This window comes from Trichosurus vulpecula, chromosome 5 (genome assembly GCF_011100635.1).
Source record: "Trichosurus vulpecula isolate mTriVul1 chromosome 5, mTriVul1.pri, whole genome shotgun sequence".
Taxonomy (NCBI): Eukaryota; Metazoa; Chordata; class Mammalia; order Diprotodontia; family Phalangeridae; genus Trichosurus; species Trichosurus vulpecula.
This window is the reverse complement of record NC_050577.1, coordinates 207160467-207232555: the sequence shown is the minus strand read 5'-3', so window position 1 is coordinate 207232555 and position 72089 is coordinate 207160467. Positions and strand designations below refer to the sequence as shown.

The 72089-nt window shown below is 38.8% G+C and overlaps 1 protein-coding gene across 1 annotated transcript; it reads left to right on the top strand.

Moving 5' to 3' along the window:
• The first annotated feature begins 33724 nt into the window (after nt 1–33724).
• On the top strand, nt 33725–67647 carry LOC118851176 (prostaglandin-E(2) 9-reductase-like). Its single transcript, XM_036760695.1, has 9 exons — nt 33725–33847; nt 40673–40840; nt 42923–43039; nt 49910–49987; nt 50437–50559; nt 51230–51339; nt 53732–53897; nt 59645–59727; nt 67605–67647. The coding sequence occupies exons 1-9, from the start codon at nt 33761–33763 to the stop codon at nt 67645–67647; spliced, it is 975 nt and encodes a 324-aa protein (XP_036616590.1). The 5' UTR covers nt 33725–33760.
• Nucleotides 67648–72089: the final 4442 nt, after the last annotated feature.

The window sequence follows — 72089 nt, the reverse complement described above, 5'->3', positions numbered from 1 at the left end:
TGAGTGTGTATGTTATTCCCTCCACAAGTCAAATATGATGAGAGCACGATTCACTCATTCCCCCTCAATTGCCGCTTTTCCCTTCCAAAAGAACTGCTTTTTCTTGCCACTTTTATGTGAGGTAATCTACCCCATTCTATCTCTCCCTTTCTCCCACTCTCCATATATTCCTCCCTCACCCCCTAATTTTATAATTTTTTTTAGATATCATCACTTCATATTCAACTTACCCTGTGCCCTCTGTCTATATATATGTGTGTGTGTGTGTGTGTGTATATTCCCTGCAACTACCCTAATACTGAGAAATGTCTCATGAATTACAAACATCATCTTTCCATGTAGGAATGTAAACAAAACAGTTCAACGTTAGCAAGTTTCTTATGATTTCTCTTTCTTGTTTACCTTTTCATGCGTCTCTTGATTCTTGTATTTGAAAGTCAAATTCTATTCAGTTTTGGTCTTTTCATTGAGAAAGCTTGAAAGTCCTCTATTTTATTGAAAATCCATATTTTGCCTTGGAGCATGATACTCAGTTTTGCTGCATAGGTGATTCTTAGTTTTAATCCTAGCTGCTTTGACCTCCAGAGTATCATTTTCCAAACCATTCGATCCCTTAATGTAGAAGCTGCTAGATCTTGTATTATCCTGACTATGTTTCCACAATACTCAAATTGTTTCTTTCTGGCTGCTTGCAGTATTTTCTCCTTGACTTGGAAACTGTGGAATTTGGCAACAATATTCCTTGGAGTTTTCTTTCTTGGATCTTCTTCAGGAGGCAATCAGTGGATTCTTTCAATTTCTATTTTACCCTCTGGCACTAGAATATCAGGGCAGTTCTCCTTGATAATTTCTTGAAAGATGATGTCTAGAAGATGGCGGCTGAAAAGCAGGGACTAGCGAGAGCTCCCTGCCAGGTCCCACCAAAAGAGAATAAAAAATGGCTCTGGAAAAATTCTAGAACTGCAGAACCCACAAAATAGCAGAGGAAAGCAGGGATATAGCCCAGAACAGCCTGGATGGTCACTGGATGAGGCCTATTGCAGATGGAGCAGAGGGGAGTGGAGCTCAGTGTGGGCGGCAGCAGGACCAACCAGACCGGCAGCAGGCTGGAACAGGCCCTAGCACCCAGAATCAGTGAGCTGTGGCAGTTACTAAACTTCTTAACCCACAACCACCAAAGACAACAGAGAAGGTTAGTGGGAAAAGCTGTGGGGGACAGAGTTCACGGGGGGGGGGAGGGGGGGATGGGGAGGGATACAGAGTTCCTGGTTGGGCAACTGCCCCAGGGGCAACGGGGGAGGCGCAGCTACAGAAATACAGCTGCAGTTACTTCTGGCCCCGGGCCCATGTGGTGGGAGGAATTAAGTGGCGGATCAGAGCAGGAGTGCAGAGCCTGCTTAAGATTTGCGTCAGGTGCCGGTTGGTAGTTCTTGAGGAAGGAGGAGTGCTGCTGTGGCAGAGCTGGCTGTATAGAAGTAGCTCTGAAATTAACAGCACATCCCCTCAAGCTTGGAACAAAGTACTCTTTGCTCTACAAGCACTCATACCCCGACAAAAAACTAAAGGGTCAAGTAAGTTGGCTGGGAACATGGCCAGGCAGCAAAACACACTCAGATTCAGTCTCAGACTTTGGAATCTTTCCTTGGTGACAAAGAAGACCAAAACATACAGCCTAAAGAAGTCAACAAAGTCAAAGAGCCTACAACAAAAGCCTCCAAGAAAAACATGTACTGGTCTCCGGCCATGGAAGAGCTCAAAAAGGATTTGGAAAAGCAAGTTAGAGAAGTAGAGGAAAAATTGGGAAGAGAAATGAGAAGGATGAGAGAAAACCATGAAAAACAAGTCAATGACTTGCTAAAGGAGACCCAAAAAAATACTGAAAAAAATAATGAAGAAAACAACACTTTAAAAAATAGACTAATTCAAATGACAAAAGAGTTCCAAAAAGCCAATGAGGAGAAGAGTGCCTTGAAAGGCAGAATTAACCAAATGGAAAAGGAGGTCCAAAAGACCACTGAAGAAAATGCTGCCTTAAAAATGAGATTGGAACAAGCGGAAGGTAGTGACTTTATGAGAAATGAAGATAGTATAAAACAGAACCAAAGGAATGAAAAAATGGAAGACAATGTGAAATATGTCATTGGAAAAAACATTGACCTAGAAAACAGATCCAGGAGAGATAATTTAAAAATAATTGGAATGCCTGAAAGCCAGGATAAAAAAAGAACCTAGATATCATCTTTCAAGAAATTATCAAGGAGAACTGCCCTAATATTCTAGAGCCAGAGGGTAAAATAGAAATTGAAAGAATCGACCGATCGCCTCCTCAAATAGATCCCAAAAAGAAAACTCCTAGGAACATTGTCGCCAAATTCCAGAGCTCCCAGGTCAAGGAGAAAATACTGCAAGCAGCCAGAAAGAAACAATTTGAATATTGTGGAAAAATAATCAGGATAACACAGGATCAGGCAACTTCCACATTAAGGGGCTGAAGGGCTTGGAATACAATATTCTGGAGGTCAATGGAGCTAGGATTAAAACAAAGAATCACCTACCCAGCAAAACTGAGTATCATGCTCCAAGGCAAAATATGGATTTTCAATAAAATAGAGGACTTTCAAGCTTTCTCAGTGAAAAGAGCAGAGCTGAATAGAAAATTTGACTTTCAAACACAAGAATCAAGAGAAGCATGAAAAGGTAAACAAGAAAAAAGAAATCGCAAGGGACTTACTAAAGTTGAACTGTTTTGTTTACATTCCTACATGGAAAGATGATCTGTATGATTCATGAGACCTCAATATCATGGTAGCTGAAAGGAATATGCATATATATATATATATGTGTGTGTGTGTGTGTGTGTGTGTGTGTGTGTGTGTGTGTATACATATATATACATATGTGTGTCTATGTTTGTATATATGTAGGTGGGTGTATATATATATATATATATATGTGTGTGTGTATGTATATATATATATATATATATATATATATATATATATATATATATATATATATATATACACACAGACCCACACACAGAGGGCACAGGGTGAGTTGAATATGAAGGGATATCTAAAAAAATAAAATCTAGTTAAGGGATAAGAGAGGAATATATTGAGAGAGGGAGAAAGGGAGAGATAGAACGGGGTAAATTATCTCGCATAAAAGTGGCAAGAAAAAGCAGTTCTCTAGGAAGGGAAGAGGGGGCAGGTGAGGAGGAATGAGTAAATCTTGCTTTCATCGGATTTGACCTGAGGAGGGAATACCATGCATACTCAATTAGGTATCTTACTCCACAGGAAAGCAGGACGAAGAAGATAAAAAAGGGGGGACCATAGATGGGGGGAGGAGGTAATCAAAAACAAACACTTTCGAAAAGGGACAGGGTCAAGGGGGAAGATTCAATAAAGGGGGATAGGTTAGGAAGGAGCAAAACATAGTTAATCTTTCACAACATGAGTGTAGTGGAAGGGTTTTACATAATGATATGCATGTGGCCTATGTTGAATTGCTTGCCTTCTCAGGGAGGGTGGGCGGGGAGGGAAGAGTGGAGAGTATTTGGAACTCAAAGTTTTAAAAACAGGCATTCAAAAACAACAACAAAGAAAAAAGCTTTTTTGCATGCAACTGGGAAATAAGATACACAGGATATGGGGCATAGAAATTTATCTTGCCCTACAAGAGAAGAAGGGAAAGGGGGATGAGAGTGGATTGGGGTGACCGAAGGGAGGGCTGACTGGGGAATGGTGCAACCAGAATATACACCACCTTGGAGTGGGCAGGAGGGTAGAAATGGGGAGAAAATTTGTAATTCACACTCTTGTGAAAATCAATGCTGAAAACCAAATGTATTAAATAAATTAAATAAAAAAAAGAAAGGTGATGTCTAGTTTCTTTTTTTGATCATGACTTTCAGGTAGTCCGATAATTTTTAAATTATCTCTCCGGGATCTATTCTCCAGGTCAGCGGTTTTTCCAATGAGATAGTTCCCATTGTCTTCCATTTTTTCATTTCTTTGTTTCTGTTTTATAATATCTTGATTTCTCATAAAGTCACTAACTTCCACTTGGTCCAATCTAATTTTTAAGGTTGTATTTTCTTAAGTGGTCTTTTGGTCCTCCTTTTCCATTTAACTAATTCTGCCTTTCAAGGCATTCTTCTCCTCATTGGCTTTTTGGAGCTCTTTTGACATTTGGGTTAGTTCATTTTTAAGCTGTTATTTTCTTTAGTATTTTTGGGGTCTCGTTTAGCAAGTTGTTGACTTGTTTTTCATGGTTTTCTGGTATCACTCTCGTTTCTCTTCCCAGCTTTTCTTCTCCTTCTCTTTCTTGCTTTCCCAAATCCTTTTTGAGCTCTTCAATGGCCTGAGACCAATTCTTATTTTCCTTGGCGGCTTTTGATGTAGGCTCTTTGACTTTGTTGACTTCTTCTGCCTATATGTTTTCATCTTCTTTGTCAGTAAAAAAAACTTCTAAAGTCTGAGTCTGAGTCTGAGACCATTTTTGCTGCCTGTTCATGTTCCCAGCCAACTACTTGACCCTTGAGCTTTTTGTAAGGGTATGACTGCTTGTAGACTAGAGACTATTTTGTCCCAAGCTTTAGAGTCCAAGTGTTGGTTTTTTCAGAGCTGCTGTTTTCAGAGCTACTTCTACTCCACTATCACCCCAGGCTCTGTCACAGCAGGGCTCCTCCTCCCCCAAAAACTGCCAACCAGGACCGCAATCCAGATCCAAGTAGGGCACAGCAAGAGAAACTGCCTCTGTTCCCAAAATGCACTCCTTGCACTCCTACTCTGATCCACTGCTAGATTCCTCCCACAGTGTAAGCCAGGCACTCATGAAGCAGCTGAAGCTGGAGCTCTGGAAGCAGCCTCAGGAGCTTCCTGCTGGCTGCCACCACCACCACTGCACCACCTCTGCCACCACCAGGGATGGGGCCAGACTGCTCTAAACTCAATCCTGCATTTTCCCACTAACCTGATCTTTGGCGTTTGTGGGTTGAGAAGTTTGGTAACTGCCACAGCTCAATGATTCATGGTCCTAAGGCCTGTTCCGGCCAGCTGACTCCAGGTCTGGTCTGTCCTGGCAGGAGGCCCATGCTGGGCTCCCAGCACTGTGTGATAGACCCTTCCTAGCGACCATCCAGGCTCTCCTGGGCTGGTGACTTGTTTCCCTCTGGCATTCAGTGAATTTCTCAGCTCTGGAATTTGTTCAGATCCATTTTTTACAGGTGTTTGGAGGGATTTGGGGGAAACCTTAAGCAAGTCCCTGCTTTCCAGCTGCTATCTTGGTCCTGCCTTTGCTATGATACAATTTAAAAAAAATTCTTTATCGTTGCAAATAACAAAATTAGAGAAACTGTTATATAATTTGGTGGGAAAACCCAAAGCACTTATCTTGTGTGTTTGACAAAGTTTCTGAAACTGTGTTTGTAAATCTAGAGATACCTGGAAAATGCATTTGATGTAACTCTGTTTGCTGTACAACTAATATGTACAAAAGAGGTAAACTGCATGAAAAGTATGAGTTCTGTAAGGATGTAATAAGTCAGCACTGGAGCTCACTGCACAGGAAGTGACATGATCAAATCCACTCTTTAGAAAAATGATGTTGGTAGCAAGTGGAACATGACTTGGAAGGGAAAGAGAATTGAAGCAGGCAGACTCATTAGAAGGTAATTGCAGTAGTCCAGGGTGGAGGTGATGATAGCCTGAACTAAGGATGCAGTTGTATGACTGAAAGTAAGGGGATATATATTTGTTGTTGACTGAAGTCCTTTTAGTCATGTGTGATGCTTCATGACCCCGGTTTGGGAGTTTTTTGGCAGAGATACTGAAGTGGTTTGCATTTCTTTCTCCAACTCATTTTGTAGATGAGGAACTGAGGCAAACAGGGTTAAGTGATTTGCCCAGGGTCGCACAGTTTGTAATTGTCTGAGGATGGATTACAACTCAGGAATATGAATCTTCCTGGTACTAGTCCCAGTGCTTTATCCATTGAGCCATTTAGCTGCCATAGGGGACATACCTATATAAGAAATATTTTGAAGTAGAAACAACAAGATTTGGCAAGAGATTGGAAATGTGTCATGAAAGATGAGTCAATGTGGAGTCAAGGATGCCATTGAAGATGAGAGCTAGAGGGACTGGGAGGATGGTGGTGTCCTTGACATTAATGGGAAAGTTCGGGAGGGAAGAGTGCTTCTGAGAAATGATAATAAGACATTAATAATTTTCAGTCTTCTCTCCATTTTCTCATATATGACAATTAAGCTGTACTCCTCAACATGTCATTTCATCATTCCAGGCATGGGGAATAGTCCATATGAAAAGTCATATAGATAGGAGAAAGAATACCTTCCATAGGGAACAGCACTAAATAGTAAGATACAAGAAGGGGGAGCAATCTGTAATGTCCATGAAATTGGGCTGGGGCCAGATTGTGGAGGGCCTTAAACGCCACTGAGCACTTTGTATTTTATCCTAGAGGCATTTGAAAACTTAAATTTGACAACTCTGTGGAAGATGGATTGGAAAGAGAATAGACGTGATACAAGGAAATCAGTTAGGAGAGCAACGAAATAGTCCAGGCAAGAGCTGTGTTAAGGACACAAGCAAAGGTAGTAATTATGTTCCCGAAGATAAGGAGACTGACAGTGGAGACATAGTGGAAGTGGAGTTGAAAAGATTGGCAACTGATTGGATATGAGTTGTGAGGGACAGTGAAGAGGCAGATGACTCTGATACAGTTATTTGGACAATGTGTGACTCTTGGGAAACTGCGTATGAACTCACAAAGCAAACCTTCTAGATCAGTTTACTGGTTGCTTTTCTTAAGTTTAAAGAAAAGTAATATGGCACTGTGATAATTATTCCACTTTAAGGAATTGTGATATCGAATGTGTCCACCAGGTGGCAGCCCACTCAAGCCACAGATCAGGTAGTTGAGTAGTTGCAAATCTCTGCCGACCAGGTTCTCAAATTCAAGTGGGAGATGGTATTAAGTATTGCCTCTCTGCTCCCTGCCAAAACTTCCCTCTACATTCACAGGACAAAAGCAATCAAGCCATGGAGTCAGCATTATCACCAAGGATATTATTGAATACTCAAATAAAAATGAACTGATACATATTTCTCCAAAACCTTCACAAGAAGTCAACTGTTTTCCTTAGTAGGCTAACTTTTCAAACCTTCCACAAGAGGAAGTGCCTGTGGGTTCTTTTTTCAGAAGCTTTGTGGGTTGATTTTTTTCTTTTCTTTTTTGTACATATTTAATTGTTAATTAAAAATTAATTAATTCATTTTAATTAATAAATTTAAATTTAATAATTTAATTTTTAATTGTAAGAGAACCTCAGCATTGTGCATAACAAGGGAATGTGTCAGAATTTCAGGGTTCTACATTTTATCTGTAACATTTATCTGTAACATCTGTGACATTAAAAAAAAAAACTCTTGTTCCTATGTCTGTTTTGCCTTCAGTTTAGTTTAAAGAGTATCAATTTGAAAAGGAAAAAAAACCTGGAAATTTCCAGAGCATCACAAGGCATTATCACAACTCTTTGAGAGTCTGTTAACAAGTAGAATTATTGGCTCATGATGTAACAAACCATGAGAACCCTTCAAAAACATTTTGGGGTCACAACTGCCATTAAAAGATATCTTTCTCTATCTGTAGGACAGAGAAAGGAGTTTGGTGAGAAAGCAGGGAACCAGAAAGCTGCTCTGAGTTAGAATTTCTACTTCTGGGACACAATAGATCTTTTCATATTTATTTCTACTGAAATTAGCCTTCAAAGTAGATGATTTAACAGACCGAGTTCTGCAAGAATCCTTTCCAGATAAGGTGATCAATGAGGCACTGAGGGTCACTAGAGAAGTGAAAGATTTTGTCAGGAATGATGCATGCAAGAATTATTTGAACACGACCACTATGAATATAACCGAAGGATAAAAACTGCATTGTAGCGATGAAAGTACCTATGGTTTCTGAGGTCTCATTTTTCATAAAAAATTGCTATAACCTGGCCTTTTGAGCATGCCCAGTAACAGAAGGATGAGGTAGCCCGCTTTGATGGGTCACCCACATCTTTAAAACTGGTAGGACCAAAGTGACTTTTGGCATCCATACTGTTGCCATATGAGGAGGTCAGCAGAGAGTATGCAGTGTATAATGAAAATAATTCACACTTCTGTACTACTTTAAAAGCACTATATTACTTTACAAAGCACTTTCCTCACAACAGCACTATGAGGTAGGAACTGCGAATATCATTATTCCTATTTTATGGATGAGGAAGCTGAGGTTCAAAGAGGTGACTACTTTTCCACAGTCTCACAGATACCAAGAGTGAGAGCCCAGATTTTCAGATTTTACATTTGGTCCTTTTTATTCCACAATATAGTACCATACATATAAACAGTTTCATAGAATGGTCTGGAAACATAACTCTTGTGCTTCAGGTGCAGGGCTATATTATCAAAGCTATTTCAAATTTTTTTCCATAACCTTTTTATGTTAGAAAACAGGATGCATAACACTTTTACAAAAGGAAAAAAAGTTTCTGTTTTGTCTCTCCTAAGGCTGCCTTTTTCTCAGGACTATAGGTGCTATGAAAAGCTCCTCTAATTTTATCTTATGAGAAACTCTTGTGTGATCCTTTATGATTTCATGAATAAATTCTAAGGGGTTTCCTGAGGCACATGGGGACCATATATCTAGTAAATGTCAGAGGTGAGATTTGAACCCAGGTCTTTTTGACTCCAAGCCCAGCACTCTGTCTGCTACTCCTGCTGCCTTTCCTAGAGTGTGGATATGAGGTTCAAGATGGGAAAAGACACTTACCTGTTAGTCTGGTTTAGCTATTCTTTAAAAATTATAGTGTGTCATTTGGATGAAGTAGAGCTAGCATCCCTTGATTTTTTTTAGGACTTTAGTTGAAGTGTGTTCCAACAATCTGGCTGGCAGCTGCTGTGGGGGTGTAAAACCAACAACAATAAGCTCACAGAATGCTGCATGCCCAGGTCCTTTTGATCTGCTTTATTAAGGAAAGCAATGTTAAAGGGTTAACAATCTTACTTTAATCCAGCATAAAAATATCATTTACTTAGTTCAGGGGAAAAAACAGCATCCTGAATTACGACAAAATACAACTCATACTTATCAACATCTGAGTGTTTAGCTGGGGAGCTCATTACAACAGCTGGCACAGAATCATGTGCCACTCCTGCTGTGGCTCAGAGCTCCAAGAGAGAACAGTAACCTCTGTGCTTATATATCCTGTTCAGGGTCCCGAGGGCGCCGACCTCACCCAGGCTGGGCATGGAAAAGTTACCCCCCACAATATCACATCAGATAGAAATCAATCAATGACTCCCAATTGTCTCAGTGCTGAGAAATACAAAAACATCCCACTTTATCTGCCCCATTCAAACAAAGGCCAGAATCATTAAAGGTCAACAGCAAAAAGTCCCACCTTAATTACTATTACAAGTGGAAGGGTGGAAGTTAGACTGGATTTAAACCTAAAAGATATAGGTTTGAATCCAGGTCCTACCACTTCCTGTGTGGGCTCAGCTAAGAAGACCCTGCTTGACTGATATGTAAGAAAGTAATTAGGGGAACCTGTACCTTGGTCCTTCTAGTGGGTTACATGTTCTTTGTTGAAGAGCATACATGATTCTTCTGGGTCCTTTGGTCTGCATGACCCAGGGTTGGGGTGGGAGATAACACTATGCCAAAGAGAACTGGTGTCTTATCCAGGAAGCCTCCCACTCAATAGATTTACAAAATGAAGCCAGAGATTGTCTGTCTGTTTCTTACACCCTGTAATGCCCATGGTGATTTCTTGCCCTTCTCCCCCACCGCATGGCATCTATGTGCCCATGATAGGTAGTACAATTGTTTACACATGGTACATATACCAATGAGCCTGAGAGAATCCCTGAATGCATCTTCTGCTTTGTTTCTCTTCCCAAACACACGTGGTCAAAAGTAATGTTGAGATGGATATTTTTAGTCTTGGAGGCTACTTCATATGTTCGAGAAGTCAGGAGTCCTAGGGTGCTGGTTGGCATCAGGAGGTGCACTCTGCAGCTATATCCTTCTCAGAGGGAATGCTACCATTTTGAGGAGAATGAAGCTTGCTCTGGCTGACCAGAAGACCTGGATTTTGAGTTACTGCTCAGATAGTGCAGATTAAGGTGAAAGTAAAATCTGTTTAGCAAAACCCCAAGTATCCAAAGAGTCTTCCTCCTCCTGAGAAAGCAGATTAGGATTGAAGGGTTATTGTTTTATGTTTTCAGTATTTGCCAGTGAATGCTTATGAGTTTTTTGTTATAAGCATTTCTTTTATAGTGGAAGAAATAAATAGCTTCCTATAACTGATAATTACTCTTTGTACATATATCGTTAAGGCAAAATTTGTGACCTCGAAGAGGACCATGAGCATGCCTGAATGGTTCAGAATCACAAAGTATGATGAATTTTCTAGGTAGAAGGCAGAGGAAGTATAACATTTATTTCGATGCCGAAGGATCAGACCCAAGGACCAACGCCACAAATTCAATATTGTGGCAAGCATCCCGAAACCGACAAGCCCACCTCAGTAAAGTATCAAGGAGGTTACAACAAAATATTACAGCAGCAAGCCAGACCATATTTATGCTTCCCCTCAGTGCTAGGGTCCTCCTATAAGAAGATCACTCACAAATCTTAAGTCCCTGCTCAGCACTCTCTCCTGTGGCTCTGCTGACTCCAAGTTCCAAAACTGCCTCTTGTGTTCAGCACTCTCTGCTCTGCATGCTTTGGAAGCTGGCCCTCACCTCCTGAGCCCTGCTGCTCTCAGTCCTCAGTCCTTGGTTTCTCAGCTTCTTTCTTCTAGTCCTCCATTTCTCGGTTTCTTTAGCTTCTGCCATTTCCAAGCTCTGTTCTCTCTTTTTATACAGTCCTTAGACATCATCTGATTGACCAGAACTTCATGTAACTGGCAGGCACATACCATTAGCAATTCCCTTTAGGGCCCTGAGGGCTTCCCGCCTCTCTCAACTAGCTAACTAGTTTGCTAACCTACATGGGGTCTCACACCTAATTAATGAAAGAGTGTGGGCCTCTCTCTAATCAGACCTCCCTTTGTTTGCCCCACCTGAAGCCTGTTCAATGGGCAGGAAAGGTCTTTTCACTTACTGGTTGGCTTTACAGTACATTGAATAACTTTTTTAGAAGGGGCCTGGTTAACAGCTAAACCCAAGTTCCATGCTTGGATTTTCCCTGGGACTCTAGGATGGGGGTACAATGAGGCATAGAATGCAAAAAAGCTTGACTCCTCCATTTGGGGCTCAGGCTCACCCAAGATAGAACCTGATCCATAGAAGTCCAGAGCAAGAGCCCCTTATGGGAGGGTGGTGCCCATTGGGCTTCAGGAGATATCCCCTCAACCCCTTTCAGAAGTCCAAGGGAGAGCTTTTGGAATATAAAACTCCATCTTCAGCTAAGTAGCTCTTCCTGCACAGATGTCAATCATCTTTGACATAGTCCCCAGTGACACAGACCCTGAGGACCAACAAGTATCCTCTGGTCATGCATCCTTTAGGAAAGGGCCTGAGCATAAGGCCAACTGAAAGGGGCTAAGGTGAAAGCTCAGTTTCATGAGAAGTACCTCCAAGACTTCCTGGGGGATTGCCCTTTTGACTCAATTATGGATAGAAACATAGAGGAATACTTTGGTAGTGAATGCTTTTGGGTGGTGGAAAAAGCCTCCACTTAATTCAATATTTCAATACTTAAACAATAATTCAATACTCATACATTTTAAAAAATATTTATTGACACTTTTGGTTTTTCCATTGCTTCCAGCAGTACAATCTATCCCACTCCACCTTTCAGAGAACCATTTCCTGTAACAAAGAATAAAAAAGAGGAACAGGAAAAAGTTTCTTAAAATTAACCAATGACCATGACTATGGGATGTATTCTTAATCAAGCAGAGAATAGAGATAATTATGAAAGATAAAATAATTTTGATCATGTGAAACTGAAAAGCTTCTGCACATATAAAATTAGTACATCTAAGATAAGTTGAGAAGCAGTCAAATGGGGAAAAACAACAACTTTGTATTAAATTTCTCAGATAAGAGTTTGGTATCCAAGATGACCAAGAGCCATTGCCCAATAGCAACATGGTAAAAGAAAAGAACAAATAATAGTTCTCAGAAAAAGAATTGTCAACTGTGCGAAATGGTGCAAAGAGTTTTGTTTCCACAAGACAGTGGTAGCAGATCGTAGGTCAGGTGACTGGTTCTAACCAGAGCTGTGATATAGCAGAGACTAGGCTTTCAATGGGGTGAAAGGTTAGAGGTTTGTATGCATGGGTCTGGGTTAGCAAAGCCCGGTGGGGGTGGGGGGCAGTTACAATGGCTTGCCCAGAGTCACACACCAGTCTTCCAGTGAGTGGGAGCCAGCCTCCCAAAGGAAAACCTCCAACGTCTGAGTTTATATACCCTGTTCAGAGTCAAAGGGCATCACAAATGTGATTCAAAGCCATGTAAACTAGGCTTTCCCTTGAGGCAAGCAAATCATCAAAGACTCTCAATTTAATCAAAGAAACAAAGGCTGGACTCATCAAGGGCACTTGATTAAGTAAGTGCTCCAAAAGAGAAAACAGTAAAATAGTCCCACCTTAATTACTGTAACATAACTAGGAGAAGTTTTGAATGTTGGAGAGAGATGAAAAAGCAAGCAGGAAACTTCCCTGCAGATCAGGGAGAGGTAGATTGATTTGCATTTAAAACCATTCACTGCTTCACAGAAAGGAGAAGGGTTGTGTGGGAGGACACAGCCAGGAGGTAATTTGGAGATGTGAAACATAAAATGTGTTATTTTAAATTTAATGCTTAGGATGGTTCCGAATTCAAATTTAAAATTGGTTTCTAAATTGTTTTTTTTTTAACATGAGCTGTCTTGTAAATATCTTGACTAATGTCTGTGTGTTTGAGAAAAGTTTCATGGTTTGGGGTGAGAAATTTCTAAGGTGCATAATTAGGGAAAGAACTCCCATTTTTAGGCTTTCAGTGGGAGATTAAGATTCTTTTTGGTTCCAACACTGGCCAGATGGAATACTAGACTAAAAATTAAATTATGAAAAGCCAGCAGCTTTTAGAACTGATAAGGAATCAGAGCCAAAGCAGCCCAGAGGAAGAGAGGGCTGATAGGGAGAAGAAAGCTGAGAGTTCTTAATTAAGGTTTAATTATGTAATACAAGGAAAATTAGGAACCCCTGAGAAACCCCTAGCTACTGACAAGCACCCCCAGAAAGAATGGACTCAGATATCTTTGGCATTTAGCAAACCCCCTGGGACTCTGTGGCTCCTCCAAGGAATGTCAATAGATAGGACCATCCCACTGAGAGATAACTTGACAGACCTTTCCTGGGAGATATCCCTGGGACTCCATGACTCCACCAAGGAATGTAAATGAGATTATCCCATTAGTACCATAACCTGACTGAATCTTTTGATCAGCCAGGACCTTTGTTCCTGTTTTTCCCCCCACTCTGTACCCCCACATGTCCTATATAATCCAAGCCATCACCCCAACACATTGGCCATTGATTTATGGTGCCGTACCCCGATGGCCTCCAGCTAATAAATTCTCCACTTAAAACTTATACTCTGTGGTGTGTCTCGCTCGCTTCTGGTACAACATTAGATCCTAAAGGTTAAAAATCTGTATGTTTGTATTAGCTCAAAATCTCTGACATCAAGCAAAGTGTTTTAAAATTGTAAAAATAAAGGGGGTCTTCTGTATGATAATGAGATGATCACTTTAAGGGTTCAGTTTTTTAGAATGTGATTAAATTGTTAGACATTTAACTTTGTTTTAAGGTAAAAAGAAGATGGAGAAGAAGCATGGTGAGTATAATATTTTTTTCTTTCATTTATTTGAAATGTTTGAGGTAATTTGGGTAGAGATTAGGAAAGAAAGAAAGATTGCAATTGGAGCCAGAATATGGAGGGGAAAATAGAAAGATAAAAGATTTGGGTGGTGGTGGAGCAGCACCTAGTCCATGTGGCTCTCAGGTCCACATGTTGTTAGCCACTCCCTCCCACACCCTACTGTAGAAGACTTGGGTATATCAATCAGGATCTGAAACTAAAAGAAACTTGTAGCCTGATTGGAAAATAAGACTGATTAGTTAGTGATGAAAGATTTTGTTGAATCTGGGTACTGACTATGATAAAGATATTGATTTGTACAATTATTAAGCTTTGCCTGTGTAAGGTATGATTGAGTTTTGTTTCCACAGATATTATATAAAATTGTGATTTGAAACCATATACTAGTGGGTAGGGGTAGGAAATTAAACTGTCTTCAAAGACAGTTGAAGAAGCTGGCTGCCTGAAAATCAGCATATCTAAAAGGCATTCTCCTATGTTCTAAGAAAGGTCTCTGGTATCTCAAAGGGCTGCCAGGCCAGATGCAACTTATGGAGGGATGAAATCTTTATTATTGATAATCCTGGGCTCCTAGTCAATTCTCTTTAGCAATTGAGGGGGATCGTTTCTTGTGCTATCTGAGGCAGACTGAGGGAGGGGAAGCTAAAAATATTTCAGCTTGGTATAAAGAATTCGTGTGTATGAAGATGAGAGGAGTGGGGGAAGCTGCAAACCCATGTGCTCTTAAGAGCCACTCCCTCCTCATCTTTCTTTAGAAGACTTGAGGACTTTTAAGAGTTCAAAGCTTTTTGCCTGGAAGGGAAGTGGGGGCACTTCTTTCAAATTCCTTAAGCCTGTTGTTTTGCTAAGCTAATCTAATTCAAATCTTTTTTTGTAAAATATCTGAAGAATAGGAGTAAGGAATTGCAATGCCTAAGGTGAAGTTTAGTGAAAGCTGACCTATAAGGGTCAGGGCAGGACTTTCAAATCTGGATGAATTGTAAAAGCAAGTAATGACATGAATAAAAATCTTTTTTTCTAAATTCATTCATAACCAGGTAAATATTCCTAATACCTGAGCCAGAGGCAACAGTTAGCTCAGAAAAAGAGCTGTTCAGCGCTGGAAATACAGCTAAATAAAATATATTTAAGGGAATATAGAAATACTAAAAGTAATAGGATTAGTAATTTCTATATGTGATAATCTGGAAATATAATTATGTCATCTTATTTCTAAATTATGTTTTTAGAGTTCTCGTGGGTTGTAAAATTTGAGAGACCATTGTGAGGTAAAAATGGTATCTGAATTTTCTTACATATGAATTTTGTTATATATATATGCTATGTATGAATGAATTGATCTTTTAAAAGGGTGTGAAAAAATGTGATAGTTTGAAATTGTTATATTTGGTTATAAACAAGTAATATTATAACAGATTTTCCATTTGAAAATCTTGGCTATTTATGAAACTGTATACAGTGGTTTAGGGTGATAGTTCATTCTCTGTACAACATGGTTTAGAAATGCATTCACCTAATTTGATAATGGGTATTTTCAAGTTTTAAATACATAAAAATGTTTAAGGCATTATTACATTTATGTGGTTTAAATGTTAAGAACTGTACTGTTGGGGAGGTGGAGCCAAGATGGCAGCTGGAAAGCAGGGACTAGCGTGAGCTCCCCGCTGAGCCCCTCCAAAAACCTATAAAAAATGGCTAGCTGAAAGGAATATTCATATATATGTATATATATATATGTATATGTGAGTGTGTATGTATGTATATATGTATATGTATACATATATATATATATATGTATATATATATATATATATATATATATATATATATATATATGGAGAGAGAGAGAGAGAGAGAGTGGGCACAGAGTGAGTTGAAGATGAACGAAAGATATCTAAAAGAAATAAATCAAATTAAGGGGTGAGAGAGGAATATATTGAGAGAGGGAGATAGGGAGAGATAGAATGGGGTGAATTATCTCGTCTAAAAGTGGCAAGAAAAAGCAGTTCTGTAGGAAGGGAGGAGAAGTCAGGTGAGGAGGAATGAGTGAATCTTGGTCTCATCATATTTGACCTGAGGAGGGAATACCATACATACTCAATTGGGTAACTTACCCCACAGGAAAAAAGGAGGAGGAAGATAAAAAAAGGGTAGATGATAGAAGGGAGGGCAGATGGGGGTGGTGGTAATCAAAAACAAACACTTTCGAAAAGGGACAGGGTCAAGGGAGAAAATTCAATACAGGGGGATAGGTTAGGAAGGAGCAAAATATAGTGAGTCTTTCACAACATGAGTATTGTGGAAGGGTTATACATAATGATACACATGTGACCTATGTTGAATTGCTTGACTTCTTAAGGAGGGTGGGTGGGAAGGGAAGAGGGGAGAGAATTTGGAACTCAAAGTTTTAAAAACCGATGTTCGAAAACAAAAACAAAAAGTCTTTGCATGCAACTAGAATATAAGATACACAGGCAATGGGACATAGAAATTTACCTTGCCCTACAGGAAAGAAAGGGAAAAGGGGATGGGAGGAGAGTGGTGTGACAGAAGGGAGGGCTGACTAGGGAACAGAGCAACCAGAATATACGCCATCTTGGAGTGGGGGGGGAGGGTAGAAATGGGGAGAAAATTTTTAATTCAAACTCTTGTGAAAATGAATGCTGAAAATTAAATATATTAAATTTTAAAAAATGTGAAAAAAACTGTATATAAGCTGGAGGATTGAAATCACCTTGGGCCTCACTGATGGGAAGAATACTTCACCTGAGAACTCTTGAGAAGAAGACTCTGGGTAGCTGTTGTTTCAAGGGCCTCCTAGCTATGAATGGGAACTCAGAAGAAGAACATGAGCATTGAGCTTTGAGTGTGAAGAAGAAAAGAATGAGCATGAGGTGGAAAATAAGCTTTTGAGTGTTGAGTGTTGGGAGAGCTGGTAGCAGCAGCAGCAGCAGCAAGAACTCCCTGAGCATGCATGCGGAGCTTGCAGAGCCATAGGGTTTGGTGAGACTGGGGTAGTTGTTTGTTGTTTCCCAGTCATTGTGTTACTTTTGACAGTTAAAGCTCCTATAGACATAACAAAGGAGCCAGGGGAGAAATTTCTTTTGAACTTCTCAGAGACAAGGCTACAGCCTGAGGCACAGCTTAAATGGATCTAAAACTTGGAGCAGGAGTAGAGAGCTGTCAGGATAGAGGTGGGAGCCAGGAGCAGTTGGTCCACAGACCTGCTCTGAGTTCCGCCCTGGTCAACATGAAAACTTTGTTGCCCAGCCACCCCTCAGGACTTGGAAGGAGGAGCTGGAGCAGTGTTAAGAATTGGACTCTGGAGAAGGACACACCTCCAAGAGGACTTTAGTTGGACACTCTGTTCAGATTGAGGGGATTGTAATCTACTGTGACCTAGGGGTGGAGTTTAAGGGGAGACCCCAGCCTGGGGATGTGGTTGTATAAACAAGTATTTTGGGACAGTATTTTATATGTTAAATGGTATGTTATAAATTGAATGATATATTTTGTCTAAGGCCATGTGACCCCCTTAGTAAGAAGTTGTTACATTGCTATGAAAGTTATGTTTTAGTTTCTCAAAAGGTTTAGCTTTGAGTAAATAGAGAGTTCATTATACTGTGCTATTCAACCTTAAATAAATATATATCAGCAGCAGCCTTCAGGTGTGCTGTGTTGATTGGCATTGTAAAACATAAAATATTTGGGAGTCTACCTGCCAAAACAAACCAGGAACTTTATGAACACAATTACAAAACACTTTTCATAGAAATAAAGTCACAACTAAATGACTGGAAAAACATCAGCTGCTTGTGGGTAGGCTGAGCTAACATAATAAAAAGGATAATTCTACCTAAATTTATTTCTTCAGTGCCATACCAATCAAACTACCAAAAATTATTTTATAGAGCTAGAAAAAATAATATCAAAATTCATCTGGAAGAACCAAAGGTCCAGAATATCAAGGGAATTGGTGAAAAGAAATGTTGGGGAAGGTGGGCTAGCCATACTAGATCTTAAATTATATTACAAAACAGCAGTCATCAAAACTACTTGGTACTGGCTAAGAAACTGAAGGGTATATCAGTGGAATAGGTTAAGTACACAAGACACAGTAGTCAATGATTATAGCAACCTACTGTTTGATAAACCCAAAGATCCCAGCTTCTGGGATAAGAACTCACTATTTGACAAAAACTGCTGGGAAAACTAGAAAATGGTGTGGGGAAACTAGGCATAGACCAACATCTGATACCACATATCAAAATAAAGTCCAAATGGGTATACAATTTAGGCATAAAGGCTAATACTATAAACAAATTAGGGGAACATGGAATAGTTTATGTGCCAGATGTATGGAGAATCAAAGAATTTATGACCAAACAAGAGATAGAGAAGATTATGAAATCCAAAATGGATAAATTTGATTACATTAAATTGAAAATTTTTTGTACAGACAAAGCCAATGCAACCAAAATTAGGAGGGAAGCAGAAAAGTGGGAAGGAATTTTTACAACTACTGTCTCTGATAAAGGGCTCATTCCTAAGATGTATAGAAAACTGAGTTAAATTTACAAGATGATAAATGGTCAAAGGATATGAACAGGCAGTTTTCAGAGGAAGAAATTGAAGCTATCTGCAGTCATATAAAATGCTCTAAATCAAGGCTTCTTAAACTTGGTGCATCAGTAAGGCAACAACAACAATGAAGATGACAATTGTCAAAATGCCCATGTAGTTCTACATCACAAAGTATGAGAGATTCTCCACAAGAATGTAGAAGTATAACATTTATTCAGATACCAGAGAACTATATCCAATAACCAAATATTCAGCTCCCACAGCCAGTTAACCCACTGCGTCATAACAGCAAGGAACCCAAAACATGATATCACAACATGGAGCCTCTCCAGCCCAAAATCTCTCCGACACCCTCTGGGATTTTCCCCAAAATAAACTCACAGTACAGCTAAGTCTGCCTGTTCAGTTCTAACCATCACAGGGGTGGACATTGGTAGCCATTAGCAGCCATAACTGCTCTCTCTCTCTCTCTCTCCCTCTCTCTCTCTCTCTCCCTCTCTCTCTCTCCCTCTCTCTTTCTCTCTCTCTCTCAGCATTTCCTGTGACATACCTTCTTTTCCTGTCAGGAAGCTCCTCCCACCACATGTGACTCAGGCTTCCTGTGATATAAGCAGGTCACAGGGCCTTTTAATGGGTGGGAAAGACCTTCAAATCTAAAGTGCTGCTATATTTGGCCCCAAGATCTTTCGTATCTGTTACATAGTGCAATGGGAATTCTGGGATAACTGGTGTGAACAGAACTTTACACAGCAATATAACAGGGATAGCACAAGATAAGTATATAAAACAATGTCATCATTTACCCCGTGAATGAATGGGGCTCAAAATTTTTGGGTAAGCAGTGAAGGTCTCATCCTCCAAAGCTTCTTCCTGCTGAAATTGGACATAGAGAGAGATCATTTCTTTAGCAAGCTGACATCTGGAACTTGGTTGACGCCAGGTCCAGGGATGGCACATCACAGTCATGGACAGGTCCAGGGGTGACATCCAAATACATCAGAGGGTGACATCTGGCTTAAGTGATCAGGCATCTGCAGGTAGATGGTACTAAGCCTGCAGGAAACAAATCTCACAAACAAATTTAGTAGACAAAAACCAAAAAGAAACAAAGAGCCTATCATAGCTGTTGGGGTCTGACCAGCAGACCCCAAACAGTCACCAGGAAATGAAAACACGGGTCAGGTGAGTACTGAAACACAGCATGTTTATTGAAAGCCAAGCAAGTTCTCATATAGTGTTTCTACTGCCTTGAAGCCTATGTGTGGGTCATATGCCAGGAATGCAGCCTATGTTTTTTCAATATTATCACTTAGTTTTTTCTCACACCAGACCTTATTTTTCTCTACACCCTATCTCCATGTTTGGTCTCAGTCTGGAAGCACGGAGGCCCTGCTTGGAGCATTCCTTAGAGCCCTTTCTCAAGACATGAAGAGTTCATGTTGAGGTCAGACTCAGCTCTGGGCTTCTACACCTCCCCCTTTCTTTTGATGTCACTGGAGATACTGGGTGTTTTTAGAATGAGTGAATAAAACTTTCAAAATTATTTTAAATAAGCTCCTTCCCAGGCATAGGAGTATTAACACAACGGCATTTGTTAATAATGATAATAATCAGTGCCATATGGAAGAGAAGGGGTGTTTGTTCTTGAACCAGTCCCAGATATCTTCAGCTGTCTTATTGGGGTTAAGGTCCCTTTTGCTAGCTTCATCTGCAGCATTAGCTAACTGCTGTAAATCATCCATATCTAGGGACACCGTACTATTGCCCCATAATCCATTTAAGTGATTACGTATATATGTCCAGTTATACATGGTTTCATTATAATCTATAGGAGTAACACACATGGATATATATCTGTAGTCACATCTCATTTGTAACCGTGCTTCTAAAACATCCAATTCATCTCCTACAGCAACAATAGCTTCCTTAACTGCATTTAACTGGTGATAAAATTGAGCATTGATTCTGTTTGTATTTTAAAACCCATGGATACAGTTTTCGAGAGTTCTTTTGCGAGTTCACCTTTGATCACCTGATTTCACATAGTGCTTATAGACATGGCCACTGAAACAGCAGGTGCAATGATGGATACCAACATAACTACTCCTAAAATCACACGGCTACTGCATCTCTTCCTTCGGGATTTGCCTTGTCCTTTCTCAATCAGCTTTTCAAAGACCCTATCAGAGGGGCTTTGATACCACTCACTGGTTTCCATCGGCATCATCACCAAGGGAGGCCGTGTTAACACAAAAACTGTGACATTCTCCTCAATTTGCTGACCAATACAATCTCTTACTACACAATTTCTACATGTGACATTATATCCAAACTTTATTCTACTAATATTACATTATCCTTTATTCCCCACATATAAGCATAATTTCCACCTAGACATACCCTTATTCGGGTAACATTCTGAACCTCCACCCTCGGGGGTTTGTTCAATTGCCATGTTTCACTAATGCTAAGGTTCCCTATGGCAGTCATAGCTTTCCACAATTCAGTCTGTTCACGACCCAGTAGAGAGATCCGTGCCGGCTCCACCCATTCCCCAAAGGGGTGTCCTCCTGACCAGGACACAAGGTGCAAAAAGGTATTATTGTATTGTGTGAGAGTCCTGGTATGACACCTGAGGAGTAAAGGAAGGGGCCTCTCAGAGTTCCACAGTCTGGGATTACAGGCTGACAGCAAGCTTTTATGAGTACTGTCATTAGAGGGCACTCCTGCTATTCCCAGCATGGTACAAGTGAAGTTTTGTTTGGAAGCCCCTGTGAGATTGATATAGTCCTTTTTCAGATGTAAATCCCCAAGGTAATGTCCTGCAACTGAATGCAAGGGTCTTGGACAACATCTCTCCCAAAACATACCAGGGCACCCAGACTAAGTCCTGTGAAACTAAACCGTATGTTGAGAACAGTCCGATTGCCACGGATACCAAACTCATCACTCAGTAACTTAGAAGCGTTCCCCTGTATGATGATTTCAGGGAATCGGTCCTCCCAAGTCGCTACTCTGACCCATGGTGGGTTAGGGTAGAATGTCCACTTTCTGGTGACTGCGGCTCCTTCCAACACCTTCATCATGCCTAGGAGAAGCAGCAGCTGTGCCAATTTCTTGTCCTGCTGTGTCCTTGCCCTTGTCTGTCTCCTCCTTTGCCTCCTCCTTTTCTTCAACTTCAGCCTCCAGACTTTGGTGCACAACTCGAACATTTCTTTCTGGAACCCAGATCTCCTCATTTCCTGTGAAAACACAAGCATAACCTCACCCCCATGCGAGGAGGTTACCAGGCCTCTCCCATCTTCCCGATTTGTCGTCCTTCTTACTAGTTTCAGTTCCCCACAAATGAAATTTAAAGGAACGAAACTGTTTCATGGCTGGTGTTTTATTGTCTTTATCTAAGGTTAGGTAGTTGAATGTGTATATCGCTGTATCTAAGTGTCCCTGTGGGCACTGACCAAACCCGTCTCCCCCTTTCTTTTGTTTTTGTAAGTACGTTTTTATGTCCCTGTGCTTCTGTTCCACAAGAGCTTGGCCGGTAGGATTGAATGGGATGCTGGTAATATGTTGAATGTGATGTTGTAAGCAAAAGTGTTTAAACTGCTGACTAGTGTATGCTGGTCCATTATCTGTTTTAATTTGCCGTGGAACGCCTAAAACAGAAAAACACTGAAATAGGTGAGCAATGACATGGTGTGTCTTTTCTCCAGTGAGTGCAGCGGCCATGGTAAAAGAAGAAAAGGTATCCACTACCACATGAACATATTGCATCTTTCCAAATTCCTTTATGTGAGTGACATCCATCTGCCATAGCTGCCCTGGTGCAAGACCCTGCAGATTGACTGAATTCCTAGGGACTGTCTGATACGGGAGGCAGGTGGTACAGGCTTTAACAATTTTCCTTGCTTGTTCTTCAGTAATTTTAAATTGTTTGGCCAACATTCTAGCTTATTGATGATATTGATTCTGACTCTTCTGAGCCTGTAACACTGTTAAGGTAAGAGTCTGCTCTGGTATTACCTTCACAAATGGGCCCTGGTATGTCCTCATCGTTATAGATACATCTGAATTTTTCCTTTAATCGTCTACCCTTTAAGTAAATATGGGAAGGATTGAGTAATGTATTGACAAATCAAAGGGGGTAGTCCCCTTTATGAATATAGATACATAAAGTCAAAAAAAAATAAAAATGCAAGTAAAAATTCAGAAAGTCCTTTCTTATACTGCTGTCTGTCCATTCTCCTACAAGAGTGATCTTAGCGTACTTTTTAATTATCATTTCTAATCTTAATCACCTTAATCATTTTTATATATATTTGAACCATGGCCAATAGTCATATTTAAGAAATTCATATCAGAAGCCAGTGTCTTGCACTTTACATTTATCCATTATTAATTTTCTCATCAGGAGGATGAGATGTCACTTAAAGAATTAACAACAGGCTTTGATACATACGTAAATACATTAAATAGTCAATTTTTAACACAGTGCGTATAGAATCTTAACCTTTTACTCATGTCATGTTAAGGAACATTTACAAAGTGAGCCCTAAGTGACTGGCACACATTTATATCGTTGTTTATAAAGCTTTATTAAGTTGGTGCAAAAACCCTCAAGTAACACAAATTTCATAGTATTATAATAAGTAATTTCTACTTATTGCAGAATTCCTAGATATCACCAAGTTTCTTAGTCAAAAAGGTGTTGTAATAGAATCTCACATTGGTAACATTAGGAGATTGATTACAGGAAATATATTGCTACTCTTAGAGTTTAAACAAAGGGAACATCTTAAGGTGAGTCTTAAACAGTTTGTATAAACCTCTGCACATGTTCTAGTTCTAGATGAAATAATATTAGATTGCCCTTTCTCAAGACATGAAGAGTTCATGTCGAGGTCAGACTCAGCTCCGGTCTTCTACACATAGCCTCATTCCTGATAGAATACATGAGTCAAGGGTACAATTTCATAATCATTTTCTCCTGGGTAGACTACTGTTACAGCATTGTCTTTCCCATGTGCTATAATTTCTGCAGCCTTTGGAACATCATCTAGCTTCTGCTTTACCCATACTTAGCTCCCAATTTTATTCTATCAGTAGAACCAAATTCTTCCTTTCCTCTGATAGTTACTTTGGAAGGAGGGTCAGTTTTCACAAGGAATAATAATCAATTGGACTATTCCATCATTTTTACACAACTGTATAGGCTTTTCACCTAAATTCTGGAGTGTCACAATAATTTCTCCTTGATAACTAGAATCTATCACTCCAGCCAATATAAGTATTCCTGCTGCTAATCCTGGTTTAGGTAATATATGTCCAAAATGATTCTTAGCGATTCTCATACATATCCCAGCAGAGATTTTTCTTATCTTGTTTCTATCCAACCAAAAGTTCTCTAAACAATGTAAATCATTCCCTGCTGAACCAAGTGTTCCTGGATATGATGGTGGGACATCTTCCCTCACACTCAATATTTTGAATCTTATGTGTTTGCTGCTTTCTAATTTTCAGATTTGGGGTCATCATTCTGACTAGAGGTGTACTTCCTCCTAATGGTCTGTTATTCAAATTATGTAAACCAATGAACAAATTATCCTTCCAATGTTGATACAAATTATTAGAACTTAACTTTCTTAACTGTTCTTTCAACAATCCATTCATCCTTCCTAACAATCCAAATGCTTGTGGATAATATGGAATATGATCTATCCATTGTTCAATACACAATATCTCTTCATCTCATTGCCTTTGAAATGTGGCCCAATGTCACTTTGAATCTGCATTGGGGTTCCATAATATAGACCTATAATATCTAGAGTTTTACAGGTGTTTTTCTGGGTTGCATTCTTATAAGGACAAGCTACTAGTACACCTGAATAGGTGTCAACATAAGTACATATAAATTTGTATCCTTTATCTTGGTGTAGTGGTCCGATATAATCTATCTGCCAAATGTGGGCTGGAACTTCTCCCCTTGCTATTTCTACAGTTACTACCCGAGGAATAGTTCGTACCCTTTCTAGTTGACATATATGACATTCCTCTGTTACTTGTTTTAATAATGAATAAAAGATACTAATACCTAGATCTTGTGCCCCCTTGTGTATGACCTGGACTCCTAAATGGCCGGCCATTTGGTGGACCCATCTTGCTAGTACTGGATCATCAGATGGTGTCAGAGTAGGCACAATATGTTCAGTAGCAACCTCTGCTGGTCGATTAGCATGTGCATTGTACTCACATTCTGCTGTGGTGAGGACCACATGAGCGTCTACATGAAAAACTGACAAATTAGTAACCAGAGACATGTTGCATATATCTTCCCATAGTTCTTTACCCTAAACTTGTTTACTATGAATTTCCCAATTTTGATTTTTCCACATGGGCATCCATGTAGCTAACCCATTAGCTACTGCCCACAAATCAGTGAATATATGACACTGTCCTCCTTTCTCTGTTTCAATAGCTTGATGTACTGCCATAAGTTCAGCATGTTGACTACTTCCACTTATCCCAGTACTTTCCAAATTTCTTTTAGTACATGTGTTATAGTATGCTGCTTTCCAATATCTTTTATGTCCCAAATATTTTGCTGTCCCATCAGTAAACCATGTATGTTTCTTCTGTTCTTCAGTCAGTCCATCATATCCATCATTCCATTTTACCAAGGATTGTACCAACCGTTGCCTTGGTTCAGAGGGTGTATCATTCCCATCAATGCTGATGCTTGCTATAGATTCACGTAGAACAGAAACTCCAGTTTTACCTGTTTTAGATCTATTCTGAATATACCATTTCCATTTAATTATGCTGGCCTCTTGTGCATGTACAATTCTGTGAGATGCTGGGGTACTCATTATCCAAGTCATAATCAGGATTCCAGACCTTAATATCACTTCATGGCCCAGAGTCAGTTGATCAGTGTCTACCAAAGCCCTTTATGTAGCTAACAACTGCTTTTCGAAAGGTGTATATTGTAATACAGATGAAGGTAATTTCCTTCACCAAAATCCTAAGGGTACATTTCAGATTTGTTTCTGCCATAAACTCCAATTCACATAGTCATTTTGTACAGTCACTTGTAATTCCACTGGTCCACTTTGCAAAGGCCATAAATCCAGAGCCAATTGTATAGCAGCTTTAGCTTCTTCAAAAGCTTTACCCTGTTCAAGTCCCCAGTCAAATTCATATTTTTTCCTGGTAACTTTATATAAAGGTTTCAAAATCTGCCCAAGATGTGGAATGTGTTGCCTCTAATGTCCAAACAGTCCTATGAATTTTTGGGCCTCCTTCTTACTGGTGGGGATAGGAAAAGCTTGGATCTCTTGTCAAGCATGTGGGAGAATTTCTCGCAGTCATTTATTCCATTGCATACCTCAAAACTTTACAGTTTGAGCTGGTCCCTGAATCTTTGCAGGGTTAATTTCCCATCCTTTGCCTTTCATATGCTCAATTAAAAGTATCAAACTCTTCTCTGTTTCTTTTACTTTTTCTCCCTGTATCATGATGTCATCTGTGTAGTAGGTAAGTTGTACACTAGGTAACTTTAATTCATCCAAATGTTCAGCCACAATCCTATGACAAATAGTTGGGCTATACAGATATTCTTGTGGTAATCAGGTAAAAACATATTGTCAGCCCTGCCACATGAAAGCAAACTGGTCCCATTGTTTGGAGTATATTGGGATCGTAAAGAAAGCATTGGCCAATGCAATAACTGTGTACCAAGACCCATCATATTTATGGATCCTTTCTATTAAGGTAACAGTATCTGGAACAGCAGCTTACAAGAGTGGAGTCACTTTATTCAAATGTCTATAATCCACTGTCATTCTCCATGTTGCATCTGACTTTCATACTGGCCATACAGGATTATTCCATTGAGTGGTTGTAGGGACTAACACTCCTGCTTCAACATATTCCTTTACAGTATTGGCTATTTCATCTTGCCCACCTGGCACATGATACTGCTTCAAAGTAATTACTTTAGAAGGTTCAGGTAAAGTAATTAGATCCATCTTCACTTTTCCCACCAAAATTGTATTAATTCTTATCTTCCTCACTGCAAATTGATACCTGCCCTCAGGCAAATTCAGAGTCATGCCTTTCAGTAAGGCTATTCCAATGATGTGTTCAGGAATGGGCACAATGATCATGGTATATTCTTTCTTAGGCAATTGTCCCATTTTCATCCTCAGTTTCACTTGTTTGGCTGAAATTTCAGCCCTGCCTAGTACTGTGATGGTAAATGAGTTCCATGCTTAAATTTGTCAAGGTTTCCATAAATCAAGCTGGCCTCTGCCCCAGTGTCTATCAATGCCCTAGTTATAGTGCTTGATCCATTCTTTCAATATATAGTCAGATTAATATGGAGTCTGTAGGCCTGTCTCTTTGTTTCTTTAATCTGAGCTAGGGCTAGGCCTGTTCCCTAGTATCCTTGAAGGTGTGACTCACTTGAATACAAGGGTTCAAGATCTGTAGTATTTGTTTGGGGCAGTTCTCACTTCTCTATTCCATTTGCTATTAAGCCCTCCATTTTCTCCATTCTTCACAGCCCCAAATAAGAATTGTGCAATAAAGGTAAAGTAAGTTTAGCTGTCTGCACATGCTAAGACACTGAGAACTTTAATGAAGTAACAATCTGAAATAATTAATAACAGAGAAAGCTAATTTCTGATCAAGTCTCTCAGCATCAAGTGGGGAAATATAAAACATAAAATGGAGATGAAAATTGGGAAGGAGGGCAGTGAGTTAAGCTGGGCGTAAATATGCTTAGGGCCTCTAATGAAATAGCAATTCTATCTTAGGAGTGAAAATCTTGAGGGAAGATCCCTGAGAAAAGAGTTTGAGATGGGTAAAGTCAAGAGGTGGAGTGATCCAGAGGGTGAGTTGAACTGGGAATGAAGTGAGCATGGCTGGGGTCAGTCACTGAGTGCACAAGCATCATTAAGCTCCTTCCCTGTGCCAGGCACTGTGCTAAGAGCTGATGATATGAGGGAAGGCAAAAAACAAAACCCCAAAACAAGAAACCCAACCCCCAAAACTAGTCCCTCCACTCAGAGGAGCTCACAGTGTAGCAACGTGCAATAATTATGAACAAACAAGATATATATAGTAGAAACTGGAGATAATTCCATATAAAAGGCACTAAAATTGAGGATGGATGAGGCTTTTTATAAAAGAAGGGACTTCAGTTGAAACTTCAAGGAAGCCAGGGTATAGGAGATAGGGAGAGAGAGAATTTTAGGCTAGGCAGAGAGACAGTGAAAATTCCTGGAAGGAGTTAGGAGATGGAATTTTGTGTGCAAGGAATAGAAAGGAGACCAATGTCATTGGATTAAAGAGTAGAGTGGGGATGGGGAGGGATTTAGGTGTAAGAAGACTTGAAAGGTTAGAAGGATCCAGGTTTTGAAGGGTTTTAAATACCAAATAGAGATTTTTATATTAGATCTTAGAGGTGATAGGGAGCTATTGGAGTTGACTGGAGGAATGATATGGCCATATCTGCATTTTAGGAAGGTCATTTTGATTGCTGTGTAGAAAATGAATTGAAGGGGAAGAGACTTGTGGAAGAGTGGTAAACCAGAAGCTACTGCAATAGTCCAGGCAGGAGATAATGAGGGCTTGCACTAGGTGGTGGCAGTATCAGAGGTAAGAAGGGGGCATATAGTTAAGGGTATATTATATGTTAAGAAAACAAAATTGACAGAACTTGACAACAGATTTTTATGAGAAGGGAGAAAGTGAAGGGTCAAGGATGACACCTAGTTTGCAAGCCTGGGTAACTGGGAGGATGGTGTACACTTGAGAGTAATAGGAAAGTTAGGAAGAAGGCAAGATTTTGGGGGAAAGATAATGAATTCAGTTTTGTGGTCTCACTTGACTTGGTGATCCCAGATAGGACTAATCAGGAGGGCAGGCCCTAGCTAGGGTGGAGGCATCTTGGGTTATTCAAGTCTGTTGATGAGGAGATGGCCAACTCCAGAGAGTGAATCAAGCTGAGAGGTACAGAGACACACTTTTAGACATGGCCACTGTGAGAATTCATTTTGCTAGATAACATTTATTTGTAACCAGATTTTTTTCTTTTTCTCCCTATTTTTAATTGGGCGAAGGGCAATGGAAGGGAGAGAAAGTGGCTAGCAATAATGATGTAAAAAGAGAGGGCACCCTTGCATCAGTTTAAAAGAAAGAGAGATGTTTATAAGGAAGTATAAACAAGCAGGGTAGTTTTGAAAGTACTGTGTAGAATTTATTATATGAGTTTTAAAAAAGATTTCGATGCTATTGAAATTCATGGTTTCATATAGAATCCTTCTTTTTATTTTCTGCTATGTGAAAGGAAGGAAGGAAACAAGCATTTATTAAGTGCCTACTATGTGCCAGGCGTGGTGCTAAGCACTTTTCAAATATTATCTCGTTTGATCCTCACAACACCCCTGGGAAGGAGGTGCTATTATTATCCCCATTTTATAGTCAAGGAAACTTGAAACAGACAGAGATTAATTGACTTGCCTGAGTCACTCAGCTAGTAAGTGTCTGAGGCTGGATTTGAACTGAAATCTTCTGGGCTTCAGACCCAGAGCTTTATCTACTCTATTTGTGTCTAAGGTGAGAATTTTTTTTAAAGCACTCAGTTTGCCTTTAAGGCAGTGGGGAGGGATTTAGTTATTGGAATTGAAACTTGTATTTTTGGTCTTGATGTCTAAACTAGGGAGAATCAAAAGAGAAAGAAAATGATTAAAGCAATGACATTGATGCAATAATTTCAAATCAAATATTAGCAAAAAGGCTACAGCAACATATGAAAAATATTATAAACTATGACCAGGTCGGATTTATATCAGAAATGCAGGGATGATTCAATATTAAGAAAACTAAGACTGGAATAGACCATGTTAATAGCAATAATAATTTAAGTCACATGATCATATCAATAGATGCTGAAAAACTTTTGATAAAATTCAACACCAATTTCTTTGAAGAATACTAGAAAGCATAAGAATATGTAACTCTTTCCTTAATATGGTAAGTGGTGATATAAATATAATAAAATTGATAATATGGTAAGAAGTATCTATCTAAAACCAAGTGTCAGAGTGATAGTTGATGAGAAAAAACTGGATGCCTTTGCATTAAGATCAAGGGTAATGCAAAGATTTTCATTATCACTGTTATTATTTGATATTGTGTTAGACATGAAACTTATAGCAATAAGACAAGAAAAAGACATTGAAGGAATAAGCATATGCAAAGAGGAAACAAAACAAATGCCCTTTTTCAGATGATATGATGATTACTTAGAGATGATACTTAGGGAGCCTTACAGAGTCAACTAAATATTAATTGAAATAATTAATGACTTTAACAAAATCATGAAATATAAAATACAATCACGTAAATCATCAGCCTTTCTGTATATTACCAACAAAACTTAGCAGAAAGATACAGAAAGAGAAATCATTTAAAATACTTCCATTTATCTTTTTCTCTACTTAATAGTATTTTATTTTTTCCAGTTACATGTAAAGATAGTTTTCCACATTCACTTTTATAAGATTTTGAGTTCCAAATTTTTTTCTCCCTCCTTCCCTCTCCTCCCCCCTCCCCAAGCAATGTGATATAGGCTATACATGTACAATCATATTTAACATATTTCCACATTAGTCATGTTGTGAAAGAAGAATCTGAACAAAAGGGAGAAAGAAAAAAAGAGAGGAAGTAGTATGTGTTAATCTGCATTCAGACTCCATAGTTCTTTCCCTGGATGTGGATTCCATTTTCCATAATGGGTCTTTTGGAATTGTCTTGGATCATTGTATCAAGGGCTATCAAAGTTGATCATTGCGCAATGTTCCTGTTACTGTGTACAATGTTCTACTGGTTCCACTCAGTTCACTCAGCATCAGTTCATGTAAGTCTTTCCAGGTTTTTCTGAAGTCTGCCTGCTCATCATTTCTTATACCACAACAATATACATTCATTACATTCATATACCTCAACTTGTTCAGTCATTTCCTAATTTTCAATTCTTTGCCACTACAAAAAAAGCTGCTGTATTTTGTACATGTAGATCCTTTCCCCTTTTTTATGATCTCTTTGCAATATAGACTTAGTATTGGCATTGCTGGACAATTTTATAGCGCTTTGGGCATAGTTCAAATTGCTTTCCAGAATGGTTGGATCAGTTCACAACTCCACCAATAATGCATTAGTGTCCCAATTTCCCCACATCTTCTCCAACACTTATAATTTTCCTTATAGGTGTGAGGTGGTACCTCAAAAAACTTTTGAACTCAGGTCCTCCTGACTCCAGGGCCAGTGCTCTACTCACTGTGCCACCTAGCTGCCCCCTCCTCAGAGTACTTTTAATTTGCATAAAATACTTTCCTTTAAAATAATTTTGTAGAAAGCATAAAATACTTGGGAGTTTAGCTACTAAGACATACAGAACTATATGACTATAACTACAAACAATCTTTATGAAAATAAAGTAGACCTAAACAATTGGAGAAATGTAAATTGTTCAGGTAGTTTGAATCAATATAACAAAACTGATAATACTCTTTAAAGTAACTTATTTATTCAATGTCATACCAATCAAACAATCCAAGTACTATTTTGAAGAGCTAGAAAAAAAATAACAATGAAATTCTTCTGGAGCTGGGGTTCATAACCTTTGTTGGCATCACGGACCCCTTTGGTAATACCTGTGGACCTTTTCTCAAAATAATGTTTTTAAATGCACGAAATAGAATACATAGGCCTACAAAAGAAATCAATTATATTCAAATAAACAAACGATTTTTCCTATCCAAGTTCATAGACCACCTTGAAACCTAAGGACATCTTGGGGTCCATGTACTGAGGTTTAGAACCTCCTAATCTGAAGAACAAAGGTCAAAAATCTTGAAAAGGAAGAAAGGAAAGGGGCCTAGCAGTAGCAAATCTCAAAGTGTAGGAACAATTTCAAAGTAAGAGCCATATGAAAAATATTACAAATCACTAATAATCAGAGAACTGCAAATTAGAGTAACTTTGAAATTCCATTTATTGGAATTCTACATATTAGAGTGACAAAGGTAACAAAAAAAGGAAATAATAAATGTTGAAGGGGATGCCTTAGCAGGCCTGAGCCTGAACCTTAAAATTATACTCATATGCCTACAACTGGTTATCTAATTAAGCATAGCACTCAAGGAGCAGCTAGGTGACCCAGTGGATAGAGCCATTTCTCTGCCATTTCATCTCAGTCTCAACTCTGTGGACAACTCCATCAAGGTCCTATCTCCTGGCAAACCAGGCCATGACTTGGGGCTCTGCCAGTCAACCACTCCAACATCTTTGCCAAGAAAGCTGCAAATGGGCTCACATATGAATGAAATCACTCAACAACACAGCACCCAATCCAATATTATGGGAATATGCATACTTCAGTGCATAATATGAATAATCTCAGCATAATGTTATTCGTGACATTTTTGTAGCAGTTGAACAGCAGGGCTTTTCAAAAATAGCATTTGTGATATAAATCTTGTAAATCAACATGATTGGGTGCTTGGGTGCCTGTGCTTGGACTCCAGTTGCAAAATCCCATTTTTCCCTAGCCTCAAGATATTATCCGTGCCAGCTTTTCCCCAGTCCAAAGACACTATACCTAGCAATTACTCATGAGTGGGCCCTAGCCATGTACTTATCTTTCTCCCTAGAACAGTAACAAGCTATACCTGTAAGAATTCCACTGGATTATCTATGCCACCTCCCTACCTCATTACATAAATCTGGCCTCCTCATTGTGTATACCTTAGACTTCAGAGAGATGTATACTATCTACATCTATATTGTCAAACAAGACATTAATAGGTGGCAGACTGGGCATTCCTCAGTCAGTCCTGACTGCTAGTTAACTTAGTGAAGTAGCAGGCCTAAAACAATACCTCCCTGTTCCCATCCTTGAGCTTTCCCTGGTGAACTCTGGGTAAACTGCCTGTGCTGTAGGTACAAAAAGTGCATGTTCCTTTAAGAACTGGCCACTCCTTAACCACTCCCTAATCCATCTCCACATCACCTAGTTAGCATATTCCAAACATGTTTTCCTATAGTTTATCCTGTATAAACTTTAACTGTACCCACAGGTTCCTTAAGAAGTTTTGCCCACTGAAAAGCGTAAAAATAAATCTTTTCCCCCTAGACTTAAAGAATGATTGAATCCATGGATTCATTCCAGGAGACCGTGTCCAGTACTCAGGTCCTTGAGGAGTTCCCAAATGTATAAAACTGCATCAAACCCCATAGAGGAAAATGCTCTTCAGAAACTAAATCAAACTAAATCAAAAAAGAAAACAAATTAGAAACTAGATTTAAAAAATAAACAATCAAACTGTAAAACCAGTGGAAGTATTTAAAAAATATGCACCAAACAATATAAAAAGAAAAGTTTCCAAAAATATTAAGAAATGCTGAGCTGAACTCAGCTCAAAACTCAAAATGGCAAAGGTAAAGAAAAAAAAAAACATTTTTAGTGATAATATTACGATAAACCTATTTAAAAGCACAAGTAACAGAAAAAAATTAATTCCTTTTATCAATATCTAACCACAAGGAGATTGTGGCAAGCAAGGCAGATCCAGCTATTAGTACACATGCCTGGAGAACTCTTTCTGCTACAAGGGCAGTTTCACTTTCCTTTGGGGGCATTGCTTCCTTTCATACTCAGTGTGTACTGCCTTCCAAGGCAGAGGCACAAAAAGACTGCCCCTATCAGCTCACCTCCTGAGCTTTCCTCTCTCTTCCCCCTTCCCATCACTCCTCCCTCTTTGTGATCTCTTGCTCTCTGCCTCCTTCTTTTCTCTTCTTGGGCTCTGCCCCTTTCTTCCCTCCCTGTGTCTCCCTCCTACCTCCTCCTTTCTCACACTCTGATCCCACCATCCTTTAGGAATAACTACCCAAAAAGGGGATGACAATCAAATTTAAGTCAAATGGAGACTTTATTTACTCAAACATTTCAGTGTAGCCACATTTCTAGGGAAGTTGTAAAGAGATGATTCTTCACTTGATGTTCCCACCGCCCCACTGATGCAACTTTAAAAACAAGCTACTCCCTCTGAGCTTTATTGGGCAATAGAGTAAAATAGCCAAGGCGTCAATTAGTCTTTGCCTCCTTCCGGGAGTTTTCTGACTGCACAGAATTGACCTGACCTGTGAGGTGAAAAGAAATGGCTCTTTCCAGTTCTCATAGGGTGACAATGAATGATGGGAATACCATCCCAGTGCTGGGATTTGGTACTTACGGACCTAGAACTGTAAGTATAGGGAGGAGTGAGGTTGTGTGTGAGGGTGAGTAGAACACTGGGAGGGGAGATGAAGTCTGAACTATCCTAATTCCTTTCTCATACCACCCAGTATGGCGCTAGAGACTCTTTGAGGTAGAAATAAACAATTACGTATCAAATGCAGGATAGTGAATTTCTGTATAAACCTGACACTGTGGTAAATGTACCACATCTCGAATTTAGCCACCACAGGCTGGCCACAGAGACCCCTGGGAGTTGTAGTTCTTCCCAGGCTGGGAAATGAGAGCTAACATGAGATCAGCCCTCAGAAAGGAAGGAGGAAGGTTTTTCACTAAGCCCAGAGTTTGAAAAAGTACTTAGGTGTGTGAGGAGACGAGATGAGCGTCTGTGGCACACAGTGTCTGCTATATCTGCCTTTTGCCTCTTCGGCACCTTCAGAGATGACATTTAAATGGATGAGCAGAGAGATGTGGGGCTGTGTATTATTATGCAGGCTCGCTCCAGGAGCCAGAGTGCTGAGAGAAAAGCATAGGTCCTGCCCCGTGCCTTACTTCTGCTTATTCGTGTATTTAACAAAAATCTATTAAAGAATATTTCCCAGATTTAATATTATTTTTAGTATAGTTATAAATTGTATAACATATACATAAACTTATATAAAATTAATTTAATTTTAATTTTATTACATTCATTTTTGATATTATTTTTCACCTGTGGTTACTTGGTCCTTAATGTTGGCGGGTGTTCCTGGATTGAAGCCTTAGGACGAAATGGAAACCATACGGGAGAAAGGGAATTTGCCCAAGGCAAAGCAAGGAGCTCTGTTTTGAGGCCATAGGCACAGAAGTACAAGCCTTTTCATAATTATGCTTACAATCACAAAATTATTATGAACGTGCACCATCTTTGAGGTAAAGCTGTACTGTGATACTTGAGAAACTGGTTATTGCTGAAGATCCCTGCCCCACACCCCCAGTTTGCATAAGAAAGAATGGACTTATCTTGCCATTTGGCATTCAGCAAATGTCCCTGGGGCTCCTGTGACTGCTCCAAGGAATGTCAATAGATAAGACTCAGAGCCTGAACTAATTAACCAGAAGAAAAACCTGACTAACAGTCTCTTTGTTTTCTGAGTAGGCTCAGAGATGTCTCTATCTTATGTCAACAAACCCAGATGGAGAATTCCTTGGTCTGTCCATGGCCATTAAGGGTGAAAACCTTGGCCCCAGACATTATCTTGAATTATGTGACTTTTCCTTATCCATATATTTTATGGGCATATACTGTTGTACCAGAAGCGAGCGAGACACACCACAGAGTATAAGTTTTAAGTGGAGAATTTATTAGCCGGCGGCCATTGGGGTACTGCACCACAAATCAATGGCCCTGGATTGGGGTGATGGCTTGACTTATATAGGACATGTGGGGGTACAGGGTGGGAAAACAGGCACAAAAGCCCTGGCTGATCAAAAGATTCAGTCAGGTTATTGTACTAGTGGGATAATCTCATTTACATTCCTTGGTGGAGTCATGGAGCCCCCCAGGGATCTCTGCTAGAAAGGGTCTGCCAGGTTATCCTTCAGTGGGATGGTCCTATATATTGACATTCCTTGGTGGAGTCATGGAGTCCCAGGGGTTTTGCTAAATGCCAAAGATATCTGAGTCCATTCTTTCTGGGGGTGCTTGTCAGTAGCTAGGGATTACTCAGGGGTTCCTAATTTTCCTTGTATTACAATACCATGTTGTGGAATGTTAATGGCAAATTGGACACAGAGATCCTGGGTTGTAATTTCATTTGACACTTTGTCAGCTATCTGATTTGTTGTATTTACAATCTATTCCATTAAGGAAGCTCCTCTTCTTGTATCATGGTCATAAAAGTGAGGTAACACAGGCTTGCCAGGTCTGCTAAAATAACATGTAAGTTTCAAGAGATAATTAACCACTACACCCGGGTTTTGTATAAATATGTCCCCTTCAGTCCTGTTTGTGGCCGGTCTGATTTGGGTCGCTAATACTCCGGATGGTCACTGGCTAATAAATTCTCCATTTAAAACTTATACTCTGTGACATGTCTTGCTCGCTGTCGGTATAACAGTACCACAAACAAGGGCTTTATAAGAGTAACTGGTTGCACCCTATCTATGGACATAAACTACTTATTGAACCTGCGCACTTGTGTAGTCTTTGGAAGATGGGTGGATGGATTGTCCAGACTTCTTGTGGGTGAGGACAAGGCAAATTCATATGCAGGAAATGAAGGGCCACCCTGAGGGAACCTGGATATTGACGTAGTCTGAGCACTGGGGAAAAAAAAGTGCACAGAAGGCAAAGCTATTACTTGGTGCTGTGTGTGAATATTACTGCTGTGTGAATATTTCAACTAGTAAAGGGGAATGAAACAGAAAGGTAATAGTCATGTGTGTGTGTGTGTGCGCGCACATGCACGCTTGTGTGTGTGCATTTTGATTAACATCTGAGCACAGATGGGAGCTAGCCAAAAGGTTTCCTCCAGCCCCCTCCCTCTCTGCTTGCGCATACTGGTGTCCAGAAGGCAGGCAGTTTATTTCTTCCTTCATTCAGGGTGGCAGGGCTCTTGAAGTAGTTTGGGGTGTGGGGGGAAATAGCCCAGCTGAGGAGAGACCAAGAGCCACAGCTCTGAACCCATTCTCTCCCTAGGTGTCACTGTCTCACTGTCAGACATTCTTTGTCTGCCTCTTCCCTTTTCTGAGGTGAAATGGGGAGTTTTGGACAGGGGGCAGGGATGGGGAAGGGACTTGTTTTAGGGTGCAGTTATCTACATAAAATTTTATGATTGTTGAGGTTACATAGGGTGAAAGTCTGGACTTCTTGATTGAGTAGCTGGGAAAGGGTACAAGCCCAAGCAGGACTACCCTAACAAGAAAACAGAACATGATATTTGAGGATCTTCAAGCTAGGAAGAACAAAATGGAATCACTTTAATATTTTCTGATCTGTTAGCTAAGACACTGCTCTTAATTTCAAGAAACTCACAACCTAAAAGAGAAATAAGACACAAATGCAGAAAAATATAAATATATTATATGATAATTGCATTAGAGAGCTATACCAGAAAGTATTTTGAGAAGTTTGAAGTATAGACTAATACCCAAGGGGGAAGAGGGAGAGATGGAATAAGGGAAGGCTTTCTGGACAAAATGATATTTAAATTGAGCTTTGTGTTATGGTTTATTTTTAATACTGTTCCAGTAGCCCTTTATTCATATTATAACTTGATTGCATTATAAGTAAAGTAAATATATATTACATACGTATATAATATTTTTGCTTTTCTGCATTTGTTCTTGATCTTAAGTCATGATCAGTTTTTGCAAAGGAGTCATACACAGTTGAGAAATCATTAGAGGTCTATCACATCTAATTTATCTAAGATTCATTCATGTTCTTAATTTTTCATTTATTTTTTGTTATATTTATATAGGGCTGATGGGGTAAATTGAAGTCTCTCATTATTATAGTTTTATGGTTTGTTTCTCCTTGTAATCATTTAGTTTTTCCTTTGTTTTTAATAGTTGTGCCATTGATCACATATGTATTAAGTGTGAAATCAATTATTGTGCTACCTTTCAGTAAAATGTAGTTTTCTTTTTATCTCTTTTAAATTAAGTCTATTTTCACTATTGACTTAACTAAAATCATAATTGTTACCCTGGATATTTTGTATTCAGCTGAGTCATAACCGATTTTGTCCTAACCCCTCTTTTTAAGTCTTTGTGAGTCTGTTTCTAGGATGATTCTTGTAAACAATGTATTGTTGGATTTTGTTTTCCAAATCCATTCCAACTTCTATTTTATGGATGAATTCATCCCATTCACATTCACTTTATTTTCTCATTTTAACATTTCTTTTGACCTTGTTTTAAGAACTGTGTTGTCTCCTACAATCATTCATTTCTGTTTGGTCCATTGTGCTTTTTAGAAAGTTTGTTACTAAAGTTTTGTACTTCTTCTGTTAAGCTATTGCTCTTTCACCCAGTTTTCTTCTCCATAATTCTGATTTCTTTTATAATAACTTTTTAAAATTCTTATCATTTTTTAAAACAAATTAGAAGTTTTCTTTGGACAAGCTTTTTTTCTTTGTGGTTTTGATTATAGAAGTTTTTATATTATTCTGTTTTGGTTTGTGCCTTTGTGATCTCTGCATGTATAAAAGTTTTTTATTTTAATTTTTGTTTAATTCATTTTTGTTTCTGAGGCCTTAAGGGTTGAGTTCTAGGTTTCCTCTACTCTGGGGGATCAGATCAAGTTGAGTACCTTTCCTTTACAAGCTCTGTTGTCTTTCTTTAGCCCTTTTTCTTCACTATTTACTCCAAAGTTTTCCTCTCTTGTGGTCAGCCTTAGTTAATAGCTTTTCTTTTGAGGAGAGAGAGAGAGAGAGAGAGAGAGAGAGAGAGAGAGAGAGAGAGAGACCTTTTATTTCATTCTTGGTTATTCTATAAATGCCCTCCTCTGGTGGGAGAAACCTTACTGAAGGCTATTCCTTAAGAAGAGAGAGATGGAGAGAAGTTAAAGTTCTTTTCTGCCACAATCTTTTTTTCTGCTTTCTATTCTCTCTTCAAAATATAGTTATAGTGTGTATTATGTGTGGGAAAAGCTGCTGAACCTGGTGCTATGTTCCCCACAACCCATAATTTTATTTCCTGAAAATCATTTTGGGATGTATAACTGTAGCAACAATGGGACTAGCAGCCGCTGTGGCTGTGTAAGACCAACAACACCAGCACATAGGAGTGCTGCTAGCACAGTTTCTTTGATCTTTTTTAAAGAAAAAAACTTAAAGGAGTTAGTAATCTCACTTTAATCAAACATACATATATCATTCACTTAGTTCAGGGGAAAAAGTCAGCACCCTGTACTTCAGAAAAAACATAAACAGAAATTACAAGCAGAAAAAAATAACACAAATCAACAGACAGGCTTCTAACTGTCTGACCAAAGCTATACATACAAAGTTACCAGAGAGAGAGGCACCAACATCTGGGTTTTTAAAGCTGGAGGGCTCCCTAACAGCTACCCAGAATCTCCATACCAACACTCTTCCATTGAGTGAGCACCAAACAAAATGCTAACCTCAGAGTATTTATACACTTCTCCAGGGTCAGAGCACTTCACACTTCTCAAGGGCTTTACTCCTCTTGAGGGTTTCACACGTGACCTAACTAGTAAAAGGGTGTGAGCCTTCCTACAAACAAAGGAAAGACTAAATCAAAAGTGCTTGATTGCCTCAGTGCTGAGAAACACTCCAAAACAAAAGACAGCAAAAAGTCCCACTTTGCTTGCCATTACAATATCATGCACCCTAATATTACATATAATGTTTGTTGTTGTTTAGTTGTGTCTGATTCTTTGTGAGTCCATGGACCACAGCACACCAGGAACTTCTGTCCTGCTCTCTCTCCAAGTCTGTACAAATTCATGTCTAGCTTTAGTATATGACTTTCCAGTGAATAGGCTGAATTAATTAATAATGACAGATTTGATCTCTTTGTTTTCTAAGGGAATCTCAAAAGTCTTCTGAGTGCCACAATTCTGTGGTGCTTAGTTTTCCTTATAGTACAACTCTCACAGCCATACATACATAGAATACACATTACAATTCAAAGCACCACTTAACAGGCTGCTTCAAATCAAGCAAACTCTAGCAAAAGTAAAAAACAATACCTAAGAACAACATGCATGCAACACTACATATACATATAATAAAGTACTAAGTGTTATTATATATAATTCAAAAATAAGTTACATTGAACTGAGCAAGTGGTTGTTGGCAAAAATCTCACTACCAATATTTTTGTACTTGTATCGTTTGTCCTCTTATCCTTATTAGTATGGTAGCTGAGGTTATAGGTATAAAATCCCTAACTTTAATTCTAAACTTTCTGTCTTGTTCCTTTAGGTGACTCTAGAATTTTAATTTAAATGTGTAGTCATGGAGAGCAGAAGTCAAGTTAATTTTCTTTTTTTTCCAATCCATGATTTGTAGTGATTCTCTTAAGTTTATATTGTTTCATTTTCCCCCCCAATGCACAAAAAGTCTTCTCCCAAACTTTTTATCATTGAAAGCTTTTCTCCTTCTCCTTTAGGCCTTACTGACTTTGCAATGTGAATTAGTATTGCTCAGTTTTCTGGCATAGTACTCTGCTGTCTTGCAGAAGGCTGGAACTCAATATACTTTAAACAAAACATTTTATTAAACCATGGGCTGTGGGAGGAGGAAAGGCATGGAATGTAGCAGCAGATCCTAAAACTGAAATCTAAAGACAAAACTCCAAGTCAGGGGTGGGGAACCTGGGGCCTCAAGGTCACATGTGGTCTCCTAGATTCTTGGGTGTGGCCTTTTGACTGAGTCCATGTTTCATACAACAAATTCTTTTATTAAGAGGATTTGTTCTGTGAAGTTTGGATTCAGTCAAAGGGCCACACTTGAGGACCTAGAGTGCCACATGTGGCCTTGAGACTGCAGGTTCCCCACCCATGGACTAAGCCAAAGAATTCAGCTGACCTGGGCAGATGTGTATCTGGCAAAATATCTAATTCTCTCTATTGCTTAATAGCCACATACTTCTTAGAATGGCCAGATGGAAAAATAAGCATCAGGATGTAAAGAAAAGAAATGACAAAATGCAGCTGTTCCAGGAAAAACTTGAATAATACTTGGCCAAGATAAAGACAAGCAAGGGAGAAAATGGAGGGAAGGAGAAACAATAGTTTAAGTACCATGTTTAGGGAAGGAGATCCATTGGGCTAATGTGTCTTTATTCAGGTTGAAATTCTCTCCCTTTGAATTCCTAGGTTCCCAAAAGTGAAAGTGAGATGGCCACAAAGCTGGCTATTGAAGTGGGCTTCCGCCATATTGATGGGGCTTTCTTTTATGGAAATGAAAAAGAAGTTGGGCAGGCAATCCAAGCAAAGATGGCAGATGGGACAGTGACCAGAGAGGACATATTCTACACAGGGAAGGTATGTGAGATTTTTTTCGTGGTAAAAAAAAGTGATAAATTATAAACAATATCCTAATTGAAACAAAGAAGAATCCTCCCAACCCAAGCAATCTAAACAACAAAAATGAATTATGAAGCATAAGGGAAAAGATGAAGGCTAGCTAGTTTTGATCAGAAATAATGGAATTTAACTCCCAGTCATTTAATTTCAAAAGTAGAGTGGCCACTCAGTTAATAAGCAAGATAGTTGCTCAGGGATATTCATTAAAGAACAGACACTGTCTTTGTTCTTCAGGAGCTTACACTCTCATGAACTAGTACAAAACAGCTGCAAATTTAATTTTTCCAAATAAATAATTAAGAAATCACCTCACAGACAATGAGAGAAATGAGCACCTCCAGGAAAACCTATTAAGCAAATATAGTGACCATATTTTCTGAATTAGCAGCTGTGAGATTATCTCTCTAATTATGACATGTCAAATGTAATTTTTTTGGTATTCAGCAGACTCACTATTTTAAGCTGACAGTTTCATAACAGCACTTACCAGTTTAAATTTAGTCTTGAAGATTAAAATCTAAATTATTCCTACTTTCAGTCAGGATATAAATTCCTTGACTAAATTGTGTGAAGAATAGACAGGATGATCACTTAGCAGATTTTATTTTTAACTAATGAATCAAAAGTAGAATTAATTTGGAGGAAAAGAACATTCTTATTGTGTAATTTAGTGTTTTACAAACCTGTATTATTTTTGTAAATTAGAAATAAATTGTCTACCAGGAAGTTAAATTCCAGATTTAATGCAAAGGATATGTAGTCAATTATTGGTCATTCTTTAAAAGCAACTTATCATTGGGAAAACATAGAACAATGCCTTAAAGACAAGACAAAAGTAGACTGGAACTTCTTTTTAAGGAAGTTTACATGAGCTTAACTGCTTCTGAACAGCAGTAATGTGCATTTAAATTTGGTAGAAATTCAGTGACATCCTATTATGTAATTAAAAAGTCTCATGGACTGAATTTAAAGGTTTTCTCATAGTCTTGTCTTGCTATCCATATTTAACTGGATTTAGACAAGAAAAGGATTAAAATACACTTTAGCAATTTTTTTCTAGCTCATTCTTATTCTTTTCCTTTGGTCCCCAGTGGTGGCTAATTTCTAGCACTTCGACCTTGAAACTTAAAGAAGATGTTAGTCATTACAATGAATTTGTTGGGGGTAGGGGTTTGGATTAGAACAATCCAAACCCCTTGTTCCAATTAAATCAATTAAATTAAAGGTTTCTAAAATGAAATAGAGAGAAAAGTAAATAGTAAGGTACTAAAGTAACAGCAATGTTGCTTACCATTTCCTAAAATCCCCTCCCAAACTACAGGCATAGAAAGTTGCAAGTCTAGCCTGTTGTCTGTTGTGTGCTACTAAATCGCCTTTGTGTTCAATCTTAGGAAACAATGTAGGGAAAACCAGGCACTTACCCAACAAATAAGGTGAAGGTGAAGGTGTCATATCACAATGCCTACTTCCCTATCATCTCTTTTGACATTTGATTATGTGTCTACAGCTTCCTTGCATAGATGGAAGAAAATCTCAATAGGTTACCAAAACACAGTTTCCTGAATATTCAAAATTCTGATATTAACCTGAGTTGGGAGGATACCTCATTGTTCACTAGGTCAGGTAGATTTGGCCCAGGGAAAGCACCTCGCTCCATGACTATTTCTTCTCCTTTTTACCTTTCTAGCTCTAGGCTTGTCTAGTACTTCTTTTAAAACCCCCTGATTCAGAGATGTGTCCATACTGGGTGTACTGGGGTCAGAACCTCCTTCAACTGGCAGTTCAGGCTCTTTTGAGCCTCAGAAGAACTTTTGAAGGTAGATAGAATTCATTTATTATTCCCTCATTTTACAAACAAAGAAAGAGGCACAGAGAGATTAAGTGGCATGAACTTCAGCTAATTCACAGTTTTTCTGTAAATTGGCCACTGTGGGAACTCAGTCTGCTGTCCTGTTATTGCCACAATTTTCTGTCCTGCTTGGAATTGCTTTGGAAAAGAATACATAATGTTTACTTTGAATATTCCTTTATTCCCTTTAGCTTTGGAGTACATGCCACCGCCCAGAATTAGTCAGGCCTGCCCTGGAAGAGACCCTGAAGAACCTCCAGCTTGATTACCTTGACCTTTATATTATCCATTCTCCTATTTCTCTTAAAGTAAGTGCTAGAACCCCCTGTAGGTGTACAAAGACTTTTTGACCCCATTTATCTCTCTTGTGCCTTAGCATTTTTCAGCCCTGCTTCTATAAGAAGTGAAGGAGTGTTTTATCCTTATTCAGATTTTGTCTAGTGAGCTGCATATCAATGTTGATATGGCTGGGTGTCAGTGTCCAAATATTTAAAGTAGATGCCTACAAGTAAACATTTCCAAGGGTATTCTGATTTAACTTTAAGAGATGAGGCTGGACTTCTGGGGGTGGAGCCAAGATGGCGGCTGGAAAGCAGGGACTTGCATGAGCTCTTCAGCAGTCCCTCCAAAAACCTATAAAAAAATGGCTCTGAACAAATTCTAGAACTGCTGAACCCACAAAACAGCAGAGGGAAGCAGGGAGCCAGGCCAGGACAGCATGGATGGTCACTGGATGAGGTCTATCCCACATGGAGAGGAGGGGAGCCGAGCTCAGCATGGGCAGCAGCAGGACCAACCAGACAGGGAGCCAGGCGGAACAGGCCCTAGTGCCCTGAATCAGTGAGCTGTGGGAGTTACCAGACTTCTCAACCAAACAACACCGAAGACAACAGAGAAGGTGAGTGGGAAAAGCTGCAGGGGGCAGAGATCTCGCTGCCCCAGGGGCAGCACGGGTGATGCAGCTACAGAACTACAGCTGCAGTTACTTCCGGCCCCAGGTCCACATGGTGGGAGGAATTAAGTGGCAGATCAGAGCAGGAGTGCAGAGCCTGCTGAAGATTTGTGTCAGGTCCAGGTTGGTGGTTTTGGGGAAGGAGGAGTGCTGGTGTGGCAGAGCTGGCTGTATAGAAAGAGATCTGAAATCAACAATGCATCCTCTCAAGCTTGGAACAAAGTACTCTTTGCTCTACAAGCAGTCATACCCTGACAAAAAACTCAAGGATCAAGTAAGTTGACTGGGAACATGGCCAGGCAGCAAAAACAGATTCAGATTCAGTATCAGACTTTGGAATCCTTCTTTGGTGACAAAGAAGACCACAACATACAGCCAGAAGTCAACAAAGTCAAAGAGCCTACAACAAAAGCCTCCAAGAAAAACATGAACTGGTCTCAGGCCATGGAAGAGCTCAAAAAGGATTTAGAAAAGCAAGTTAGAGAAGTAGAGGAAAAATTGGGAAGAGAAATGAGAATGATGCAAGAAAACCATGAAAAACAAGTCAATGACTTGCTAAAGGAGACCCAAAAAAATACTGAAAAATATATTGAAGAAAACAACACTTTAAAAAATAGAATAACTCAAATGGCAAAAGAGCTCCAAAAAGCCAATGAGGAGAAGAATGTCTTTAAAGGCAGAATTAGCCAAATGGAAAAGGAGGTCCAAAAAACCACTGAAGAAAATACTACCTTAAAAATTAGATTGGAGCAAGTAGAAGCTAGTGACTTGATGAGAAATCAAGATATTATCAAACAGAACCAAAGGAATGAAAAAGTGGAAGACAATGTGAAATATCTCATTGGAAAAATGACTGACCAGGAGAACTGATCCAGGAGATATAATTTAAAAATTATTGGACTCCCTGAAAGCCATGACCAAAGAAAGAGCCTAGACATCATTTTTGAAGAAATTATCAAGAAGAATTGTCTTGATATTCTAGAGTCAGAGGGTAAAATAGAAATTGAAAGAATCCACCGATCGCCTCCTCAAAAAGATCCCGAAAAGAAAACTCCTAGGAACATTGTCACCAAATTCCAGAGCTCCCAGGTCAAGGAGAAAATACTGCAAGCAGCTAGAAAGAAACAATTTGAATATTGTGGAAAAACAATCAGGATAATACAAGATCTAGCAGCTTCCACATTAAGGGACTGAAGGGCTTGGAATACAATATTCCAGAGGTCAATGGAGCTGGGATTAAAACCAAGAATCACCTACCCAGCAAAACTGAATATCATGCTCCAAGGCAAAATATGGATTTTCAATAAAATAGAGGACTTTCAAGCTTTCTCAGTGAAAAGAGCAGAGCTGAATAGAAAATTTGACTTTCAAACACAAGAATCAAGAGAAGCATGAAAAGGTAAACAAGAAAGAGAAATTGCAAGGGACTTACTAAAGTTGAACTGTTTTGTTTACATTCCTACATGGAAAGATGATGTGTATGATTCATGAGACCTCATTATCATAGTAGCTGAATGGAATATGCATATATATATATATATATATATATATGTGTGTGTGTGTGTGTGTGTGTGTGTGTGTGTGTATGCATATATATACAAATGTGTGTCTATGTATGAATATATGTAGGTACATATAAATATATATATGTATATATATATATATACACACACACACACAAAGGGCACACGGTGAATTGAATATGAAGGGATGATATCTAAACAAATAAAATCAAATTAAGGGATAAGGGAGAAATATTTTGAGAGAGGGGAAAGGGAGAGATAGAATGGGGTAAATTATCTTGCATAAAAGTGGCAAGAAAAAGCGGTTCTCTAGGAAGGAAAGAGGTGGTAGGTGAGGAGGAATGAGTAAATCCTGCTCTCATCAGATTTGACCTGAGGAGGGAATACCATATACACTCAACTGGGTATCTTACCCCACAGGAAAGAAGGAGGAAGAAGATAAAAAAGGGGGGATGATAGAAGAGAGGGCAGACAGGGGGAGGAGGTAATCAAAAACAAACACTTTCGAAAAGGGACAGGGTCAAAGGAGAAAATTCAATAAAGGGGGATAGCTTAGGAAGGAGCAAAACATAGTTAATCTTTCACAACATGAGTATTGTGGAAGGATTTTACATAATGATACCCATGTGGCCTATGTTGAATTGCTTGCCATCTTAGGGAGGGTGGGTGGGGAGGGAAGAGGGGAGAGAATTTGGAACTCAAAGTTTTAAAAACCGTCATTCAAAAGCAACAACAACAAAAAAAAGTTTTTACATGCAACTAGGAAGTAAGTTACACAGGCAATGGGGCGTAGAAATTTATCTTGCCCTACAAGAGAAGAAGTGTGTTTCCACAATCCAGCTAGCAGCTTCTGTGGGGGTGTAAGATCCACCCACAGCCAGCACCCAGAAAGCTGCCGGCACGCTGGGAAAGCACAGGTTCTTTAATCTGCTTTAATAAGGAAAGCAAGGTTAAAGGGGTTGACAAGTTTACTTTAATCCAGCATACAGACAGCATTCACTTAGTTCAGGGGAAAAAACCGGCACCCTGAACTTCAGAAAAAAACACAAATAAATTACAAATATCAACAGACAGACCCAATACAATTCATAGTTACCAACATCTAGGTTCAGCCTGGGAGCTCAGAACAAGGGCTGGCCCCGAGTCACACGCCACGACTGCTGCGGCAAAGAGCTCCAAAAAACAGACAGCCAACCCCTTGGTTTTATATCTTTTTCAGCGTCAGGGTTGAGTCACACATGCAACTCACTCACATGACCTAGAATTGTCACAAAGAGGTGGACTTAAACCCATGTGGTCTAAAAGCCTCTGCTCTCCCAGTCATATAAAGTAGGCCCTCCCTGGAGTTAGCCCCACCTTGGGCTCCACCTTAGTTGCCAATCCACACCCACTAAGGTTTTACACCTAATAGGGGTTTGGGCCTGGGGCTTAGCACTTAGTAAGGCTCAATGAAATACACTAAATTACTCAAATGGAACAAAAGCCAAACTATTCAAGGGCACTTGTTGAACTAATTGCTAAGGAGCCCATTTTTGGTTACCAACACAAGGGGAAAGGGGGATGGGAGAGGAGTGGGGTGACAGATGGGAGGGCTGACTGGGGAATGGGGCCGCCATCTTGGAGTGGGTGGGAGGTTAGAAATGGGGAGAAAATTTGTAATTCAAACTCTTGTGAAAATCAATGCTGAAAACTAAATATATTAAATAAATTAAATTTGAAAAAAGACTAAAAAAAAAAGAGAGATGAGGCTGGTTGTGGTGTTGAATGCCTATAGTCCCTGTGTTAGGGAAATCTTTTGACTTGTTGGGAAGGGCATATAGTCCTAGCAGGGTCCAATGACTGTGGGACAAAGATAGGAGGAAAAAACTTACAGATTTATTAGAGTGCTAAGCAATCTGCTCTTGCTGATAGCAAATTCATATTCCTTTGATTTAGTATAGATTTGAGTTTTATGACTTTTAGGCTGCTTAGAGTACACTGCCAATGAGCAGCATTGTGTAGCAATTTTGGATAGCAAAAGAAAGGCATTTCACAGAAAATGCCTGGGGTGTCAGTCAAAGGAGAAAAAAGAGGTACTTGGAATGCCAGTGGTAGGATTTACTGTCAGAATGAAAAAAGATGTTCAAGAGCACACAATAAGGGACAGAGAACAAAGTTTTACAATTAGTCTTTGCCAATTGTGAACGCAGAACTTCACTATCACTTTTCCAAGGACAGGAAGAAGCTACACCAGTGGGATAAGTCCATCTTCAAGCTCATACTCTCATTGCATAGAGGTCATGGACTTTATAAAGTTAGACCACCAGGAGGTTTGGGGATTTCTACATTTTTAGTCCATCAAGAGGTCACATAATATTTGTGTTGCCTATTTTTTCTCCACACCTGTTCCTGGGAAGGCTAAGGCTGGTGGATTGCTTGAGATAGAGATTTGTGAGCTATGGTAGTGCTACTAGGTATCCATCATTCCTGCCAAGGCCAGCACAGATCTGGTGAGCCCCCCAGATTGCCTCAGGAGGAGCAAATCTGCCTAGGTTAGAAAAGAGCAAGATCATCTAATTAATTTATGATATAGTCTTTCACATATAGGCCACATGCACATTTGGAGCTTATGTTGGATAAATTATGAAGTGTTGATCAAAATCTAATTTCTTCCCTTCCACTATCTAATTTTCCCAGCAGTTTTTGTTAAATAGTAAATACTTATTCCAGTAATTGGGGTCTTCTTTTTGTTGAATAGTAGGATATTAGATATATTTGCGTCAGTATGTTGTATACTTAAACTGTTACACTGTTAAATCTCTCTGTTTTTAATTTGATTTGCAGTAATTTTAAAGATTATTATTTTGAGTATTTGATTTACTCATCTATGGATTCAGTTTCTTAAATGGGGCTTTGTTCCAGGGCCAGGCAAGGGCTCTTGCTGGGCTTTTGGATCAAGTGGTTTGCTCTGCTCTGTCTTGGCCTGGGTTCCTTGTGTTCTTGCACTGACCTTCATCTAGAATTTGGCTCCCCACATTCTCTGAGGTTCAGACAGCCGGGTTTTCAGGGCCATCTATGGCATCTCAATACAGAGTGTTCAGATCTCCTTGGCTTTGGCCTTGGCTGTTCTGACCCAAGCTCAGTAGCATTTCAGTGGTACTTCCAGTTGTCCCTCCCCAGGGTTTTCAAGGTCTGCACCCTAGGGCTTTCTCAGATGAGTCCTTAATTCTTGTAGGACCTAGACCCAGAGCATTGCAGACCACAGATGCCACATCTCTTTGGGAAGTTGTGCTTGGGAGGGGAGAAAGGGAATGCTTTTCTTGTCTCTGGGCTGCTGGATGATTTTTTGTGCAGTTCTGGAGCAGACAATATCACATACTATTGTTTCTCATTAATTCCTTGATCATTTATTGAGTGTAATATGAAGTTCAGTTCTGCTAGAGTAGGTATGTGGGAGCTGGACTGCCTGCTTCTACTTCTGGAAGCTGTCTTCTTTGAATAGTGTTTGAAATGCAAGAGACAGGAGCAGTTAGGTGGCACAGCGGATAAAGCACTGGTCCTGGAGTAGGGAGGACCTGAATTCAAATTTGAACCTGAGTTCAAATCTGGCCTCACATACTTACTAGATGTGTGACCTTGGGCAAGTCACTGAATCCCAACTGCCGCCAAAACAGAATGCAAGGGAGGAAGGAAATTTGTGAAATGTCAACAAGTCCAAGTAGCCTTAAGAGTCTGGGTGATGGTCCAGTGCTGACATGTTAAAAGGGGAACCCCTGTTTGTCTATTGGTTATTGAGGGGGAAAGAGAAGCTGTGAGTATGGGTGTTTAAAGTAGATACACTATGGAAAGAGAGGGCTGGGGAAGAAGGGATACATGTATCATATTATTATCTATGTGGGGAAAGCGAAGTATAAGAACAAAGGATAAAATGAACAAGAGACTTGAATGGACTAAGGGGGGACCAGAGGGAAGTCAGAGAGGGAAAAGGAGTAAATGTGTTAGGGGAGGGGAGAATTTCTTCAAGCACAAGCTACAACTATGGAAGGCTGATTGACCAGCAAATAAATAAAAATGAATCAAAGATTTAGCAGTTTAGTTCTAAGCCACGGGCAACAAAACAGGAATCACTAAAACTATCCAGCAGTGAATTGTTTCCTTTTGGTTAACCCAGAGCCTAGATCAGGGTCTTACACACCAAAGGTGCTTAATAAATGCTTTAGGAGTGAGTGAGTGAATAGATATACATGACTACAGTTGTATAAAAAATTCTAGACTATTCCAGTTAAAGGACACATCTTTTCTTTTTAATATCAGTAGACTGCCAAGTTAAAAAGTGTCACATGCACATACAGAACCGTGTAATTAAAATAGGCAGTTTTGCTTGTTTCAGGAAATATGCTTCTTTATTGGGCTTAATTCAATGTTTGTTGAGAAATGTTTTGTGTCACAAATTTTCAATAAAGTTTTAAATATATAATAAAATGAGTGGGTTTGATTAGATGATCTCTAAGATTCTTTCCTGTTCTATATCTCTGATCCTCTGGACTTGTATTATAATTATCTATGGACTTGATTTCTACTAGTTGATAAGCTCCTACAAGACAAGAACTGTATCACAATTTCATGTTTTATTTGTGGCATCTGGCACAGTGTCTTATGAAACGCACACAGCAGGTGTGCATTTGAATGTCTCGAAAAGACAGGTTTCCCTCCTTTTATTACAGCCTGGCAAAGACATGATGCCAATGGATGAAAATCACAAAGTTATTGGTGACTCTGTGGATTTACGTGACACTTGGGAGGTAGGTGACTTGTGGAAGCGGAGAACAAAAAACATGCTGTGACTTTAAGGTAAAGTCAGCCCTGCCAAGAAGTGATTGTGACTGGAGAGGGAGATCCTCAGGTAATTGGAAGTGAATTTTATCAAATAAAGAGATGCAAGACCTGAACTCAAATCATGGTTTGGTTACTTAGTACCTGTATGATTTTTGGTTAAAACTTCTCTTGATTCTGGTTTCCTTGACCAAAAACAGGAAAAAAACAAAAACAAAAAAAACTGAGGAGGTTGAACTAAATTGTATCTGAAGATCCTTCCAGGTTTTAATTCTGTGACATGCCTTCTCCTGAGGTTCTTTTTTCAAAACAGAGGAGAGCAAGTGAAAAGACCAAGGCTAGGTGGTGAATGGGGGAAGGATTCTACTTGACATGTCCTCCAAGGTTCCATAGGAGTTCACAATCTCTCTCTATTTAGGCCATGGAGAAATGTAAGGATGCAGGCCTTGTGAAGTCCATTGGAGTGTCCAACTTCAACCGCAGGCAATTGGAGATGATCCTGAATAAAACTGGGCTTAAATATAAACCTGTCTGCAACCAGGTAAAACAATTCTTTTTCTAGTGCAGTTTCTTTCCTTTCCTTCCCCTCCCTTATAAATGAGTGGAGGAACCACAGCTCCCTGAAATTCTTATCTTCATCAGGCTCCTAGATTTCATTTTTTATTTTTGGAACTATTTCTTCCTACTCACATTTTCCCAATTTTTAAAAGTAAAACTTATTTCTTTGATTCTTTAAACCATAAAACTTTTCAGACATACAAGATTTCATCCTATGTAATACATAAGGTCATTTGAGTCTGTTTTTATTAAACAGGTGATTTTCTATTCACAACAGTTGCTCAGATAATTAATACCTGAAAGCTCTGTTTCTTCAAGTACATTTAAATAGTTTTTATTAAACCAAAGTTCTTTTCCTACTTCTTTCATGCATCAATCTCTTTATCAATGGCGGTAGCTGAATCCTACATCCCTTATTAATTGATTTTAGTCTTTTCCTTAACTCAAAACTACTTTTTCTGCCCCTTTCATAACTAATGGCTGTATGTGGAAAAAGGGCTTAAATAGACATATATTGTACTAACATTCTGTGATTTGGGGTGTAGCTAGATAATTCGCAAGATCTTTAATTATTAAAATGCTTGATATTGTTCATTTTGGCCTCATGCATCTTATTTTTATTAATTAAAACTTCACTATTTATTGTACTGCAGGTGGAATGCCATCCCTACCTGAACCAGAGCAAATTGTTGGAATTCTGCAAGTCAAATGATATCATACTGGTAGCATGCAGTGCTTTGGGTTCCCAGAGAGAGCCTCCATGGTGAGAAAGTGGGTCTGTAATGGATTTATTTTGATTTTCCTTTATTTTTATTTTTTTAAATTTATTTAATATATTTAGTTTTCAGCATTGATTTTCACGAAAGTTTAAATTACAATTTTTTTCCCCGTTTCCACCCTCCCCCCACTCCAAGATGATGTATATTCTGGTTGCCCCACGACAATGTTCCTAGGAGTTTTCTTTTGGGGATCTATTTGAGGAGGCGATCGGTGGATTCTTTCAATTTCTATTTTACCCTCTGACTCTAGAATACCAGGGCAATTCTCCTTGATAATTTCTTGAAAGATGATATCTAGGCTCTTTTTTTGATCCTGGCTTTCAGGTAGTACAATAATTTTTAAATTATCTCTCCTGGATCTATTTTCTAGGTCAGTAGTTTTTCCAATGAGATATTTGACATTGTCTTCCATTTTTTCATTCCTTTGGTTCTGTTTTATACTATCTTCATTTCTCATCAAGTCACTAGCTTCCACCTGCTCCAATCTAATTTTTAAGGTAGTATTTTCTTCAGTGGTCATTTGGACCTCCTTTTCCATTTGGCTAATTCTGCCTTTCAAGGCATTCTTCTCCTCATTGGCTTTTTGGAGCTCTTTTGCCTTTTGAGTTAGTCTATTTTTTAAAGTGTTGTTTTCTTCAATATATTTTTCAGTATTTTTTTGGGTCTCCTTTAGCAAGTCATTGACTTGTTTTTCATGGTTTTCTTGCATCATTCTCATTTCTCTTCCCAATTTTTCCTCTACTTCTCTAACTTGCTTTTCCAAATCCTTTTTGAGCTCTTCCATGGCCTGAGATCGGTTCATGTTTTTCTTGGAGGCTATTTGTGTAGGCTCTTTGACTTTGTTGACTTCTTCAGGCCATATGTTTTGGTCTTTGTCACTAAAGAAAGATTCCAAAGTCTGAGACTGAATCTGGGCGTGTTTTCGCTGCCTGGCCGTGTTCCCAGCCAACTTACTTGACCCTTGAGTTTTTTGTCAGGGTATGACTGCTTGTAGAGCAAAGAGTACTTTGTTCCAAGCTTGAGGGGATGTGCCATTGATTTCAGAGCTATTTCTATACAGCCAGCTCTGCCACACCAGCACTCCTCCTTCCTCAAGGACCACCAACCCGGACCTGACGCAAATCTTCAGCAGCCTCTGCACTCCTGCACTGATCCACCACTTAATTCCTCCCACCAGGTGGGCCTGGGGCCGGACGTAACTGCAGCTGTAGTTCTGTAGCTGCACCTCCCCCCTGCCCCTGGGGCAGTGGCCAAACCGTTAACTCTGTCCCCCTGCAGCTTTTTCCACTAACCTTCTCTGTTTTCTTTGATGTTTGTGGGTTGAGAAGTCTGGTAACTGCCACAGCTCACTGATTCAGGGTGCTAGGGCCTGTCCTGCCCGCTCCTGGTCTGGTTGGTCCTGCTGCCTCCCATTCTGAGCTCTGCTCCCCTCCACTCTGTGCGTGATAGACCTCATCCAGCAAACATCCAGGCTGTCCTGGGCTGCATCCCTGCTTCCCTCTGTAATTTTGTGGGTTCTGCATTTCTAGAATTTGTTTGGAGCCATTTTTTATAGGTTTTTGGAGGGATGTGGTGGGGAGCTCACGCAAGTCCCTGCTTTCCAGCCACCATCTTGGCTCCACCCACAAATGATTTTCAACAGTACATTTCATTTTCATAATCACATAACTGAAAATCTTAGATAATAAAGATACCACTGTAGTCATGGTTCTTTGATTATGGAAAAGCAAAATGTAACTTTGAATCATAGGGGCAGTGAAGTGGAACAGAGTATGAAGTACTAGTTCCACAGTCAAGAAGTCCTGAGTTCAAATCCAGCCTCAGACAATCACTGTGTGAACCAAGAAAGTCACTTAACTTCTCTTTTCCTCAGTTTCCTCATATAGTTACCAAAAGGAGAAGCACCAACATCTGGGTTTCCTTCAAAGCTGGGGGTGGCTCTTAACAATGGCTACCCAGAGTCTCCACACCAACACTGTGAGAGCCCCTGTAATGGATTTCTTAATCACTAATAAAAGTTGACTACCCAAATTTGTGTATGCTTACAAATTATGCAACACTGAACAATGGAAACAGCATTGATTGTAGGATTATAATTAACTGGATTTGACTCCCATTTGACTTCCAGCACTTTATTAGTTGCATGATCCTGAAGAAATAACTAAATGTTTCTAAGCCCCATTTCATTTTATGTAAAGAGAAGATAATAACTTTTTCCCTTCCAACCTCATGGTATTATTATGAGGTTCAAATGAGATGTCTATGGAAATGCTTTCAAAAATGTAAAAAACTAAAGAAAGATAACTATCTACATAGCATTGAACTCGGCCCCATTTCCCTGACCATAGATTTTAAAATGTTTGTTTTCTCTTGCAGGGTAGATGAAAAATCTCCCATCCTCCTAGAAGACCCATTCCTGGGAGCCATTGCCAAGAAGCACAATCGGAGCCCAGCCCAGGTTGCTCTCCGATACCAGATTCAGCGAGGGGTGGTAGTCCTGGCAAAGAGCTTCACTGAAAAGCGGATAATGGAGAACTTTCAGGTAAAGAGGCATGGGCAGAGTTGGTTTAAGCAGCTGCACAAACACTGGTGTTGGTGAATGGAACATTGGAGAAAATGATGAAAAAGAGAGAAGTCTAAAAGTTGGTCATTAGGAAAGTGATTCCTGAAGAGTCCAGTGGACTTCAGTGATTCTGTCTGTTGGATGTAAGTGTGACTTCCCCCCCCCCCATTCTCTGCAATTCTCAAAAGATCTCTAAGAAACTACTTGTTCACTTCAATTTTCTGAGGAGAGAGAGTGTGTGACACACACTTTGGAATAACTACTTTATATTTATTCATGTTATATCATGCATATATATAATATAAAGAGAATAAGTACATAGTAGTTAGATACATAGTAGTTTGGGAAGGAGAGCATTAGCAATTAAGGGGATCAGGAAGGACATCATATAGAAGTTGGTAATTGAGTTAAAGGAATTTGAAAGGAATTCTGTGAGGTGGAGGTTAAGAGAGAATCCATTTCAGGGATTGCGCGGATAGGGGTTGGCTAGTACAAAGAGAAGACAAGAGATGCATTGTTGAATGTGAGGAAGCAAGAGAAAGATAGGTTTGGGCCAGATTGTGGAGGAGTTTATATTTTATCCTCAAAGCAATAAGGATTTTATTGAATAAGGAATGACACAGTGAGATCTGACCTTAAGGTTAATGACTTTGTCAGCAATGAGGAGAATGGACTACACTGGGGAGTGACTTGAAGGAGAGTGACCAATAATGCAGATGAAAAGTGATGGTGGTAGCTGTCTGAGCAGACAGAAGGGGTGAGATATAAGAGATGTTGAGGCAGAAACAGCAAGATTTGTCAACTAAGTATATTTGAGGGATGAGAAAATGTGAGGAATTGAGGAACCTGTGAGACTAGGAAACTTGTGGTTCTTTATACAGAAGTTAGGAAGTTTGGAATCAGTGCTGCTTTGGGGGAAATGATAACGACTTCTGTTTTGGACATATTAAATTTGAGATGTCTCAGACATTTAGTTTGAAATATCTCCTTGTGAGATCTGATAAAAGTAAACTTTGTTTCTCCTTCCCACCCCTCCTATTATTATACCCACCCTTCTGGCTGCCTGAGGGGGCAGACATTAAATGAAAAACTTCTTTGTATTTTAAAATGGTTAACTTTTTTTTTTAATTTGTACTTCAGCTGAAGCATAATGGATTCTGCTCCACCCCCTTCTCTTTACCCTGTGTGTATGTGTGTGTGTGTGTGTGTGTGTGTGTGTGTGTGTGTACTTCAAATGTGTTTCTTGTAAGCAACTCATTGTAGGATTCTGGTTTTTAATCCACTCTGCTGTCTGCTTCCATTTTATGGGTGAGTACAACCCATTTACATTCACAGTTATGACTACTACTGTGTATTTCCTTTCATCCTATTTTTCCCCTGTTCATCCTTCTGGTCCTTTTCACCCTGTCCCTCCTCACCAGTGTTTTTCTTCTGACCCCCATTTCCCTCAATCTGCTCTCCCTTCTATCAGTTGTCTCTGCTTCTCTTATTACCCTCCCCTTCTACTTCTCAATATGGTAAGATAGATTTCTATATCCAACTGAGTGTGTATGTTATTCCCTCTTTAAGTCTCTTTCATGTGAGATAATTTACCCCTTTCTACTTCTCTTCTCTCTTCTCCCAGTGCAATCTTCTTTTCCATCCCTTATTTTTTTTATGTCCCTAATCAAAATCAACTTATGCCTAAACCCTCTCTCTATATATACCCTTTCTAACTGGACTATTAGTAATACAGTTCTTAAGAATTATAAATATCAGCTTCCCATGTAGCGATGTAAACAGCTTAACCTTATCGAATCCCTTATGTTTTTTCCTCTTTCCTGTTTGACTGTTTATGTTTCTCTTTTGTCTTATTTTTGGAAGTCACATTTTCTGTTCAGCTCTGCCCTTTTTTATCAGGAATGCTTGAAAGCCCTCTATTTCATTAAATATCCATTTTTCCCCTTGAGGATTATATATTCAGTTTTGCTAGGTAGGTGATTCTTGGTTGCGATCCTGGCTCCTTTGCCTTCTGGAATATCATATTCAAAGCCCTTTAATCCTTTAATGTAGAAGCTGCTAAATCCTGTATAATCCTTACTGAGGCTCCTTAATATTTCAGTTGTTTCTTTCTGGCTGCTTGAAGTATTATCTCCTTGATCTGAGAGTTCTAGAGTTTGGCTATAATATTACTGGCAGTTTTCATTTGGGTATCTCTTTCAGGAAGTTATTGGTAGATTCTTTCAATTTCAATTTTACCTTCAGGTTCTAGGATATTAAGGCAGTTTTCCTTGATAATTCCTTGAAATATGATGTTCAGCATATCTCTGTTTCTCTCTCTCTCTCTCTCTCTCTCTCTCTCTCTCTCTCTCTCTCTCTCTCTCATAGTTTCATTTGTTTTCTATTATCTCCCTTGGATCTCTTTTCCAGGTCAGTTGTTTTTCCAATGGGACAGTTCACATTTTCTTCTGTGTTTTTCATTTTTTGATTTTATTTCATTGATTCTTGATGTCTCATGGAGTCATTAGCTTCCAATTGCCCAATTCTAATTTTTGAGGAGTTGTTTTCTTCAGTGAATCTTCTTTTCTTCAGTACATCTTTTTCTATTTTCTGTGCTTCATTTATCAAACTGTTGACTCTTTTTTCATGATCCTTTTGCATCACTCTCCTTTATTTTCCCAATTTTTCTTCTACCTCTCTTAATTAACTTTTAAAATCCTGTTAAAGCTCTTCCAGGAGTTCTTTTTGGATGTGGCAGGAGTTCTATTTGGTGTTGAGACCAATTTTGGATTTTCTTTGAGGCTTTGAATGTAGGTGTTTTGACATTGTTGTCTTCTGACTTTGTGTTTTAATCTTCCCTGTACCCATAGTAACTTTCTATGGTCAGGTTCTTTTTTTTTTTTTTTTTTTTGCTCATTTTGCAGTCTATTTGATGACTTAAAGTTGGACTCTGTTCCTAGGGTAGAGGGGGCACTATCCCAAGATTCTTGTGCTGGGAGACAGGGACCTCACTACTGGTCTGCTGTTCTGGGGGTGTAAAGTCTCAGCTGCCTGCTGCTCAGGCCTGCTATGCCAGGACCACTGACCTGTGCTCAGGATCTTGCTGCTAGCTTGACTGGATGCTGCCTGCACTGGACTGTGCTCACCTTTCAACTGTGAGACAGACCTTTTCTAGTGACTTTCCAAGTTGTATTGGGCTGGAAAATTTTTTTCACTCTGTCCTTTCATTGATTCTGATCCTCTAGAATTCATTTTGAGGCATTATTTTATAGTTGTTTGGCAGTGAATTTGAAAGAGTTCAGGTAAGTTCCTACCTTATTCTGCCATCTTCTTTTTAAATTAGTACTAAAGCTAATTTAGATAAAGTGATAGATACTAAATGTGGGTTCTTTGCTAAAGTATTTCTCTCTAGGGTATGCAAAGAAAAGGAACAGGGCTTTGACATTGGTACTTGATGAAGAAGAGAACTGGGCAGAGGGCATAGAGTCTTTCAGCCTGAATATTACTAGAGGGATCCAGTTAGGGGCATGGTAGCTATATGAGAGGTAATCTTAATGATTTTTAAAATATTTTATAAATTTCTCAAGTTGTGTGACAACTCACACAAATGAAGGTGTCATGTTCCATCCTCCTAACACCCTCAAAACCAGAACAAAGGAGTTAAAGCAATAGCCTTAAGGAAGAGAGAATTAATAAGTATAAAGATGCTTCAGGTACATTTACTTCTCACATTGTGAATGTGTTGACTAAGGCAATGGTTCCCAACATTTTTTTGTTCTCCAAACCTTTTCCAAGAACAACATACATTGTGTTGTGAACCACCAGGATAATTTAATATACTGTTCATAATATTGTTTTATATTTATTAACTAAGTGCTCAAAATACCAGTAATATATTTTGCAAGCTCCAAATTGAAATTTACATTATGTAATTATAAAACATAAATATTATTCTACCAATATTTATGAAAACTCTAAATACAAAAGAAAACTAATTATAATTATGAATATTTTATGTGAGTATTCCAGTAAGCCCTCATATTCTTCCAATTATCTGCAAGACTTCATATTAAACTTATTTTGCCAACTTTGTTGAATATGATTAACATAATGAAATAAGTTAGAACTTGGAATATGTTAAACCTAATATAATAATCATATGTGTATTTAATTTTGATATAGGACTTTTTTATTTGAGCAGAACTTTGTAATATTTGACTCAACAACAAATAAGCACAGTCTTTTTTTTTCTTGGAGGCGGAAGATGAGGTAATTGGTGTTAAGTGACTTGCCCAAGGTCACACAGCTAGTAAGTGTGAAATGTCTGAGGTCAGATTTGAACTCAGGTCCTCCTGATTCCAGGGCTGGTGCCCTATTCACTGCACCAGTTAGCTGCCCCTTAAATACAGTCTTAAAACAGTTTACACATGATGTTTATTTCTGTATTTTAATTTAAAATAAGAATAAAGTAAAAATGCTTGCTCCCATAAATAATGTAGTGGAAAATGGTAGGAGAATTTTACAACCTATTTTGTTTAAACTTGAAAGTTCATTTTAAATTTTTAGCCACCCAATCAAATGATGAAAATAGTTCAGATATAAAAGATTTACTTTTCTACTGGCTAATAAGAAGCATTGTATTAAATTATAAAAGTACATAAAGTACAATTACATATATTGCTTCATTTTAAATCAATTTTTATATCTACATTAATCTTTGTAAGGAGAAAATATCTTCAGATATAACTTCATTCTTCTCTACTGCTGGCATACTGGCTACACTCTCAAAGAAACTCTGCTGAAACACTGATGATTGTTGACAACCAGTTCATTTAAACTGAAGAACAGTATCGTAAGTGGAGGATGTAGTTGTCAGAAAAATGCCTTAATATTGCAATGAGAGGCAATATAAAGTTTGTTTCTCCCGAGTGCTTGGGATAGTGCATGATAGTTTTAAGATGGCTTGTAAGTGATTATGGATTTCAAACAGCCTGACATTTGCAAGAATGCAAATGCAAAAAGAATGCATTTTGATCATGTGATTATGCCACTGATGAGATAGAATTATACAGTAACAGAAGGGAATGAAGGAACTCTCTTTTGTACTGAATGCAAGTGAGAGTATGCCCATACATCTGATCACCTATTGGGAATCTATTTGCACTCAAATATTGGTCTCCTGTGGCCATGGCTATTTGGAAACCATCTGAAGATAGGTTGAGAAACTTCAAGAGTATGTTGCACTAATTCAGAAGTGGTCAGTTTGCTGTAGTAACCACACAGAAATCATTGTGTGTTTGATGGTTTTGAATTTTTTCAGAAATAAAACTATATTGCTTCAAACATACATAGGCTTTTTGTCTCAGGGGAAAATATATTTGCAACAAATTTCATGCAATTATTTGCTATGTAAAACAGAATTAAAATTTTTTAAACATGAACTTGTTGGACAAATATCCTGAATCCCTAAGGGGTTCATGAACAGCTAAATGGAAACTTCTAGATTTGGGGGATGTCTACAACTCTAAAAGGAGGTATTAGGAAAGGGTGGCTCCAACCACAAGAAGATGGGGGCTATCAAGTGGGAGTAGATAGTTTTCAGCTAGCCTAAATGCCTCCAACACCAGACCAGAGTTATAAGAGTCTCAGTGGAGAGTGTGACTGATTCAGTCAGTCGAGTTGCCTATTCTGTTCTGAGGTGCTATAAGCAGATCCTACTTATTATAATATTCTCTCTTCCATGGCAGATATTTGAGTTCCAGTTGCCTCCAGAAGACATGAAAGTCATTGATGGCCTTAACAGAAACCTTCGTTACCTGATGCCTCATCAGTGAGTTTTTGCTCTTAACATCTTACTTTCTTTTTAGTCCCTGTGACTGTAGGAACATGGGGCAGCACTTTAAATGAAGGAATCCTTTTTCAAGTCTGTCACAGAGAAGCTATAAATCTACAAAGTGTAATGTTTTACCATGGTCATCAAATTTCCTCTTCCTTTTATCTGAAGCAGCCCTGTGGACCTCTCCTATGCACTTATTCTGGGTCAGGTCTAAAAAGAGCCATTTCAGTAATTGAGGCTCATGGGTAAAATTGCAATAAGGTATTTGCAACTTCAGCCATTTGTATGCCCTCACATGTGGCAGTTCTCTATGTAGTCCTCCTGTCTCAGTCTTTAATAGAAAAATTCTATTTTTTCATACATGGATTTTATTATTTTTTTTGGTGTACAATTGGTCCTTTTCTTCCACTTTCAGTAACCAAGCTTCTCCCATACAAATGGAAAAGTACCTTATGTCAGAAACTTAGGTTCTATTTCTGTCTCTAATGCTTACTAGCTATGAAACAAATGAACAAATTCCTTATCCTCTCTGAATCACAGTTTCTTAGAAAATCTGGAAAAAGAAGGGTTTGGATTAGATAATCTTTAAGGACTCCAAATTAGGCCTGAAGGGTGTGCTAGGGCCTAGATTCTGTGAAGATGAACACTAGAGCATCACACTTTAATGTTAGTGGAGGGTATAGTCACAAGCATTCAATGATAGATGAAGAAAACTGAGTGTGGCTTCCTCCAAATCCATTTTCTATAAGGATTTTTGTACTCCTCTATCATTCCTTAGGAAGTGAGGTTCAGAGAAGCCCCACACCTCTGACCACTTTCATTCTCATTATTCTTATTTTATTCTCATAGTCTCAATTTATTCTCATTATCCTCTGGTCCCATGTTAGCCTAGGGATATTAGGAAATTATATAAACATGATCATTAAAGTAAGCAGGATATATGTCTTTGGATTTTCTCTCTTCTAACTTTACAACCTTGTTTTTCATGTCTAAAACTAAACTCACCTTTCCTCCATGCACTCCCCACCTCCAAACTTCCCCTGTTACCATCAAGAGTACTGCTATCCTCCCAGCCTCAAGGCTTACAACCTAGGAGTCATCCTTGACTCCTCACTATCTCTCACCCCACCCCTTCTCATATTCCATCTATTGCCAGGGCCAAATGATTTCACCTTTGCAACATCTTTTGAATATGCTGCCTTCTTTCCTCTGATACTACCACCACCATGTTGCAGGTCTTCTTCACCTCGTACTGGAAAGCCTATTGAAATAGGCTTTTGGTGAGTCTGCCTGCCTTAATTTTCTCCCCATTCCCATCCATTCTTCATTAAGCCACCATGTCATTAAACCTTCATGGTCTCTATCATCTCCTGGAGCATATGCAAAATTTTCTGTTTGGCATTTAGAGTCCTCCATAACTTACTCCCCATCCCCCACCTTTCTAGTCTTCACATACTTTATTCTTTGCCATATACTGTTTCACCTAATGACACTGGCCTAGTTGTTTTTTTATGAACAAGGCATGCTATCTTAGGCTCTGGATGTTTTCTCTGGGTCTCCTCCATTCTTGGAATACTTTTCCCCTCACTTCTCTCTGCTGACTTCACTGGCTTTCTTCAAGTCCTAACTAGAATTCTACCTTCTCCAGGAAGCCTTTCCCAACCCCTCTTAATTCTAGTGCCTTCCAGCTTTTTTTTAATCTTCCCCTCCCCATAATAGTATTTTATTGTTCCCAGTTACATATAAAAGTAATTTTCAACATGCATTTTATAAGATTTTGAATTCCAGATTTTTTTTCTCCCTCCCTCCCCTCCCCCTTCCCCAAGACAGCATGTAATCTTATATTACTGACAAAATCCAGCAGAAGATCTAGAAAGAGAAATGCAATTTAAAACAACTGAAGACAATAGAAAATATTTGGGGGTCTACCTGCCAAAACCAACTGAGGAATTGTATGAACACAATTTCAACACCCTTTTCATGCAAATAAAATCAGATCTAACTAAGTAGAATAAAGTTAGAGCTAATATAAAAAAATGACAATTCTACCTAAATTAATTTACTTATTCAGTACCATACCAATCAAACTACCAAAAAATAATTTATTGAACTAGAAAAAATAATAACAAAATTCATCTGGAAAAACAAAAGGTCAATTGTAAAGGGAATTAATGAAAAGAAGTCCAAGGGAAAGTGGCTTAGCTATACTAGATATAAAACTCAGTTATAAAGCAGCAATCATTAAAACTATTTGGTAATGGCAAAAAAGAAGGGTATATCAGTGGAATAGGTACACAAGACATAGTAGTCAGTGACTATAGTAATCTACTATTTGACAAACCCAAAGATTCCAGCTTCTGGGATAAGTACTCACTATTTGATGAAAACTGGTGAATAGTGTGGCAGAAACTAGACATAGACCATCTCTTACACCATATACCGAGATAATGTCAACATGGGTACATGATTTAAACATAAAGAGCAATACCATAAACAAATTAGGAGAGGAAAGAATAGTGTACCTGTCAGATCTATGGAGAAGGGAAGAATTTATGACCAAAGAAGAGATAGAGAACATTATGAAGTAAAAAGTGGATCATTTTGATTACATTAAAAAGTTTTTTCAGAAAGTCAATGCAGCTAAGATTAGAAAGGAAGCAGAAAGCTGGGAAACAATTTTACAGCCAGTTTCTCTGATAAAGGCTTCGTTTCTGAAATATATAGGGAACTGATTCAAATTATAAGAATGCAAGCCATTCCTCAATTGACAAATGGTCAAAGGATATGAGCAGGTAGTTTTCAGATGAAGAAATAAAAGCTAACTATAGTCATATAAAATGCTCTAAATCAGGGCTTCTTAAACTTGGGGTTGGGACCCACAGTTTAAGAAGCACTACTCTAAATCATTATTGATTAATGAAATGCCAATTAAAACAACTCTGAGGTACCATTTCACACCTATCAGAAAAAAGGAAAATGGTTAATGTTGGAGAAGATGTGGGAAAATTGGAATTGCTTTCATTGTTGGTGGAGTTGTTAATTGATCCAAACATTCTGGAGAGCAATTTGGAACTATGTCCAAAGGGTTATAAAGTTGCATACCTTTTGATCCAGCAATACCCCTACTAGATCTGCATCCCAAACAGACCAACAAAAAGGGAAAAGAATCCACATGTACAAAAATATTTATAGTGCCTTCCTTCTTTTGATTATTTTCTGTATAAAAATATTTGCTTGTGGTCACCCCCATTAGATTGTGTGCTCTCCAAGGACAGAGATTGTCTTTTGCTTTTCTTTGTATCCTCATTGCTTAGCACAGTGCCTCACATGTGGTAGGCATAATCAATGCTTATTGAATGACTGACTTCCACATAGTGGAATATGCTATTGATTGCCCTTGGAATATCTCCTTGATATTCAATTGACTGACTTCCACATAGTGGAATATTTACTGTGCTATTGATTGCCCTTGGAACATCTCCTCCTGATTCTATTCAATCAGAATTTAATGGAGTTCATAGTAGACCCTGGCTACAATGCAAAACAATACTTTTCCTACTATAAATTCCCTCCATACTGTGGGAACAAAGCCTGTTTTATTAATTGATGTGGATAACAGTATGCCATGGTGTAGGGAGTCAGTGTGATGATTATCATGGGAAAATCACTGAATTTCAAGTCTTACATTTTAACTTTGATTCATCTCTTTGCCACTTACTACCAGTTTGACTCAAGGGAAGTCACTTCCCCTCGGTTGGTTTCAGTTTCCTAAATCAGACCCCTCCAAACACCCTTTGTTATGAGGCCTTTCTTAATGATAATAGTTGACATTTACATAGTGATTTATGGTTGCAAAGTCCTTTGTACCCATAGTCTCATGTGAACCTTGCAATAACCCTGTAAAAAAAGTAGCCCCCAAAATATTATTCTCCATTTTAAAGATGAGGAAATTGAGCTTCTGAGACATTATTTGCTCATAGTCATACAGCCAGTAATCAAGAGAAAGAACTTGGATCCAACTTTTCTGATTGCACAGCCAAGATCTATTATGTTTACTGTTCAGTTATGTTTACTGATTCAATTATGTACTGACTGAGTAATGTGTGACCCTTTGGAACCCCATTTGGGGTTTTCTTAGCAAAGGTACTGGAATGGTTTGCCATTTCTTTTTTTTTTCTATAACAAACTATTTAATTAGCAATTATAGTAAAACTATCACATTTGGTCCCTTAACACCTATCTCCATTGTGCTGTGTTGTAAAGTACAAAGCCATCTTAAAAAATGAAGATGGGAAGAGAAGGCCAATGAGATCAAATACCCAAGGGGAAATCTGAGTTAGGGGTGACACAGTTTTGAAGGTATTAAAGATCAAGTTTTAAAATATCTGAAGGAATAGAAAAAACTAATAAATGTTTTTTATTTAATATATTTAGTTTTCAGCATTGATTTTCACAAGAGTTTGAATTACAAATTTTCTCCTCATTTCTACCCTCTCCCCCCCACTCCAAGGTGGCATATATTCTGGTTGCCCTGTTCCCCTGTCAGCCCTCCCTTCTGTCACTCCACTCCCCTCCCATCCCCTTTTCCCTTCCTTTCTTGTAGGGCAAGATAAATATCTATGCCCCATTGCCTGTGTATCTTATTTTCTAGTTGCATGAACAAACTTTTTTTGTTTTGTTTTTGAACATCTGTTTTTAAACTTTGAGTTCCAAATTCTCTTCCCTCTTCCCCTCCCATCCACCCTCCCTAAGAAGTCAAGCAATTCAACATGGGCCACATGTGTATCATTATGTATAACCCTTCCACAATACTCATGTTGTGAAAGACTAACTATATTTTGCTTCTTCCTAACCTATCCCCCTTTATTGAATTTTCTCCCTTGACCCTGTCCCTTTTTGAAAGTGTTTATTTTTGATTACCTCCACCCCTATTTGCCCTCCCTTCTATCATCCCCACTTTTTTTTATCTTCTTCCTCCTTCTTTCCTGTGGGGTAAGATACCCAACTGAGTATGTATGGTATGCCCTCTTCAGGTCAAATCTGATGAGAGCAAGATTCACTCATTCCCCCTCTCCTGCCTTCTCTTCTCTTCCTATAGAACTGCTTTTCCCTGCCACTTTTATGCAAGATAATTTACCCCATTCTATCTCTCCCTATCTCCTTCTCTCAATATATTCCTCTCTCCTTTAATTTGATTTTATTTCTTTTAGATATCTTCCCTTCATCTTCAACTAACCCTGTGCCCGCTCTCCCTCTCTCTCTCTCTCTCTTTCTCTCTCTCTCTCTCTCTCTCTCTCTCTCTCTCTGTATATATATATATATATATATGTATATATATATATATATATATATATGTATATATATGTATATATATATACATATATATATATATATATACACATATGTGCATATTCCCTTCAGCTACCCTAATACTGAGCTCTCATGAATCATACACATCATCTTTCCATGTAGGAATGTAAACAAAACAGTTCAACTTTAGTAAGTCCCTTGCAATTTCTTTTTCTTTTTCTTTTTCTTGATTACCTTTTCACACTTCTCTTGATTCTTGAGTTTGAAAGTCAAATTTTCTATTCAGCTCTGGCCTTTTCACTGAGAAAGCTTGAAAGTCCTCTATTTTATTGAAAATCCATATTTTGCCTTGGAGCATGATACTCAGTTTTGCTGGGTAGGTGATTCTTGGTTTTAATCCTAGCTCCATTGACCTCCAGAATATCGTATTCCAAGTCCTTCGATGTCTTAATGTAGAAGCTGCCAGATCTTGGGTATTCTGATTGTGATTCCACAATACTCAAATTGTTTCTTTCTGGCTGCTTGTAGTATTTTCTCCTTGACCTGGGAGCTCTGGAATTTGGCTAAAATATTCCTAGGAGATTTCTTTCTGGGATCTATTTGAGGAAGCGATCGATGGATTCTTTCAATTACTATTTTGCCCTGTGGCTCTAGAATATCATGGCAGTTCTCCTTGATAATTTCTTAAAAGATGATATCTAGGCTTTTATTTTTCATCGAGGCTTTCAGGTAGTCCAATAATTTTTAAATTATCTCTCCTGGATCTATTTTCTAGGTCAGTGGTTTTTCCAATGAGATACTTCACATTGTCTTCCATTTTTTCGTTCCTTTGGTTCTGTTTTATACTATCTTCATTTCTCATCAAGTCACTAGCTTCTACCTGCTCCAATCTAGTTTTTAAGGTAGTATTTACTTCAGTGGTCTTTTGGACCTCCTTTTCCATTTGGATAACTCTTCCTTTCAGGGCATTCTTCTCTTCATTGGCTTTTTGGAGCTCTTTTGCCATTTGAGTTGGTCTATTTTTTAAGGTGTTGTTTTCTTCAGTATATTTTTCAGTATTTTTTGGGCTCTCCTTTATCAAGTCATTGACTTGTTTTTCATGGTTTTCTCACATCCTTCTCATTTCTCTTCCCAATTTTTCCTCTACTTCTCTAACTTGCTTTTCCAAATCCTTTTTGAGCTCTTCCATGGCCTGAGACTAGTTCATGTGTTTCTTGGAGGCTTTTGGTGTAGTTTCTTTCACTTTGTTGACTTCTTCTGTCTGTATGTTTTAGTCTTCTTTGTCACCAAAGAAAGATTCCAGAGTCTGAGACTGAATCTGGGTGTGTTTTCGCTGCCTGGCCATATTCCCAACCAACTTACTTGACCCTTGAGTTTTTCATCAGGATATGACTGCTTGTAGAGTAAAGAGTTCTATGTTCCAAGCTTTGGGGATGTGCCAGCTCTGCCACACCAGCACTTCTCCTTCACCAAGAACCCCCAAGCTGGACTGGACTTAGATCTTCAGCAGGCTGTGCACTCCTGCTCTGATGTGGCACTTAATTCCTCCCACCAGGTGGGCCTGGGGCTGGAAGCAACTGCAGCTGTAGTTCTGTAGCTGCCCCACCTCTTATGCCCTCCCAGGGCAGTGGCTGAATGCAAACTCTATTGCTCTGTCCCCAGCAGCTTTTCCCACTAACCTGCTCTGTTGTCTTTGGTGTTTGTGGGTTGAGAAGCCTGGTAATTGCTGCAGCTCACTGATTCAGGGCGCTAGGGCACACTCCCACCAGCTCCTGGTCTGGTTGGTCCATGCTGCCCACGCTGGCCTCAGCTCCCCTCGGCTCCCTTCTGCTCCCAGCTCTGTGCAGGATAGACCTTACCCAGAGACCATCCAGGCTGTCCTGGGCTGGAGCCCTGGTTCCCTCTGCTATTTTGTGGGTTCTGCAGTTCTTCTGTGTTGTCTTTGGTGTCTGTGGGTTGAGAAGTCTGACAACTGCTTTAGCTCACTGATTCAGGGCGCTGGGGCCCGCTCCGCCTGGCTCCTGGTCTGGTTGGTCCATGCTGTGCTCTGCTCTGCTCTGCTCCCAGCTCCATCCGTGAAAGAGCTTACCCAGCAACCATGGAGGCTGCCCTGGGCTGGAGCCCTGCTTCCCTTTGCTATTTTGTGGGTTCTGCAGTTCTAGAATTGGTTCAGAGCCATTTTTTATAGGTTTTTGGAGGGACTTGGCAGGGAGCTCACGCTAGTTCCTGCTTTCCAGCTGCCATCTTGGCTCCACCCCAGTTTGCCATTTCTTTCTCCTGGTCTATTATACCACCCCCTTATTTGCCTTGTATCTCAGAAATGCTTTCTTGTTTAAGGAAACTGAACAAAGACTGAATTCAAGGCAAGAGGGATCTATAGCTAAGTCCTTGCTCAGTGTTTAGATGCATGGGCCAAAGAAAATAAACCACTATAAAGATGATATTTCTTAATCTGGGTATTTGAAGAGGTTGGGTTTGGGCAAGGGGTGGGGGGTAGGTTGTTGGATTTGGTGTGTTGGAGAGATTCCTTTAATGCATAAGACTTGTTTCTCCCTTTTCAGATTGCAGGAACATCCCAACTATCCTTATAATGATGAATACTAATGAAGTTCTGACTCAGTAGACTTGTGGCCCTGAGGCATTGCAGTTCTCTCAAAGGAATAGCTGACATTCTTTTGATGTGTATGGAAATTACATTGACTATTATGGTTAAGACATGCCCCATGGCTAAGCCTACACCAAGGCATAGGTTAAAGGAAGTTGTTTTATTATAAGTTTCATCTTTCCTGCTCCCAGGAAGGCAGACACAATGGTGTACATTTATGTAGCATTTCAAAGTTTACTCGGTACTTTTCATATAATAGTGCAAATATTATCCACTTTTTTCCAAGAAACGTAACCTTAACTGTGAGAGGTTGTATCAGAGCTAGTTTCTGGCTCATGATCTTCCTCTTTTCTCAGATCTTATCATTATTCTAAGTACTTCAACATGGATGTTGATATCCCCTCCAGCATCCTAAGTACTCCATTCCTTAATCTCCTCAACTCTTTTGGATGACTTCTTCACTTCACCATCTATATAATAGTGCAGATCAGCTGTCCTAGGACTGGCAGTTCCCTTCAGTTCTCTACAATTTAATTCCAGCTACTTTCATATCCAGCATGAATACAGTAATTTCTGTGATTATGTGGTACAGAAGAAAGCCAATCATATAAATATATGCATATATATAAGTATATATAATCAGAAATCAATCATTAGAAATTAAGAAAACAATCACATTCTGTGGGGGGTACACACAAATAATGAATATATGATCGTTCACACAAAACCTGGAAGAACACTAGCCCCTATATTCCTTGAGGCTGACAAATATCCATATCTGAGGTAACCCCTAAGGCAAAAATAAATCTTTGCATCTGGGATCTACCTGTGGTAAAGAACATGTAACTTCAATACTGATTATTCTAGGTGAACGTTAATGATTTTAATAAATAATGGCCAAACAATCTATCAAATAAAAATCTATCATATGAAATCTATGAAATAAAAAGCATGATTTAATATAGAACCTATATTGTATTTTATGCCATCTTGGGGAAGAGGCAGGGGTGGGAAGTGGAGAAAAATTAAAACTTATGGAAATGAATGTTGAAAACTAAAAATAAATAAATAAATTTATTTTTTAAAAAAGCATTCTTTATAAAATAAGCTTGTAAGCCTAATGATAACATAACCAGTATTATGGATTTTTAAACTTTATTGTCAGTCAAGTATCATCAATTTGGACTAATGCATTTATGAATCATCTTACATAAGAAATCACTTCATCCCCTATCAATTTGGTATTTTATACCAAAGAGCAGTATAGAGTAATTACACTTTTAATTCTTATTCATGCAGTTTCTAAGTATATCACCTTAATGCCAACTATCAAATGTTTCTTTCTTTAAGGTATAGTCAACTTATAAAGTGTAAACCATTATGATTATTTTCATTTAAATGGATCACATTATAATTTAGTTCGCATTTACAATCACAAATTATCTCATTCCCAAAGACTATTATTTCCAGGACCAAATTATAAAGGCTTTTATATTAGCTCCATTTCAAAGATTTACAGTGGAAGTTTCACTTTCTCATCTCCTTCTTAAAATATTTCAGCATTTACAAAAATCTTTAAATTCTACTTTGGAAATTTACAGTAAAGATATTGTATTTCAGCTACAAATTTATTATCTAATTAACTAATAATGCCATAAATTCCTACAAACCAAGAAAAATATCTCCTTTTTTTACTTGCATAATTTTATATCTGTAACCCCTACCTGACTATTGAAATGACAGAGAGAAAGTATATTAAAGTTTTTTTTTTCTTTTTAAATTGCTAAAATCTTATCTTGAGCTAAAAGTCTGACATGGGAGTAAATATGTGGTTATTGAGAAGGATAGTTAACATCAGATTATAGAAAGCTGGGAGAACTGTTTCAAGTAAGAAACTTCATTCATCTTCCCCACCCACCATTCTAAACTCTCTTTCTGCATTTATTTTCAGCAGACTTTATTGCTTTGCTGCGTTTTCCCCTTAGAAATCTTCCAAGGTAGAAGAATCTACAAATAACACCAGACATGACACAGCACATTTTCCTGAGAACCTCATAGGGTGGGAGAAAATGGGGTTTCCTATTGTTGAGGTACCAGTGTTTGGTCCATAAACCCCCAGCCCTGGTCAACATTTTATCTGACTCAACTAAAGGGATATTAGGACATGAGAAGACACAACACAAATATCTTATACAAGATCGCCTCTGAGCAGGTCATGTGGTTCTCCTTTGCATTTGGGTCCTGGATCACAGTGTCATACTCACTAGCATACCAGGGTGGCTGCCATCAGAGGGGGGAGGGAATGGCCCTCTGGGTTGGCCACAGGAGGGTTGAGGGAAATACAGGGAGAGAAAAAAAAAGAGACAGACAGACAAAGATTGAGATAGAGTGTTAATGGCCAAATTTAGCAGATGGCAGCATTGCCTCCAGAGTTCTTAGGTAATCACTCTTAGAGGACTACTACTTTGCTGATAAGGCCCTACTTGTTCTAAACCTACTCAGAAGGAATTCTGAGTCAGGGTGTCACACAGCCCCTTACAATATATAGAGTTCAAACAAGGGAACCAATATTGCTTTCCACTGGATCACAAAGGTTACTCACTTGGTTCTTACCATACAGATTGATCCCATCTTCATCAGTCCTGCCCTACTTTGGGCTTCTCATATCGACCATCAGAGATCCCACTTCTGACACCAAAAATTTTTGGCAGAGAAGAAACCAAGAGCTAAAAATATTTAGAAGTTCATTAAGTCATCTAGCAGGGAAGAGAGGTGAAAAAAGGTGGTCTGCTCCCTCAAATCTCTTGAGTGTATTATAGGATTATATTATATAAGATTCAAAAAAGGAACAAGGGAACAACAGTTGATTTCTCAGCACAGAGGCAGTTTCCAGATGAGACACATGGGTTTATTGAGATAATAAAAGGAGAAAACTCCTCACACCAATCTGTGGATCTGCCTCCACTGGAAGGTTTCTAGTCAGTGTAATCTGCAGTCCTGAATTATCTAAGCAACAGGTTTGGTCTCTCAGCCACACAGCATTAAGTTCAAACAATGCAATAAAGATTTCCCATACCAACATGTGTCTTCCTTAGTATGCCAATCTCATTTCTACTCAATTCAGTTACTCAGTTTACCCTCCAGTCCAAGGACATCCTTGTGGATGAAACATTCCTAGGAGATCCAATATCCTCTTGATTGAGAACTTCTGCAACACACCTTACTTATAACACATCTGAGTCCATTACCTCAGTTTATTCCTCTCAGACCTAGAGAAATATAAGCAAAAACTAAATAAATGAGAAGTTAAAGACTTGAATAGAATTTTAGAAAAGTTAGATATCATGCACCTCTGGAGATTGCTGAATGGAAAAAAAAGAAATATAGATATGATTCTATTGTATATGGTGCCTTCACAAGTTGATTGCGTATTAGAGCATTAAAAGTTCACAGACAAATGCAGAAAACCAAACACATCTTTACTGGACTCTGATGCAATATAAATATTTAACAAGGGACAATGAAAAAAATCATTTAATTGTGGACTAAATACTTTCTCTTAAAGAATGGATGGACTAAAGAACAAATCATAAAAAAATCATTTATTTGATTGAGGCAGAAAGATGGCACAGTGAATAAAATATGAGCCTGGATTCAGAAAGACCTGAGCTCCAATCTGGTATCAGACACTTACTAGCTGTGTAGCCCTGGATAAGTCATTAACATATTTGCGTTAGTTTCCTCATCTATAAAATGCAGATAATAGAACCTACCATGATGGATTGTGGTGTGAATCAAATGAGATGTTTGTAAAGCATATAGCATAGTGCCTGGCACATAGGAGATAGTGCACAAATGCTTATTTCTCCTTCCCTTCCCTGCATTAAAGATAATTACAATAAGACAATATGCCAAAATTTTGGGGATGTAACCAAAGCAGTCCTAATGGAAAAATGTCTCTATATACAATTTCATCAATAAAAGGAGAAAAGAGTAGATTAATGGTTGGAACATAAAATTTTTTAAAAACCTTGGGAAATCAGTAAGTTAAAAAATCTCCAATTAGGCACCAAAATAGAAATCCTGAAAATCAAAGAAGGGACTAACAAAACTGGGAGCGAAAAAGAAATCTAAGACTAGGAGCTGGGTTTTTTTCTTGTCAAAAGATCAATAAAATAAATAAAATGTTAACTAAATCAAATTACCCATATCAAAAATGAAAAAGATGAATTTATAATGAAGAAATAATGAAGAAATATTTTGCAGAGTTATATTCAAATTAAAATCACAATCTAAAAGAAATATGATTGTTTACAAAAATATAAAATGCCTAGATTAACAGATCAAGAAATGATGCCAGGAACCCAGACTGGGCTTTGCACAGCCAGGGGAAGTGGCAGACACCAACACACACAGGAGCTGAGACCACCCATTCTGTAGA

Coding starts and splice junctions, on each gene's coding strand:
- LOC118851176 (XM_036760695.1), top strand. CDS start 33,761: ATGGCTCTTTCCAGTTCTCATAGGGTGACAATGAATGATGGGAATACC. Junction 51,340..53,731: donor TCCCAGAGAGAGCCTCCATG/GTGAGAAAGTGG, acceptor TTTCTCTTGCAG/GGTAGATGAAAAATCTCCCA. Junction 53,898..59,644: donor GGATAATGGAGAACTTTCAG/GTAAAGAGGCAT, acceptor CTTCCATGGCAG/ATATTTGAGTTCCAGTTGCC.